Below are 72089 nucleotides of genomic sequence, written 5' to 3'. Positions count from 1 at the left end.
CTTGTCGGAATGTCGGGACAAGAAGGTCTATCACGGTGATGGTCCCAATATATCAGGATGGATGGCATCCCTAATCATCACCCAACCACTCTCCTGCATCGATCTCTACGCCTGCTTCCATCACAATCACAATGGGAAGGGTAATAGTAACACACATAGGATCAGCTACCTACCCCGACCTGTGGAAGACTTCCCGCATCCCCTTGTTCCTCAAAGCCAACAAACCCTCTTCTGTCACCTCTTCCTATCATCCCATCTGCCTCACCTCCGTCTTCAGTAAGGTCTTCGAATCCATCCTCTTCCACTGTATCCATCACCACCTCCATCGCCTCCGCCTCCTCCTGCTTACCCAGTGTGGCTTCCGACCCTCCTTCTCCTCCGCCGAAGGCCAACTCCTTATCCTCGTCCACCTTCTCTCCCTCCAACTTAACTCCCATTGCTCCACCATTTTTGTTTCCCTCGACCTCCAATTTGCCTACAACCGTGTATAGCATCCCAGTCTCCTCTTTAAACTTCAAACCCACGCCCTGCCTATCAATTTTGTCCGTCTGGTCGCTTCCTTCCTCTCACGCCGTCCTTCCTATGTCACCCTCCACAACACCAACTCCCGTATCTTTTATCCTATTGCTGGCATCCCCCAGGGCTCTGTCCTCTCCCCTCTCCTCTATCTCCTGTAAACTGCTGATACGCCCAAGCCACCCCACCTGTCCACCTCCTCCAGTATGCTGATGACACTGCCTTCCTGGCGCTCTGCCCAACCATTCAACAGTCCCAATGCACCCTCCAAACCCACTTTGACCAGTTCACCACTTGGTGTAACCAGTGGTTCCTTCTTATCAACCCCTCCAAAACCCAGGCAATCATCATAGGTTGCACCACACGCTCCTTCCATCTCCATGATTTCTAACTAACCATTTATGGTCGTCCCATCCAGCTCACCCCACCCTGAGATACCTTGGCCTCACCCTCGACCATCACATCACCTCGACCCCTCATCTCCTGACCAACCAGCAGAAAGCCCATTCCTAACTCCACCTCCTGAAACTCCTGTCTGTCCAGACTTGGGGATTGCATCCTTGCACCATCCTCCACACCTACAAATCCCTCATCCATCCTATCCTCTGTTATGCCAGCATCGCCTGGATGTCCACCCCCTCCCCCGCTTTTATAAGACCCTCCAAATCTTACAATGCCAGGCGCTCCACCTTGCCTTCTGTATCCAACTTCCTTCCCCCACACAAACCTGTATGACCTCATTCCCTTCCCCCACCTCCTCCTTTTCCTCCAACATCTCCACATCCTTTATACTGTCCGCAGGTTTGATCCCCTCCCACCCCCTGGTTTCCTCCTTCCTTTTCCTCCCCCCCCCTCCGTTGCAGCACCTCTATCACTGTGCTGTATCCCTCGCTCTCTCCACCACTATACCCTCCATCTCCTTCATCAGGGCAATTTCCAGCACCTTCCTCACCCGGATGTTGAACTTCGCAATGACATCTAACCTTCCTACCAACTGTAGCCTGGCCTCGTCCCCCTCCCTCCCCAGTGCCCCCCTTTTCCTCTCCCCTCCTTCTCCTGCAGCTTCTTTTCCTCCTTCCCCCCTGAGTCTTTGCACCCCCTTTCTCTCCCCTCCTTCTCACCTCCTTTCCCCTTCTCAAAATGGCTCTGAACACTATGCGACTTAACTTCTGAGGTCATCAGTCGCCTAGAACTTAGAACTAATTAAACCTAACTAACCTAAGGACATCACACACATCCATGCCCGAGGCAGGACTCGAACCTGCGACCGTGGCGGTCGCTCGGCTCCAGACTGAAGCGCCAGAACAGCACGGCCACTCCGGCCGGCTTTCCTTTCTCCCTCGTTCCCCACCCTTGGCAGATCCTCCCAGGTTTTTCTTCATCATCAAGTGTGCTGCATTAGTGTTGTGACTGGTGCCGTTCTACAGTGTCATCAGTGATGTGGTTTTAATTGTGTGCTCTACCTGTATATAGTCCATGATTGTTCCGTGCTACACCGTCCATCACGTGACTGTTTTAATCGTTCTGCGTCTTTTTATGCTCAGACTGTACTTTGCCTGGGGCCTTTTAATCCTTACAGTGTGTGTTTTTTGTGTGTGCAATACGTTTTTAGATTTTTACAGTCACCTCTTTTTGTATGCCTTCTTCTGTTATATTGCGCCTTTTTTGATTTTATGTTCTGCCATGTTTTCTTCTTTATATTTTTTTAAATGTGCTCCTGTCTACTTGTAATGTCTTTTGGTTGGAGAGCAGCTCCTGTGCTGCTGCCAGCCCACCCCTGATGGGGAATTGGAAATACAATAAAGAAAAAAAAAGGATCAGCTACAGTGGGAGCTTGTTCAAATCATATCTGAACTGAAGACTAAACGAAATCATTTCCACTCCGCTGAATCCTTTGCGATTTTTCCACCCCAGAACAATCAGTATTCCAAGGCAGGATGCAATTAAGTATTCCATCTCTATTCCGACTGCAGACATTTTTTATGAGAAATATCTCACATCCCAGACTGCCTTGCTTTTATTCTCTGCTTTATGTATTATTTTGTCAATAAATGACTTTTTTGCTGTTTCTATGATATAAATTTTACACTGTGGCTCTTATGACACTTTTTCATGGAACCGAGGTCCTTAAGGGTTTGAGAAGAATTCCTAATACCTGTTGTTATCCATTTGTTTCTGTAAGCCATTTATACTGACATGGGTACCGGTAATTTTGGAAATGTCACTGAAAAGTACATTTTAAATAATGTTGTGAGTTTACAGAATTTCGAATTTACATTGGTTTCCCTATACACTTCATCACAACTTTTTTTGCTATTTCACTCCAAATTTTTTCTAAAAATGTCTTTTATAGACCTGCAGTTTATGGATTTTTACCACATCTGATTTTACTGGTATTGTTTGATAGAAATGGAGAGAGGGTTCGGATCTTTTACAGCAACATCGCACCTTTCCCTGCCAATATCTGTGGTCGCATGGCTATACTACTGACCAAGAGATACATAAAAGCTGTGAAAGATATTTCTGAGGATATTACACGTTTCATTTTGTGGTCAAATGAATAGAGAGTAATAGTATAAGCAGCAGAAAATGGAATAACGGAAGTAGGAGTAGTTATGTACAAGAATGCGGGGCACAGAGTGAGTTACTGTGAGTAGTTCAGTGCTATGGTTATTCACATCAGGATGGAAGGAAAATCAACATCGACAACAATAGTTCACATGTAGAGCAGTAAGAGATAGAGAAAGTGTATAAGGCTAGTGAACGGCTAATTCAGTATGTAAAGGGAGATGATAATCTAATAATCATTAGGGACTGGAATGTGGCTGTAGGGGAAGGAAGAGGAGACAGAGTTGCGGGATCGTATTAGTAATGAGAGAGAAGAAAGACTGAGCTCTGTAATAAGTATCAGTTACGCTGCCTGAAAAAATATTAGTACATCGTTTCAGGGGTTTCCAATTCACTCAAGATTTGTTGTTGCAACAATGCATATGGAGTACTTGAAATGATAACATTTACTGATCAATAACACAAGCAGTTCTGAGGTATTAGGTACCGGCCTATGTTGAAACTCCTATATTAGTACGTGGTGTAGCCTCAATGGGAGGCAACTCTGGCGCTGACTCTGACATCCAGTCGATTTTACAGATGGTAAATGCTGACCTGGGATATGTTATTCCATGCTTTCTCGACCTTTTTACGTAGTTTTGCATGAGTTGTTGGTTGACGATTCTCACGGGTCACTTCTCGTCCCATCATATCCCACACATGCTCGATTGAAGACAGGTCCAGAGATCGTGCTGGCTAGGGAAGTTGCTGCACATCTTGCAGAGCACGTTGAGTTTCACGGACAGTGTGGGAGAGCATTATCCTGTTGGAACAACATATCATCTACCTGTTGCATGAATGGCAAAAGAACGGGTCTAACAACATTCTGCTCATGCTCCATGTGAATACACTTACCAGTCAGTTGCACACATAAAAAATAACATTGGTAATTACTTCACAAATACATCTGTCCATGACCATGGAACAAGAGCTAGACTCAACTTACATTTGCCAAGAAACAATAAACATAAATCTCAGAACAACATTTTCTACCAATGAATAAAACTGTAAAATAAATTACCAAGAGAGATAAAAGCAATTGCAAAAATGCACTTATTTAAAAAGGCAGCTAAAAAGTACCTGTTATGCAATACATTTTATACATTGAAGGATTACTTACGTAAAACAGAGCAGGGGTTTGTTAAAAAAACGTTATACAAATAAATAATAATAATTATTATAAGCTATGCATTGCACAGTACTAACACCTCTTCCTCTTTCTGAGCTCAACATCTCAATCATTATAGAGGGATGCTGACTCAGTTTTTCAGGATAGCAAATGGGAAGTTGTGGTACAGAAAATGGCCCAGAGATCACTAGTGTGTGTGTGTGTGTGTGTGTGTGTGTGTGTGTGTGTGTGTGTGTGTGTGTGTGCGCGCGCGCGCGTGTGTGTAGTGTGTGAAGTGTTATCAAACAATGTGTATATAGTGTGTGCAGTGACTGATAGTGAGTTCGAGTGAACATTGTGGCATATTACATTATGTAATAAATTATTTGTAAAAAAAGTATTGTATACCAGGAGTAAATCTAATGATTGTCTCTAACTAGAAGTCTGTAAATGTATGTGTACACGAATTAGCTTATTTTAAATTGGTCTATACTTGTAAATACTTTGATATGTCCTATATCCTTGTAAAAATAGATCTACGGATGAATAAAGCTACTACTACCATTGCACGTACTGGTTAGCGTCCCCTTCCAGAAACGCCAAAGATGAACGAGAGTTGTAGCTTATCGCACCCCAGACGAATGCAGTCTACGAGACAGTGATCACTAGGTCTACGTATACGAGCAGACGACCAGCGCTTGCGTGCAGGCAGAATCTACTTTTATCGTTGAAGACCATGGCGCGCCATTCCAATTTCCAAGTGATCCACTGACGACACTAGTCAAGCCGTGCACGTCGATGCTGTGGCGTGAGTGGAAGGCGGGCTGGAAGTATGTATGCCCTTAGTCCCACAGTTAATACCCGGTTCACAACAGTTCATGTCGATAGGTCATGGCTCAGAAGCCCTCTTATCTGTGCTGTGGTAGCTGTACGATCTTTCACTGTTGGCCTTATTATACAACGATCATGGGGGCTGTCTGTGATGCGTGGACTTCCAGAAGCTCCCCTATGCGTGTGAGAACGTTCACGTGACCACTGATGGCAGCATCGTTGCACAACAGATTCAGCGCGTCCAACTTGTGTGGCAATTCTCCAAAAAGACTATCCCGCCACTCTGAAGGCCAATTTTATCCCTTTCAAATTCGCTCACTTTGCTGTAGGAAGCACGAGTGTGTCTTGTGGCATGGTTGCCTGCTTGCTTCATATGTTTGCACCACACTGACAGTGAACTTCCTGGCTGTGAGCATTCACTGTTAAAGGATAAACGCAGTTGACGCTCTGGTGTCAATGCTGCTACGCTTTCTATTGGTGGACGAAGTTGAAACCACTGTCAGTCCACCTGCTGTCCCCCATGTGGCACATGCCGTCATCGGATCAAAATAAACGTTGTCTTTACAGGTGCATTAATTTTTTCCGGCAGTGTAGTAATAGCAAATACACTGACCAAAAATCGTAAGAGGAGGAGGTATACTTGGAAAAGTCCCGGCGACACGGAAAGATTCCAACTGGATTATACCGTGATGAGATAGAGATTCCGAAAATAAAATACCCGACAGTAAGGCGTAAGCAAATAATATAGATTGGGATCACAATTTAGTAATGATGACGAGTAGACTGATTGTGGAAAGAGATGGGATACGTAAGTACTGAGACGCGATGATATGTATTTGAAGTTCGCTGAGGTACTGGGATAAAGAATACCACAGAAAACAGTTCAGCTGAAGAACAATGGACATATCTGAAAAGGATAATTAGAGACGTTAGACAGACAAACATACGTAAAAGGAAAGGAAGTGCGAAAAAACCTTGGGTGACACAAGAAATACTTCGGTTGATCGACAATACACGGAAGTAGAAAAATGTTCACGGGTATACACGAACACATCAACAAAAGTCACGTGGGAATGAAATAAACAGGAAGTGCAGAGAAGCCGAGTCGAAATAGATGCACGGAAAATTGGAAGAAACTGAATAACAAATGGTCGTCAGAAGCACTGATGCACTGATTTAGGATGTGGAAGTGTCAAAGAAACCTCAGTTGAATTTAAAAGCAAAGGCGCCAACATTAAGGTGCCATCAGAATTCAACTGTTAAACGCATGGAAGAAAGCTGATACGTGGAAGGCCTCTACAAGAATGAAGAAGTGCCTGATGAAATAGTTGAAGAAGAAATGGGAGTCGATTGGGAATACATAGGGGATCCGGTAACACAGACAGAGCTTAACTGAGCTTTGTAAGACTTGGGATACAAAGAGGCAGAAGGAATAGATACCACTCCTTCTGAAGTTGTAAAATCATTGGAGGAAGTGACAACCAAATTCTTGAAGAGAGCAAGGGCTGATGTTGTTGTTATTTTTGTTGTGGTCTTCAGTCCAGAGACTGGTTTGATGCAGCTCTTCATGCTACTCTATCCTGTTCAAGCTTCTTCATCTTCCAGTACTTACTGCAACCTACATCCTTCTGAATCTACTTAGTGTATTCATCTCTATTCTCCCTCTAGGATTTTTACCCGCCACGCTGCCCTCCAATACTAAATTGGTGATTGCTTGATGCCGCAGAACACGCCCTACCAACCGATCCCTTCTTCTAGTCAAGTTGTGCCACAAATTTCTCTTCTCCCCAATTCTATTCAGTACTTACTCATTAGTTATGTGATCTACCAATCTAATCTTCAGTATTCTTCTGCAGCGCCACATTTCGAAAGCTTCTGTTCTCTTCTTGTCTAAACTATTAATCGTCTATGTTTCACTTCCATATGTGGCTACAGTCCATATACATACTTTCAGAAATGACTTCCTGTAACTTAAATCTATACTCGATGCTAATAAATTTCTCTTCTTCAGAAATGCTTTCCTTGCCGTTGCCAGCCTACATTTTATATAATCTCTACTTAGGCCATCATCCGTTATTTTGCTCCCCAAATAGCAACACTCATCTTTTACTTTAAGTGTCTTATTTTCCTAGTTTAATTCCCTCAGCATCTCCTGATTTATTTCGACTGCATTCCATTATCCTCGTTGTACTTTCGTTGATGTTCATCTTATATCCTCCTTTCAAGACACTGTCCATTCCGTTCAACTGCTCTTCCAGGTCCTTTGCTATATCTAACAGAATTACAATGTCATCGGCAAGCCTCAAAGTTTTTATTTCTTTTCCATGCATTTTAATTCCTACTCCGAATTTTTCTTTTCTTTCCTTTACTGCTTGCTCAACACACAGATTGAATAACATCAGGGATAGGCTACAAACCTGTCTTACTCCCTTCCCAACCACTGCTTCCCTTTCATGCCCTCGACTCTTTTAACTGCTATCTGGTTTCTGTACAAATTGTAAATAGCCTTTCGCTCACTGTATTTGACCCCTGCCACCTTCAGAATTTCAAAGAGAGCATTCCAGTCAACAATGTCAAAAGCTCTCTCTAAGTCTACAAATGCTAGACACGTAGGTTGCCTTTCCTTAATCTAGCTTCTAAGATAAGTCGTAGGGTCAGTATTGCCTCACGTGTTCCAACATTTCTACGGAATGCAAACTGATCTTCCCAGAGGTCAGCTTCTATTAGTTTTTCCATTCGTCTGTAAGGAATTCGTGTTAATATTTTGCAGCTGTCACTTATTAAACTGATAGTTCGGTGATTTTCACATCTGTCGACACCTGCTTTCTTCAGGATTGGAATTATTATATTCTTCTTGAAATCTGAGGGTATTTCACCTCTCTCACACATCTTGCTCACCAGATGGTAGAGTTTTGTGAGCACTGGCTCTCCCAAGACTATCAGTAGTTCTAATGTAATGTTGTCTACTACCAGGGCCTTGTTTTGACATAGGTCTTTCAGTGTTGTGTCAAACTCTTCATGCAGTATCATATCTCCCATTTCATCTTCATCTACATCCTCTTCCATTTCCATAAATTGTCCTCAAGTACATCGCCCTTGTACAGACCCTTTATGTACTCCTTCCACCTTTCTGTTTTCCCTTCTTTGCTTAGAACTGGGTTTTCATCTTAGCTGTTGATATTCATATAAGTTTTTCTCTTTTCTACAAAGGTCTCTTAAATTTTCCTGTAGGCATTATCTATCTTACCCCTAGTGATATGCGCCTCTACATCCTTACATTTGTCCTCTAGCTATCCCTGCTTAGTCATTTTGCACTTCCTGTCGATCTCATTTTTGAGACGTTTGTATTCCTTTATACCCGCTTCATTTACTGCATTTTTATTTATTCTCCTTTCACCAATTAAATTCAATATTTCTTCTGTTACCGAAGGATTTCTACTAGCTCTCATCTTTTTACCTACTTGATCCTCTGCTGCCTTCGCTATTCATCCCTCAGAGCTACCCATTCTTCTTCTACTGTATTTCTTTCCCCCATTCCTGTCAATTGTTCCCTTATGCTCTCCCTGAAACTCTGTACAACCTCTGGTTTAGTCAAATTATCCAGGTCCCATCTCCTTAAATTCCCACCTTTTTGCAGTTTCTACAGTTTTAATCTACAGTTCACAACCTATACGTTGTGGTCAGAGTCCACATCTGCCTCTGGAAATGTCTTACAATTTAAAGCCTCATTCCTAAATCTTTGTCTTACCATTATATAATCTATCTGAAACCTTTCAGTGTCTCCAGGCCTCTTCCATGTGTACAACCTTCTTCCATGATTCTTGGATCAAGTGTTAGCTATGATTAAGTTATGCTCTGTGCAAAATTCTACCAGGCGGCTTCCTGTTTCATTCCTTACCCCCATTAAATATTCATCTACTACTTTTCCTTCTCTTCCTTTTCCTACTATCGAATTCCAGTCATCCATGACTATTAAAATTTTGTCTCCCTTCATTATCTGAATAATTTCATTTATCACATCATACTTTTCATCAATCTCTTCGTCATCTGCGGAGCTAGTTGGCATATGAACTACTGCTACTTTGGTAGGCGTGGGCTTCGTGTGTATCTTGGCTACAATAATGCGTTCACTATGCTGCTCGTAGTAGCTTACCCGCACTCCTACCTTTTTATTCATTAGTAAACCTTGTCCTGCATTACCCCTATTTGATCTTGTATTTAGAACCCCACATTCACCTGACCAGAAGTCTAGTTCCTCCTGCCATCGAACTTCACTAATTCCCACTACATCTGTATTTAACCTATCCATTTCCCTTTTTAAATTTTCTAACCTACATTCCCGATTAATGGATCTGACATTCCACACTTCGATACGTATAGTGCCAGTTTTCTTTCTCCTGATAACGACGTCCTCCTGAATAGTCCCCGAATGGGGGACTATTTTACCTCCGGAATATTTTACCCAAGAGGACGCTATCATCATTTAACCATTCAGTAAAGCTGCATGCCCTCGGGAAAGATTACGGCTGTAGTTTCCCCTTGCTTTCAGCTGTTCGCAGTACCAGCACAGCAAGGTCGTTTTGGTTAATGTTACAAGGCCAGACTGTTGCCCCTGCAACAACTGAAAAGGCTGCTGCCCCTCTTCAGGAACCACACGTTTTTCTAGCCTCTCAACAGATACGCCTCGTGCAACTAGCTCTTCTTCTTCCCCTTCTTTCACCATTTCATTTCCCGTTCCTATTATAGGGTCAGCATCGTTATACGACTTTTGGCAACGTTGGTAAAACTTATTGATCAGATGCCCTCCCAGGCGCCCCCCTCCCCCCTTTTCCCCGAGGACTGCAGCTGTTTATCCTGCCCGTCTGTGTCTAGAGTAATCTCAGGTCGACGTGTGGAAACGGTTTACTAAATGCTTGCGGTGAGAGTGTCTGAGGCGGATCGTTGGCAACAGCCAGGTATTTACCGAGTTCGTTGTGGGAAAAGGCCTAAAATCCAAATCTAGTTTGTCTGGATTACCTTGTTGCTAATCCGCGAACCAGATTTAAACTGGGTTAGGTTCGTCTCCCCGTATTCCAGTAGCGGAAAGTTAACGCGCTGGGTACTCCGGGCGGAGATATCATGCATCCAAGTTGCTGACAAGTACAATATACAGAAGCATGGAAAAGAAAAGCAAGGCTCTTTCAGTGGATTTGTCGATCTAGCAAAAGCGTTCGTTAATGTAAAACTGTGCAAATGTTAGCAATTCTGAGAAAATAGGAGTAAGCTAAAGGGAAGTCGAATAGTATACAGCATGTGAAAGAATCAAGAGCAAGAAAAAACTTAAAAGAGCAGGAATAAAGAGCACAGATTAAAAGGGGTGCAGGTTTTCGCCTCAGTGATCAATCTATACATCGAAGAAGCAATGACGGGAAAAAAAGTTTCAAGAGGGGCATTAAGATTCAGGATGAAAGAATATCAATGAGAAGATTCGCTGATGACACTGCTGTTCTCAATGAATGTGAAGAGAAATTACAGGATGTGTTGAATGGAATGAACAGTCTAATGAGAACATAATAGGGAATAATAACGAAAGGTGAACGTAATGAGGAGTAGCAGAAATGAGTTTTGTGATAAACTTAACGTTAAAACCGGTGACCACGAAGTGGTCGAAGGAATTCTGTTACCGTGGAAGCAAAATAATACATGACGGACACAGCAATGAGGATATAAAAAACAGACGAACACAGGCAAAGAGGGTACTCGTGACCAAAAGAAGTCTACTAGTATCAAATAACGGGCTTAATTTGAGGAATAAATTTCTGAGATTATACGATTGGAGCACAGTATTGTATGGTAGTGGATCATAAACTATGAGCAAATCGGAAAAGAGGAGAATCGAAGCATTTGAGATGTTGTGCTGTAGAAGAATATGGCAAATTATGCGGACTGATAAAGTAAGGAATGAGAAGGCTCTTCACAGAATCGGCGAAGACCGGAACATATGAAAAACAATGACAAGAAGAAAATGTCAGGGAACTACTTCCATGCTGGGACCGGCAGAACGGAAAAAACTATAGAAGAAAACTGAGATTGGAATACATACAAGTAATATTTGGAAATGGAAGTGCAGCTGCTTCTCTGAAATGAAGAGCTTGGCTCAAGAGAGAAATACGTGGCGGGCTGCATCAAACCAGTCAGAAGACCGATGACTCACAAAATAAAAGGTTGACAGTGGAGCCAAGATTGGACCAATTACTATGCGCATGAAGCCATTTAAGCTATCATTGTTCCTGCATTCCACATGCAAATGGAAGAGGAAGAAATCTTAATAGGCGGTGCGATGGGAAGTACCTTCTGCCACGTGCTTCTCATTGGTTTGCAGCTTGGTTTGTAGAAGGGGCGTTCAAAAAGTAATGAAAGACATTTTTTTCTGAAAACAGGTTGCTTTTACTGAGGATTCTACTACACCATATTATTCCCCAATCTTTTGGTTACAAAACCCTATTTTTCAACATAATCTCCGTTCAATGTGACGGACTTATGCCACCGTACGCCCGCATTATACCATCTACTAGTCGACGTCAGAGCCAACGTCTTGCTGCATTAATAACCACGCCATCATCCACGTACTGCTTTTCCCCGGAGTGCATCTTTCATTGGGCCAAACAGACGGGAATCAGAAGGCGCGAGATCCGAGCTGTAGCGTGGATGAGGGAAAACAGTCCAGCGAAGTTTTGTGAGGTCCTCTACCAACAGACACTCAGCTGTGCAGCCAGGTGTTTGATTGTGATCCGTCTGTCACCTCAAATGAGAGTGGCCGCACGTTCCAACATTGCAGGAGTCACAGCTGTGTGCGACCGGCCGGCACCTGGAAGATCGGACACGTTTGCGCGACCTGATGACAGACGCCTCGCCCAACGACACACCGTGATTTTGTTTACTGCCAGGTCTCTGTAGACATTCTGCAAGCGCCTATCAATATCTGCGATGCTCTGGTTTTCACCGAAAGAAACTCAGAGACAGCTCACTGATTGGAACGTACCTCCGTTACAGACGCCATTTTGTAGGCTACGTGTAGCGCCGCCACCTGCCGGTACTTCACAAAACTACAGGGGGCTCAAGTGGGAATATTCTACGATGTCCCACAACGAATTCCACATCTTTTCAACCGAAATTAGCCGAGAAAAAGGTGAACGAACTTCCAGCATGCCAGAGTAGCTTGGTTCAGCAACTTTTGTTAATCAGTAGAACGAAAAACCGCTCCAATTTTTGTTTATTCGACGACTAGTTTCTGGCCGAGACCTATTTTCATATCATCATAGCATAGTCGAAAATAGCACATTTTCAGGACATACAGATATCTGTGTACAATGTAAATGTTAATTGCACATTTTTTGACACCTTCGGAAATGCCATTTTCGACTATGTTATGATGATTTTACAATGGGTCTCGGCCAGAAACTAGTCATCGAGTGAACAAAAAGTAACAATTTGCAACTTGGACTTGATCGTCTTTTATATGTATGAAATGATAATTAAATCAAGACCCTACGCTGCCGACAGGGGTTGATATACATCAATGGGGACAGTTGAAAATGTGTGCCCCGACCAGGACTCGTACCTGGGAACTCCTACTCACATGGAAGACGCTCTATACATCTTTCTTTTTTTCGATATAGTTCGTTGCGTTTGGTCTGGGCGGACAAGTTGATCGTTGTTTCCTTTAATCAGTTTTTTTTTTTTATTACAGAGGGCAAGCAGCCTTCTGACCGAACACGCTGAGCTACAGTGCCGGCCTACCCCCGAGGGCACAGAGGATAGCGCGACTGCAGGAACTTATCCCTTGCACGCTCCTCGTGAGACCCACATTCCCAACTTAATGTCCACACACTATACTCGTAGTGCCCCTTCCCATTACACTCGTTACTCGCGGCAGACAATATTACCGAGTCCGTAAGAGTTCGGGCAATACGTGTGCATCCGCACAAAAGAAGAAGGTCAAAGGCCAGTTAGGCTTAACCATATGAAGATGGTATCTGTTCTTTCGGACATGTGCGAAAGAACAAATACCATCTTAATATTTTATATGTACAGTTTCCATCCTTTTTATTACCTGCCAGGTTAGCCAAAAGCGTTAATGCGCTGCTTCCTGGACTCAGGTAGGCGCGCCGACCCCGGGTCGAATACGCATGGTGGATTAACGACGAAGTCCGGTGTGCCAGCCAGCCTGGATGTGGTTTTTAGGCGGTTTTCCACGTTCTACTAGGTGAATACTGGGCCAGTCCCAACGTCCCGCCTCAGTTACACTACTCACAAACATTTGAAAAAACGTTCACACTATTTCACGGTTTCCCCTAGACACAGACAGGTGGGGTACACTAATTCCATCTAAGGGAGTACGGGGTGGTGGCAGGAAGGGCATCCAGCCACCCTCTGACACTAGCATCACCAAATCCATAGTAAGAAGGCCGATTCCGCGTTGAAGTGGGACAAAGGCCCAAAGAAAATGATGGTTCTTCATCCTTTTTATTGTCCGCTCCCGGTAGATGAGTGGCGCTGGCACGGTAGCTCAGTGTGTTCGGTCAGAGCGCCAGTTGGCCTCTGTAATAAAAATCTGAGTGGAAGGATCAACCACCGAACTTGCACAGGATGTCTTGCAACGTCCGCAACGACCAAACACAACGATCAACAACGTAAAAAAAAAAAAGGGAAAAAAGAAAAAAGTGGTCAGCGCGACAGACCATCAATCCTAAGGGCCCGGGTTCGATTCCCAGCTGGGTCAGAGATTTTCTCCGCTCAGGGACTGGGTGTTGTGTTGTCCTAATCAACATCATTTCATCCCCATCGACGCGCAAGTCGCCGAAGCGGTGTGAAATCGAAAGACTTGCACCAGGCGAGCGGTCTACCCGACGGAAGGCCCTCGTCACACGCCATCATCATCGTCATCCTTTTATTAGATGTATCACTCAGCTGAAGAGCAGCAGACTGTGCCGCTGGCAGCCCTCCCATGCCTACATGAGGCAGGGGAATGAAATCACAATAAAGGAAAAAAAATTCGGACTGGTTGAAAACAAAAGTGTTGTATTACTTATTCAACGCCAACCGTAGATCTGTGTCTTCTCTTGCAGTTGCTGTTCAAGGTCGTGAGGCCGGTCTCTCGTACGATCGTTGGTGACGATAGTAACATGGCAGATGTGGTCGGGGCTCTGGTAACAAACAGTTGCCAGCGAGGTCGCCGCCGGCCGGAGCGGCAGCACTGCGCTCGCGACCTCGCGACCGCGCGTGCGTCGCGTCCCCGTCTACGTCAGAGGCGCCACTGGACGCGGCTGCCCACTCGCCGTCTGGCAGCCGAGGCCCGCACAGTATCAGCGCCGCCATGGCAGCACCACGCGCCGCGCTCCTCGTCCTCGCCGCAGTAGTGCTCTGCGCTGCCGTCGCTGCACCGTCAGTACGTACTCCCACTATCCTCGCCACTCTCTCACATTTTTTTACCTTTTTGTATGAATTTACCCCTGCATGACTCACTCACAACTTGACGAGCTCTTCTCTTATCGCAGCGCTCCCTCATGTATTCTTCCTTTGTCCGTTTCACGCCTCATTTACAGCTTAATGTCTAATGGCCTGCTCGAGCCGGCCGCTGTGGAGGAGCGGTTCTAGGCGTTTCAGTCCGGAACCGCGCTGCTGCTACGGTCGCAGGTTCGAATCCTGCCTCGGGCATGGATGTGTGTGATGTCCTTGGGTTACTTAGGTTTCAGTAGTTCTAAGTCTAAGGTACTGATGACCTCAGATGTTAAGCTTAGAGCCATTTGAACCATTTTTGGCCTGCTCGAAGTTCTGTGTATATCTCCGTGGTAGATTTCACTGCGATTGATATTTGTTTTAAATCTTTCCGAACTAATTTTGTCCATTTAGTGTTCGGCGCTCTCCTTATGTGTATAGTGTTGAAGTTTCTTGAAGGGAATCTTGGGTTGAGCATTCAACGTGGAGTACCGGGTGGCCGTATTGGATTGCTGCATAAGATCGTAGCGTTTTCCCATCAGTTAAATAAGCGCAACAGATACACATAACAGAGATTTTAGTCATGAATAATACATTCTCCTTCACTATTTACACAGTCTCCAAAGCCCGGCGTAGCTCTTAGAGTGCGCGTCTGTAGAGATCACGGGGTTTTGAGGCGAAGAACTCGTCGCGCCTTGTTCGGAGCGCATGTTCATCCGACAAGGACGTTTCTTGAAGGTTGTTCGATACAGAGCGGGAAAAGGTAAAATCTCAGGGCGCGAGAGCTGGTGAATACGGTGGATGCGGAATGACTTACCAACCTAACTCCTATATAGTCTCTTTTGTCAGTCTATCAGAATGCAGGCGGGCGTTATCGCGCAGTAGCAGCACTTCACGCAGTCTTACTGGTTTTTGTCTTTGGATTGTGTCTGCCAGACATCTCAGTTTTTGACAGTAAATTTCAACAGTGATGTTTACACCGTGGGTAAGCAATTCGTAGTACACCACACAGTCACTGTTCCGCCAGATACAGTACATAACATTATGTTTTATGGATGCACGCATGTCTTTGTCAAGGAAATTACTGCTTCGTCTAGGCTAAACCATTCCTTTCTTTTCCTTACATTAGCAGAAAGACACCATTCCTCGTCACCATTAAAAGCAGGATAGGAATGTTCGGGGTTGTTCACTAGCCTGTTGATGACGAACGAGCAGAGACTCACATATGGCCACCCGCTAATTTTTGTGAGTTTGGCTTAGGGCATGGGGTACCCAGAAACCCGATTTTTGAACCTTCCCCATTGCATGAAAAAATGGCTCTGAGCACTAAGGGACTCAACTGCTGTGGTCATAAGTCCCCTAGAAGTTAGAACTACTTAAACCTAACTAACCTAAGGACATCACACACATCCATGCCCGAGGCAGGATTCGAACCTGCGACCGTAGCGGTCGTGCGGTTCCAGACTGTAGCGCCTTTAACCGCTCGGCCACTCCGGCCGGCATTGCATGAAAGTGTCGCACGATGGTGGAATGATCACAGTTCATTACATTTGCCAGTTCTCGAGAACATTGTGGATTAATGCGTTTAAACGATCCTCATCAAACACCGAAAGTCTTCCTGAACGTGTAGAGTCACTAATGTTAAACGGTCCTTCCTCAAATGAGAGAACCACTTTCTTGCCGTGCTCTGTCCATTCATATTATCCTCATACATGGTGCAGAAATTTCTGGCAGCCTCCGCTGCTGTCACCCCTCTATTGAACTCAAACAGAAGAAAATATCGGAAATGTTCTGATTTCTGCACTTCCCACTGAATTTCCTAGCATCCTCAGCTCCATTCAGCAACTCCAAATGACAAAATGACAATACGTAAACTCATATAGGAACAGTGAATTAGAAATAAAAAAACGACTATCGATAAACAAACCCACAGCAACCGGAATACCGACATGCAAAACAAAAATGCATCAACTTAATTAAAGTGCCGTCGTTGAGTACACCATCGCAGGCGCTCCTGTCTGTGACGCAGCGTCAAGGGTAACCGCAGCCATGGTCTCCGAGCTGATAGTCCATGCTGCTGCAAACGTCGTCGAACTGTTCGTGCAGATGGATGTTGTATTGCAAAGGTCCCCATCTGTTGACTCAGGGATCGAGACGTGGCTGCACGATCCGTTACAGCCATGCGGATAAGATGCCTGTCATCTCGACTGCTAGTGATACGAGGCCGTTGGGATCCAGCACGGCGTTCCGTGTAACCCTCCTGATCCCACCGATTCCATATTCTGTTAACAATCATTGGATTTCGACCAACGCGAGCAGCAATGTCGCGATACGATAAACCGCAATCGCGATAGGCTACAATCCGACCTTTATCAAAGTCGGAAAAGTGATGGTACGCATTTCTCCTCCTTACACGAGGCATCACAACAACGTTTCACCGGGCAACGCCTTTCAACTGCTGTTTGTGTATGAGAAATCGGTTGGAAACTTTCCTCAAGTCAGCACGTTGTAGGTGTCGCCACCTGCGCCAACCTTTTGTGAATGCTCTGAAAAGCTAATCATTTGCATATCACAGCATATTCTTCCTGTCGGTTAAATATCGCGTCTGTAGCACGTCATCTTCGTGGTGTAGCAATTGTAATGGCCAGTAGTGTATGTTACAGTGTGTTGCACGAATGTTCTGGAAGCTATCACCTTCGCAGACTGACTGCATTTTCGCAGTATCCCGCCCACGAACCGAAGTCTGCTATCTGCATTCCATTTCATATCCACACTAATTGTGAAGCCCAGATATTTGTATGAGCTGATTGATTCTAACTGTGACTCATTTACATTGTAGTCATTGGATTCAACTTCTATGCGTTTGGTCAAGGGCAAACTTTTACATTTTTGAGGGTTTAAAGCAAGTTCCCAACAGTTGAACTATATTCAATTCTAATCAATATCTGAGTTGATATCTGTGCAACTTTTTCCGTTACTACTATAATGAAAGTGTATACAATGACAGAGGTCCAGTGTGGCCTGTAATTATGATATGGCAGCGCAACTTGGTAGTATTCTAATGCGTCAATGCGGAACCGATTTCTGCTGAAAAAAAAAGTTCAATTTCGGCCACTAGGTGCAAATCTGGCACTGTGAATCAAAAACGGATAGAAATGTGAGATAGGAATAGTGTCTCGGATGCAGAGGTTTTTTATTTTCAAATTACAGGGACGCGTTTCGCCTGGGTTAGGCATCTTCAGATTATAGAAACTGGTCGCGGCGCATGCCGTCCATAGAAATGATTACACCATGCGGCAAAGTGCGATTACGACCCCAACCACATTTTGCCGATGGATTCGCATCGTGTAATCGTTTTTATGGACGGTGTAGGCGGTGACCAGTTTGCTATAGTTTGAAGATGCCTGCCACACACGCAATGTCTCATTGAAATTTGACGATAAAAACCTCCATAACTAAGGCTGTATTTTTTCCTCAAATCTTACACTGGTTGCTGTATCAGCCACAACGTTGGAATGCCAAAAATTGTATTGGAATGTACCCATATGTAGTGGATTGGGAACCGGACGCAAGCAGAAAAAGTGAAATAAGTGAGGAAGGCGTAACGTTGATTTTATTATCAACCTCCATTTACCCAATTTGTTCAATATGAGTACCGGAGACGTCGGCCAACAATGGAAATAATTTTTTCCAGTGTAAATCGGTTTCGCATTAACGCACTAGCATATCTACCACGTTTCGCTGCCGTACGATATTTTCGGTCCAGCCGGCCGCGGTGGTCTCGCGGTTCTAGGCGCGCAGTCCGGAACCGTGCGCCAGCTACGGTCGCAGGTTCGAATCCTGCCTCGGGCATGGATGTGTGTGATGTCCTTAGGTTAGTTTGGTTTAAGTAGTTCTAAGTTCTAGGGGACTGATAAGCACAGCTGTTAAGTCCCATAGTGCTCAGAGCCATGTTCGACTCCTGCCCTGGCCAGCACAATCTCCAGACCTCTCACCAATTGAAAACGTCTGGTCAATGGTGGCCGAGCAACTGGCTCGTCACAATACGCCAGTCACTACTCTTGATGAACTGTGGTATCGTGTTGAAGCTGCATGGGCAGCTGTACCTGTACACGCCATCCAAGCTCTGTTTGACTCAATCCCCAGGCGTATCAAGGCCGTTATTACGGCCAGAGGTGGTTGTTCTGGGTACTGATTTCTCAGGATCTATGCACCCAAATTGCGTGAAAATGTTATCACATGTCATTTCTAGCATAATATATGTGTCCAATGAATACCCGTTTATCATCTGCATTTCTTATTGGTGTAGCAATTTTAATGGCCAGTAGTGTATAAAAGAGTATGCAATTGTTTCACTTTATACCTTATGAAATGCAGGCACATTAATGTGTTTTTACAGTCCACACAATATATAAAGTGGCTCTAAATATTAAAATGTTCTTGTGCAGCGCAGGAGCAGAAGACATGCTGCTGACGAATAAGAGTGTTTAATTTAAGAAGGAAGTCTTCTTAAGATGGGCATGATGACTCTAAACGGGTAATGACAATAAAAAAGCTTTTTAAAGCTATTTGTGGCTCGTTTCGCTCTTCAAAATGGTTCAAATGGCTCTGAGCACTTTGGTACTTAACATCAGAGGTCATCAGTCCCCTAGAACTTAGAACTACTAAAACCTAACTAACCTAAGGATATCAATCACAGCCATGCCCGAGGCAGGATTCGAACCTGTGACCGTAGCAGTCGCACGGTTCTGGACTTAGCGCCTAGACCCCCTCGGCCACAGCAGCCGGCTTTCGCTCTTCGCCAACGAATCTCTTTGAACCGTACCAGACATCACTAACAGGGGTACTGAGTATGTTCAAGGAAGGGCAACATCAAGTTTCCGAGGTTCGTTGTTTGTTAGACTCGAAGGATTGCGTCACCAATATGCTCAGAAACCTGACGGGAACAAACTCTTTAACATGTCGCACAATGCTAAGTAAACACTGTTATGCACTTCAATGGTTCGTACAGTTTGCATGTAAAGGTGGACCATAGAACACTTATCTCCTCTGTTCCCTGTTAAATGTGCATTTTCGTGATTACGAACAGCTCTGCATCTATCTCCTTTCTAAAAAGGAAACACATTTTTTCACGGAGTCTTTCAGTTCCAGTTTCCTGAAGTAACTACTTCTCGGGGCTCTTTCGGTATACTGTTGGTGACAGTATGGAAGTTCTTGTTATAACAATATATTGTTTATGTTTCAGATTTTACACGTATACACTTATGAGCCAGGACAATTCGACCACCTACCTAATAGCCTGTATGTCCACCTTTGACACTGATTACAGCGGCGACACGTCGTGGCATGAAAGCAATGAGACCCTGGTAGATTTGCTGAAGAGAATTGGCGCCACATCTGCGCACCCAACTCGTCTTATTCCCGTAAATTCCGGTGAGGGGGGCGACGAGCTCTGACGCCACGTTCAATCACATCAGATATTTCGATCAGGTTCAGATCTGGCAAATTGGGGGTGGGGGCGGGGGCAGCATATCAATTGGCACTTGCAACTGTGTTCCTCGAACCACTCCATCACACTCAAGGCCTTGTGAGATGGCGCATTATCTTATTCAAAAATGCCACTGTCGTCGGGAAACATGGTAGTCATGAAGGGGTCTATGTGGTCTGCAATCAGTGTACGATACCCCTTGGCCGTCATGGTGCCTTGCACGAGCTCTACTAGACCGCTGGATGCCCACGTGAATGTTCCCTGGAGCACAAAGGAGCAGCCGCCTGCTTGTCTCCGTCCCACAGTGCAGATGTCAAGAAGCTGATCCCTTGGGGGACGACGGATTCGTGCCCTCCCATCGGCATGATGAAGGAGGTATCGGGATTCATCAGACCGTGCAACGCTCTGGCACTGCGCCAACGTCCAGTGCCGATGGCCACGTTTCCATTTCAGTCGTAGTTGCCGATGTCGTGGTGTTAACATTGGCACATGCATGGGTCGTCGGCTGCGGAGGCCCATTTTAGGGAGTGTTCGGTGCACTGTATATTCAGACACACTTGTACTCTGCCCAGCTTTAAAGTCTGATGTTAGTGCCGCCACAGTTCGCCGCCTGTCGCGTTTTACCAGACTAACCGGCCTACGACGTCCGACATCTGTAATGAGGGTCGGCCGCCCAACCCCACGACGTATGGAAGTGATTTCACCTTGGTTTCGCCACTTGTTGAAGATAATCACCACAGTACTTGTCGGACACCAGAAAAGTCGTGCAGTTCCCAAAATGCTCGTGCCAAGCCTTCATACTACTCTGTCACAATCTGCCCTCGGTCAAACTCAGATAGATCGCGCACCTTCTCCATACCACACACAGGTAACACGCTCGCTGATACTACATGCACCTTGCAAGTGTCTGACTAGCAGTCTTTCTTCGCCAGGTGTCGCTGCTATCGCCTGGACAGGTGCATATCGATTGCAGGGCGTGGTCATAATGTTCTCGCTGATCAGTGCATCTGTTCTTATGGAAATGATAAGCTCTTTACAGTATGGTTTATCTGCCTTCAGTTGCGAGATATTTCAAGAATTATACCTTTAATACCACTTTCTTTGATTGAGTCGAGTGCCGCTTTACTGTTGATTGGAATTCTGTTTTACCAACTACGATCTTGAACGCTGTTGTTGCTACTGCATAAGCGTAAGATGGAAAATCTGCCACATAAAGAATGCAGTGCACTGGTAAAATTTCTAGAAACGTTCAAAGTGTATTAGAATTTATGACTGCACGAAGGTTATACAAATGAAACTCGCTCAGGAGTTGTAATCATTGAAAGACGAAGAAATTAAAAACAAGGAACAATCGCATTTTGTTGTTGTTGTTGTTTGACTGGTTTGATGCAGCTGTCCATGCTACTTTATCCTCTGCAAGCTTCATCTCCTAGTAACTACTGCAACCTACATCCTTCTGAATCTGTTTAGTGTATTCATGCCTTGGTCTCCCTCTACGATTTTTACCCTCCACGCTTCGCTCCAATACTAAATTGATGTCTTGACGCCTCAGAACGTGTCCTACCAACCAATCCCTTCTTCTAGTCAAGTTGTGCCATAAATTCCTCTTCTCCTCATTTCTATTCAGTACTTCCTCATTACTCACGTGATCTACCCATCTAATCTTCAGCATTCTTCCGTAGCACCACATTTCGAAAGTTTCCATTCTCTTCTTGTCTAAACTGTTTATCGTCCATGTTTCACTTCCCTACATGGCTACAGGCCATACACATTCTTTCAGAAACGACTTCCTGACACTTGCTTCTATACCCGATGTTAAGAAATTTCTCTTCTTCAGAAACGCTTCCCTTGCCATTGTCAGTCTAAATTTCATATCCTCTCTGGTTCTATCCTCATCACTTATTTTGCTCCCCAAATAGTAAAACTCATCTTTTACTTTAAGTGTTTCATTTCCTAATCTAATTCCCTCAGCATCACCTGATTTAAGTCGGCTACATTCCGTTATCCTCGTTTGTTTTGCTTTTGTTGATGTTCCTCTTTTATCCTCCTTTCAAGACACTGTTCATTCCGTTCAACTGCTCTTCCAGGTGCTTTGCTATCTCTGACAGAATTGTAATGCCATCGGCAAAACTCCAAGTTTTTTTTTCTTCTCCTTGGGTTTTAATTCCTGCTCCATTTTTTTTCTTTTTTTTTTCCTTTACTGCTTGTTCAATATACAGATTGAATAACATCGGGTACAGGCTACAACCCTGTCTCACTCCCTTCCCAACCCCTGCTTCTCTTTCATGCCTCTCGACTCATAACTGCCATCTGGTCTCTGTACAAATGCTAAATAGCCTTTCACTCCCTTCATTTGACTCCTGGCATCTTCATAATTTGAAAGAGAGTATTCCAATCAACATTGTCAAAAGCTTTCTCTAAGTCTACAAATGCTAGAAATGTAGGTTTTTCTTTCCTTAATTTATCTTGTAAGATAAGTCGTAGGGTCGGTATTGCCTCAAGTGTCCAACATTTCTACGGAATCCAACGTGATCTTCCCCAAGGTCGGCTTGTACCATCACATACACAGAGCAGTAGTCATTGTAGCCGATGGCTTACATAGTTTTGGCAAAATAGTGCTCATGCGGTGGGGACAGGCGTCCCGTTAGCAGAGAAAGTTCTGGATTTTACGTTTCTCCCGAAAGATGATATTGCTTTCTACTTGCATTAATCTCTAACTGAATCAATTTACCTCTTTGAAACTTTGCAGAGTCGTCAGACTGCTACAAAGTTTGTCAACTGAGGAATGTGAATCGAAAATTGAATACATTATTTAAAAATATAACTGTAACATCTTCTGACAGTACGATAAATTATACACACTTGCCATCAGTCACGTCATGCTGATACTAGGAAATAGCTGTGCACGTATGTATGAAGTGGGACGGTGTAGTCTCAGATGAATGGGAGACCCCGCATTTTTGATAGCGTACTGAGAAATCTTAGTGTGTTTAGTAATTGTACGAGATTGAGCCAACAGAGGATATCAAACGTATATGCATAAAAGGTCAATTGAAAAGGTGCCCGAATCGTCACCAGGCAAAATCGAATAAAATTACGAAAATGCTTAAAAAAATAGCAACTGACCGACACACGAAAAATGGCGCTCATTATCTAACGAACACCATACTCCGAATACTCTAAGGAACACTTTTCACTATGACGTCCACGAACTTACTTTAGTCCCTTATAAACCACTCCTGCAGAGACCACGAAGATAAAATTAGACAAACAAGGCTCCATACGTTCAAGGAAGGAGAAGAAATCTTGAAAAAACTCAGAATAAAAAACATTCTTTGCGACACACTTTTCGCTGATTTACAGAATATCCGTGTCGACTGACAAAATCTTCAGTGACCATAAAAGTGAATGTCCCGTGATGACAAAGGGGGTCTGAGAGCAAGCTGTTCTAGGATCTCTGATAACTCTGCGGTGCTGGTCAGTCATCAGCTGGGCAGTACATTGCAACAAATTTTTAGGAACTTACTGTTGTGAGGCAGGTTTGTATTCAGTTTCAAAATAAATTGTTGAAATAACGTTCCAAGAAGCAAATGCTTCATCGATAAATCGTTTTGACTGGAGTGTCACAATGCCTATAAGTAGTCTAAACTGTTTTTATTGTGTTTTTAATAGCATTTTATGACCGCAGAATTTTCACAAAACCATGTTTCAAGAAGTTTAATAAAAAGTTAAATGCAGTGCCTAGTCAGGCGTATGGAAATTTTAGAAAGTTTAGAGGAATCAGAACACAAAATTACGGAGTTAAATATTAATATCAATTTTAATTACATAGTCCAGACTGTTTTTACTATACGTGGTTAGCAGGGGTAATACAGGAGTAGGTTTAATAATGAATAAAAAGACAGCTTACAAGCTACTATCAACAACATAGTGAACGTATTATTGTAGCCAAGATAGACACGAAGTCCATACCCACAACAATAGTACAAGTTTATATACTAAATAGCTCTGCAGATGATGAAGAGATTGAAGAAATGTATGATGAGCTAAAAGAAATTATTCAGGTGGTTAGAGCAAATGATAATTTAATACTCATGGGGCTGCAATTCGACAGTAGGAAAAGAAAGAGAAGGAAAAATAGTAGATGAATATGGACTCCGAGAAAGGAATGAAAGGGGAAGCAGCCTGGTAGAATTTAGCACAGAGAAAATTTAATCGTAGATAACACTTGGTTTAAGAATCATGGAAGGTCACATACATGGAAGAGACCTGGAGACATCATAATGTTTGATTGATTATATAATGGTAAGACAGAGAGTCTGGAACCAGATTTTGATTTGCAAGATATTTCCAGAGGCAGATGTGGACTCTGACCACAATTTATTGGTTATGAACTATAGATTAAGACTCAATAAACTTCACAAACGTAGGAATTTAAGGAGATGGGATCTGGATAAACTGAAAGAACCAGAAGCTGTAGAGAATTTCTGAGGGAGCATTAGGGAACGACTGACAAGAATAGGGGAAGGAATACAGTACAAGAAGAATGGGTAGCTTTGAGAGATGAAATTGTGAAGGCAGCAGAGGATCAAGTAGGTAAAAAAACGGGGGCAAGTAGAAATCCTTGGTGAACACAAGATATATTGAATTTAATTGATGAAAGGAGAAAATGTAAAAAGGCAGTAAATGAAGCAGGCAAAAGAAAATACAAATGTCTAAAAATGAGATTAACACGAAGCGCAAAAAGACTAACAGGAATGGCTAGAGGACATATGTAAGGATGTAGAAGCACATATCACTAGGGGAAAGGAAAATTAAAGAGACCTTAGGAGGAAAGAGAATCACCTGCATGAAAAGTAAGAGCTCAGATGGAAAACCAGTCCTAAGCAAAGAACGGAAAGCAGAAAGATGTGAGGAGTACACAGAGGGTCTGTACAAGGCAGATGTACTTGAGGGCAATATTATGGAAATGGAAGAGGACGTAGATGAAGATGAAGTGGGAGATACGATACTGCGTGAAGATTTTGACGGAGCACTGAAAAACCTATGTCGAGACAAGGCCCCGGGAGTAGACAACATTCCGTTAGAACTACTGATAGCCGTGGGAGAGCTAGTCGTGACAAAACTCTTCCATTTAGGTCGCAAAATGTATGAATCAGGCGAAATACCATGAGACTTCAGGAAGAACATAATTCCAATCCCAAGGAAAGCAGGTGCTGATAAGTGTGAATATTACCGAACTATGAGTTTAGTAAGTCACGGTTGCCAAATACTAAAACGAATTCTTTACAGAAGAATGGAAGAACTTATAAAAGCCGACCTCGAGGAAGATAGGTTTGGATTCCGGATAAATGTTGGAACACAAAAGCCAATGCTGACCCTACGAAATCTTATAGAAGATAGGTTAAGGAAAGGCAAATCTACATTCATAGCATTTGTAGACTTAGAGAAAGCTTTTGACAATGTTGAGTGGCATTCTCTCTTTCAAATTCTAAAGGTGGCGGGGGTAAAATGTAGGGAGCTAAAGGCTATTTAAAATTTTCACAGAAACCAAATGGCAGTTACAAGAGTCGAGGGGCATGAAACGGAAACAGTAGTTGAGAAGAGAGTGAGATAGGATTGCAGCCCATCCCAGGTGTCATGCAGTTTGTCTACTGAGCAAGCAGTAAAGGAAACAAAAGAAAATTTGCAGTAGGACTTAAAAGTCCAGATAAAAAAAGGACTTGGAAGAGCAGTTGGACGGAATGGAAAATATCGTGAAAGTAGGATATAAGATGAAGATCACCAAAAGCAAAACGAGGACAATATAATGTAGTCGAATTAAATCAGATGATGCTGAGGAAATTAGATTAGGAAATGAGACACTTAAACTAGTAGATGAGTTTTGCTGTTTGAACAGCAAAATAACTGATGATGGTCGAAGTGTAGAGGATTAAAAATGTAGACTGGCGATGGCAAAAAGTGCGCTCCTCAAGAAGAGAAATTTATTAACATCGAATATAGATTTAAGTGTGAGGAAGTCTTTTCTGAAAGTATTTGTACGGAGTATAGCCATTATGTAGGTGACACATGGACGATAAACAGGGGTAGATCACGTACCTAACGAAGAGGTACTGAATAGAACTGGGGAGAAAAGAAATTTTTGGCACAACCTGACTAGAAGAAGGGATCTGCTGGTAGGACACACTCTGAGACATCAAGGGACCACCAATTTAGTCCTGGAGGGAAGCGTGAGGGGTAAAAATCGTAGAGGGGGACCAAGAGATGAATACAGTAAGCGGATTCAGAAGGATGTAGGTTGCAGTAGTTACTCGAAGATGAAGAGGCTTGCACAGGGTAGAGTAGCATGGAGAGCTGAATCAAACCTGTCTTTGGACTGAAGATCACAACAACAGATTTTCATTAGTGATTTTGTGGAATTGCATTTGTCGCAGAAAATTCGCTGCCCCCTCACGGCCTTCGTGAAACTTCTGTTACTAATCAGCAGTCGTAGCACATAACAGGCTGCTATCCATACAATGGAGTTGTTCCCAGATGTTTAGCAATTATGCAGCGTCACTTCTTCGTAAAAGGAACTGTTGCTGTTTCGTCCGATTTTGCGCAGCACGAGCCATCCTTTCACACTAATACCGCATGCATCCATCACATCATCACCCACAAGGCCTGGACGCAAACATCCGCTTTCAAAACACAACAGATACCGTATCACACGGCATGATTCCAACGGGGTTTCATTTGAACTCGCCTTGAGTAATGAAGATATCTGAGTCGTTTCCAGTAATGTTCAACACTGCTGTAGACAGACGACTGTAAGTAATCCACTTTCTTTCTTTTTTTTACACATCGTCGTTTTAGCTACACCGATATGCACCAGAAATTTAAAAAATGTAACACTTGTGACTATAAGAGCCGTTCTAGCGCAACATTTCAGTTGTTCATAGACAACGGGTGTAGCTTGGTGCCTAAGAGGATGTCAGACAAAATTTCAAACACGCAGGATTCATTCCTAAGGTGCCGCTAGAATTTTCCGTCACTTGTCGCTTTTTTTTATCTTCGGTAATCATTTTAATGTAAATAATTCAAAGATGTTTCTTGAACCTATAACCGGCTGTGTAATACGGTTCACGGATTGGAGACAGTCAATGACCTTGCGCACTAAAGCAGTGCGACGTTCAAACCAATATTCAGGTTGAGGAAAGCTTTGCGTCTCAGACAATCCAGTAAATTAAACAGCTAATGCGCAATTATACGTCAGAAACTCACTAGAGTTATATATTTTGTATGCAATAAGAAACATGACTTTCCGTCACTGTGATTACGCTCATTTGTACATGACAGCATTTCAGAATCAAAGATTTGCATGCATTCGTTTTTTAAATTAGCGTACCAAATGTAACTGTAGCGGTAATATCCTCCATAAACAATGTATTAATTCACTTAGAAATTTTTCATTTAAGAAAGATCATGCGTATTACACTTCGTCCAATCTGACTGCTATGTTTTATTCCATAATGTAAAGGTCATAGAACCAAACTTTTCTGGAATTACTAATAGAATTCAGGACGATGGTTGTTTACAAATAAACTAGGACGTGGCCATTTTACATTAGTTTCATGCCTGCACAGTTGTCAAAAAACTGGATCGATATTGTGTAAAGTAACCCTTAAAATTAAAATTCTGTATCTATATAACAAACTTTTCGGCTTAGCAGAACAGAAAATGCGATTTTTTCCAGAACTAACACGTAAATAACACTACTTTTGCACCAAGTTCGATCAAAAAAGAGCTTCGTCACATGTAGCAGGGGCTGCACACTAGCGACGCACATGTAAAGCAGCAACTGGTACAACTCTCCCGGACTTACTCTATTAGCACTGAAGGTAATCTCCATTGGACACAATATACGTTTGGCAATGTTTATTAACCCTTGCGTGGTTAGTGGGAGACGTATGTTCCGCTAAAGTAATGTGCAGTTTTGAGCTTTGGGACGTCTTGTATATTTGTCTATCAAGCAAGATGCCTTCATAGCTTGGAGAAAACTAATACGGACCATGGGGTGGATATATAGAAGGCTGTGAGGAATCAAATGGGGCGGCGTGTGTTTGTATGTAGCACAGTGCGTTTGTTTCACGAAAATCGGATTGAATCACCATCGTCAGCATTCCAAGAATGTCTGAAGTAACAAATCGTGTTTTCTTATAAATCATAGACATTATTTTGAAACATCACTTCACACGTCAGTAATTCTGCTAGTTTGTACATAATTTGTATGTAGTGGGACGTACGCGCTCCAGAAAATTTGACAGAATGTAAAAGACAATGGTGTGTGATACGTCACAGCCATCTTCAAATGTTATGCTGAAAACATGTGTCAGATACTTCATGTTTTTGATTGTCATGAGAACAAACATGATTTGGAACTGATGTGTTACACTTTTTTCATAAGAACTATCCTGCTAAAATCATTCTAAAATTAAAAACTTAACTCTGCAAATCCTAGGTTCACATGACAGCATGGATCTGATTAGAGTCTTTGGACACATGCGACTAACATCACCGATTTTCAAACTCGGTCAGCTTAAAATTCTTTTGCTAATGAAAGTATATTGTCTATCACAAAGGAAGATAGTTTTTGACCTTTAGTTTTCAAATATACGCAGCATAAATTTTAATTGTGAAAGGGTTAAACCACTGGAAACTCTCGGTGAACTTTTCTCTTGTAATCGATCTAACCATTGTAAAACATGTGCTCCTCAGCTTCCATAAATTTCAAGAACGACATCTTTTTTCCTCAGAAACACCATTCAGCTGCGTTTAAATAATTTTGTTATCTAGACAGTGCTATGGTTTAGACCACCATAATGGAATAAAATGTATTAATTTCCGGTTTGGATTATTTTATTATACTGTCCCGATCCAGCGATATTGTCCGTCGAAAAAGTTCCGAGACTGATTTTATTCCTGGCGTACAAGCGACGGCAGCGTAATAGCTACAGTGGCAGCTTGAACTAATAATTGTAATGAACAGATGTGCATTCGACCAGTCAGCTGTGAGCAGGCAGTGTTAACTATTGTAGTTGGCCCCGTGGTGTGTAAACGTTCACATGTCACGAATCGCATAGAGTAACATATTTCAGTCAAATGTTCAAGACAATCACTAGAATTTTTCAAGAAGAGAGATGTGTGTGCAAAGTTTGTGTTGACTGAAATGAAAAACGCGGACAATTCTTTTATGGAAAAAGTTCTCATTGGTGACGAGACTTAACATCCAACTTCATCGGACTTCTTTTTCTTGTAGACCGGTGTTTTCGTCTATGACCAGTGATTAAGGACGCCCAGGGTCCTAGGTTCGAAGCCAGACATTGTTTCAGTTTTGCATAAAACTCATCAGCAACAGCCGCCGAAAACTACCGGTATAACGAGTCACCCTCGTTCTGCGAACAGCTTTGTTAAAGAGGCCACCTGAAAGGTGGAAGAAAACCAATAACCAATGGCGTGAGAATGCAGTAGGCAATGGAAACAACTGCTTTAACGGCACATAATGTATATCCACAGAACATGGAGCCGGAAATTGAAATAAGTGTCCTAATGACCCCTCCACTGATAAAAAATTCCAGATTAGCCCCCCACTCGGAACTTAGGGAGGGGGCTGCCAAAGAGGAGTTAGTTGACCATGAGAAAAAACTGAATAACCAATGAAAGGGTAATCTTTCACGAGCCAGAATGAAATGTCAGACATTTGAACGTGACAGGGAAGCTATAAAATCTGAAAATGGATAAGTGGACTATGATTAGTTACGAATAACAAGATACATAACAGTTAAGTTGCTCCAAACAATTCGGCGATAGGATTATTTTCATTTGAATCAACAGCAAAACCAACACCAACAACAGTAGTTTATGTATACACGCAACGTCTTAACAAGAATATGAATAGACATGAAAAGGATGTGGGGCAATTAACGAGTAGCTCAATATATGAAAGGAGGTGCCAAAATAATCATAAGGTTTTGGAGTGCGGCAGTAGGGGAAAGAAGTAACGATAACGGGCTTGGTGGTAAGAAAGAGAGAGCAGAAGCACTAATTGAATTCTACAATAAAATTCAGTAAGTAACAGATGTTCAATAGGAGGAAACATACTTTAAAAAAAAGGCCCAGAGACACGGGTAGACTGCAACTAGATTATGTCATGGTCAGACACTGGACTGTAAGGCGTACGCAAGAGCAGATATAGACTTGGATCACGATTTGGGAATGATGAAGACTCGACTGAAATGCAATAGCACAGTCTGGAAGAACTAATGTGGACATAAATCTGATAATGATTTACCGAGGAATGATGCAATGCGTTTAAAGTTCTCTAGGGGTGTAGATGTTGCAATAGTGAATGCCAGAGTGGGTAGTTCAGCTGAAGAACAGTGGACATTTCTAAAAAAAGACTATCACTAATGTTGAACAAACACACGTAGGTACAAGGAGCGTAAATGCGAAGACATTTTTTTTAACATAAGAAAAATTTCAGTTCATCGATGAAATAAGGAAGGGTAAAAATGTTCAGGGATACACAGGGATATAGCCATATAAGTCATTTAGGAATGAAATAAATAGCAAGTGCAGAGAAGCCAAGTCGAAATAGCTGCAAGAAAAATGTGAAGATATCAAAAAAGGAAGGTAGTTATTCAGCGTGAGCAAATGTCAAAACAGCCTTCGGTGAAACTAAAAGCAAGGAGATCAACATTAGATGGAATTAAAAGCAAGGCGTCAATATTAAGAGGGCAATGGGAATTCCACTGTTAAACGCAGAGGAAAGAGTGGATAGATAGAAACAGTACGATGACGTCATAGAAGAGATTTGATTCGATATAGAGTACATAGGTGAACCAGCTTTACAGTCAGAGCTTAACCGACCTTTGAAGGACTTGTGTTCAGATAATGCAGAAGGGAAAGATAACATTCCTTCCGAATTTCTGAAGTCATTGGTGGAAGTGGCCACCAACAAATATTCAAGCTGTTGAGAAAATCTATGAGAATGGAGACATACCATCTGACTTTCGGAAAAATATCATGCGTACAATCACGAAGGTGACAATAACATATAATTGTGAGAATTATTACACAATCAGTTTAACATCTCATGTACCCAAACTGCTGGCAAGAATAATAGACAGAATAATGGAAAAGAAATTCGAGCGTCTTTTAAATGACGATCAGTTTTGGATTTAGAAAAGATAAGGGAACCACAGAGGCACTTCGGCCGTTGAGCTTGATAATGAAAGCAAAACTTAAGGAAAATTAAGGCATGTTCATTGGATTTATCGACATAGAAAAAGCGTTCGAAAATGTAAAATGGCGCAAGAAGTTCAAAATTCTGAGAAAATAGGGGTAAGCTATAGGGAAAGACGAGTAATATACGACATTTACAAGAACCACAAGAACCAAGAGGAAATTTACGAATGGAAGACCAGGAACGAAGTGCACGGATTAAAAAGAGTGTAAGACAGCTATGTAGTCTTTCGCCCCCTATGACGAAAATAAAAGAAAGTTTCAAGAGTCGGATTAAAATTCAGGGTAAAAGATTCCAATGAGACCCGTTGATGACATTGCTGTCCTCAATGAAAGTGAAAAAGAATCACAGGACCAGCTGAATGCAATGAATAATCTAATGAGTACAGAAGATGAACTGAGAGTAAATTGAAGAAAGACGTAATAACCTTTATAAAAATTAGTGACCATGAAATGGGTGATTTGAAGGAATTGTGCTGCCTTGGTAACAAAATAACATATGACACACGCGGCAAGGAGGATACAAAAGCAGACTAGTACAGGTAAAGATGGCATTCCTGGCCAAAAGAAATTTCCTAGTATCAAACATAATTCTTAAGTTGAGGAGGAAATTTCTGATAATGTACCTTTGGATCGCAGCATTTTATAGTAGCGAATTACGGACTGTGGGAATAACGGAAAACAAGATAATTAAAGCGTCTGAGATGTGATACTGTAGAAGGATGTTGAAAATTAGGTGAGCTGGTAACATAAGGAATGAAGAGGTTCTCTGCAGAATCGGTGACGACAGGAACACATGGGGAACACTGTTAAGAAGACAGGACGGGATGACAAGACATGTGTTTAGATTTCGGGGAATAACTTCTTTGATACTTGGGGAAGTTGTTGAGAGTAAAACTGTAGGTCAAGACAGAAACTGGAGTACAGTAAACAAATATTCAAGACGCAGGTTGCAACTGTTAGCCTCAGATGAAGAGGTTGGCAAGAAACAAGCCAGAAGTTTGATGAATCAAAAAGATTATAAACTTACAAGGCAGTACTTATTCTACGACTTCTCTCAGAAGGTAGGTGAAAGAAAGACTAACCTACGTTTATTTCATTTATAGATTTAGAGAAGACTTTTGACGATGTTGTCTGGAATAGTTCTTTGAAATTCTAAAGGTAACGATGACAAAATGCAGGATGCGAAAGATTTTACTATACAACTTGCACTGAAACCAGACGGCAGTTATAAAGAGTCGAATTACATGAAAGGAGAGCAGTGGTTGAGAATGGGGTGAGGCAGAGCTATAGCCTACCCCGATTTTATTCAATCTGTTCACTGAGCAATCATTAAAGTAAACCGTGGAAAATTTGGAAAGGGAATTGAAGTCCAGGGAGAAGAAATTAAAAAATTCAGGTTTGTAGATGAAATTGTAGTTCCGTCAGAAATAGCCACGGACTTTGAAGAAAAGTGAAATGGTATGGATAGCCTCTTGAAGAGAAACCAAAAGAATTTCAACAAGAGTAAAGTAAGAGTAATTGGATGCAGTCGAATTAAATCAGGTGATGCTGAAGAAATTAGATTAGGAAACGAGACACTGACAAAAGTAAGGAGAATATGGCTATAGTACTAAAAGTATATCTGACAAGGAGCAATTTGTTAACAAGTAGTATAAACTCAGGTATTAGGAAGTTTTTCTGAAGGTATTTGTCTGGAGAGTAGCCTTGTATGAAAGTGAAACGAAAACGAGACGTAGTTCACCCAAGAAGAGAATAGAAACTTTTGAAATGAGTCGCTACAGAATGATGGGTAGATCACGTAACTAAAGAGTAGGTCCTGAACTGAACTGTGGAAAAAAAATCAATGGCACAATTTAACTAAAAGAAGGGACCGGTTGGCTGGAGGCTTCCTGGGGCATCAAGGAATCGTCACTTGGATAATGGAGGAAAGCATCAGGGGGGTAAACATTGTAGAGGGAGACCACGGGGTAAATTCAGTGAGCGGGTTCGAATGGATGTAAGTTGCAGAAGATATTCGGAGATAAAGAGGATTGCGCAGAATAGAGTAGCGTGGAGAGTTCCATCAAACCAGTCTTTGGGCTGAAGACAACAACAAAAACACGTCTTAGTAACGGGTGAGATAAATGGAATGTAGCAAACATGGCCCATTAGTAGGAATGTTTTGGAAAAATCACAGAACAACGAAATTCAGTTCGTTTCATTAGTTAAACAGACCCACATATTGAAATAAACAACTTTCTTGCTTCCACTTGCAATAACGAGACTTACAGTCGTAATAACTTATTTAGTCATGTGTAAGGTATTTATATATGACATAATGAAGACGTGTAATTGAACATATCTGGAATCTCACAAACATTTTGTCTGTTTCGAATCGATCTTCTGCGTGAATGAATATTAACAGTTTCGTGTTTTCGTTCGCAAGAAAAAAGTATCACTCTGTGATTCTGCTTAAGCGTCACGCGGAGCCATAAATCTCGTTTCGTCACGCAGATAAACATGTCAAGCTACCGTCTAGTCACGGTAATTCATTACTACAAGGAAAAGTGAAACCCATATAAGTATCTGCTGGAGCACTGTGCGAGTGATACTGAGATTGTTCAATACCATATTACTCTCATAACTCGTAAGAAGATAAACAAGAAATGCTAAGATTATGTGGAGTTTGATACACGTTTTATGCGCCTGTATAGTAAAATGGTAACAGCAGCCTTAATTTTGTAGCACCTACAAAGACAGTACATTTTTCTGGATTTCTAGCCCAATCATTGATGCCGAAAACACATGACATCGTCTCTCACGTTCTTCCAGCAACGCTATGAAAAGAGTGTATCCAAGAATGGAAGACGGAAGCAAGGCAGAGGAAGGGAAAGGGCGACGGGGGTGGCAGCTCAAATTGGTTTCGCGGTGAATTGCGAAATAGAATTGTACGAGAAATGACTCTTCGTATACTTGCTGCTAGTAAACAGTAATTAATTGTTTCAGTTTTCTTCAAACAGATAGTGAATTGATACGTCTCTGCAGGGTTGGGGGTCACATTGCCCTCGCTATGTACTCGCTTGACTACCAACAGAAACATGACACTTTCAGCCATTATAAGAGGTCTGTGAGAAAAGTAAAGAAACTGGCAACCCTGCGAGTAATCTGGCAAAGCTATGTTGTTCTAGCTGTGTAGACCAGCGTGTTCATCCTTTCAGACGCTCAGTCCAAGTTTCAGCTCTGTATAGCTGTCACGCGATTTTTGAGAGAGCAATCAGTGATGTCGTGTTTGTGTGTGTGCTGTGAAAATGGAACAGCAGAATTTAGAGCAACGTTATGCCATCAAGTTTTGTGTTAAACTTGGGAAGTCTACGAGTATGATCTTTGAAAAGTTGAAACAGTTCGACAAGGAACATTCCCAATCAAGAGCACAAGTTTTTCGCTGTCACAAATCATTTTTGAGAGGCCGAGAACGCGTTGAAGAGGAATCCCTCTCAGGGAGACCGTAAACTTTAAAAATGTGGAACGTGTGCGTGATCTTGTGAGATCAGACCGACATTTGACAGTAAGGATGATGGGTGACCTGTTAAACTTAACACTTTCAGCGTACATCGAATTTTGACCTAAGTTCTGTACATGCTAAAAGTTTGTGCCAAAATGATGCTGAAAAATCTCACAACTGAGCAGAAGGACAATCTGAGAAGTGCAGCTACTGATGTCACACTAGCACCACATTTCAAGACAACTCTGCCGAACGCCACCATGCATGTCCCAAACGATGGGAAGGTCATCACACTCCCTCTTGCCTACATTTCACCCCTTATTTTGAGGCCCCTGCGATGGAGGTCAGAACCATGGCACATAGCTTTGAAATCATGCAGTTGTCTTATGGGTGGCCGAAGAAAACATTTCAAATATACCGCCACTCAGAATTTCCAGGAAAGGTCCTCATGTGGTGGAATAAAGTGTGTCAATGAAACCACTCCTTTCTTCTGCACAGTCATTCCCTCACATTGCGCCGTTGAAAATGACAGTTCGCATGGTGATAAGCAATACGGCTACGTTCTTGACAACTTTCGACTCTCCTGGCACCCTCTGGGCGTTTCAACCCTACCCTAAGGATACGGTGGGGCTGCAATCCCACTGAATCTGACCTGACCCCTTAGGGTGTAATGCAACTGCAATTTTCGCTCCGGTGTACGGCCTGGAGCCACTAGAGACCGTTGAAAACGATTCGACGAAATCTGAACGTGATCCGAAGTAGCAAAGGGTTTTATACTTTTTCATCCATCCTTTTTGGTGCCCTCGTATGGCTTGATCACTAGCGACAGGAGGGGGAGGGGTGTAACATTAAGATGTGCGTGAATAGAACGACAAAGAGTCCCTCTAAGACTTCCCAGCTCAGTAACACCCTGGGTGCCACACACACATCTTGGTTGAAGACGTTACATTTGTACGTGTCAGAAACTTCGACAGACATTCTGCCTTGTGACTGCTGCAGTGCCTGAAGGCAGGCAAACACCACTGGAAGGGTGTCGAAGGGATTGCCATTGGAGAGCTTGGATATTCTGGAGACCGTGAACTGTGTTGAAATTTGGTGTCAATGTGACATTATTAACCCCCCTTGCAGCTCGTATGAACTTCTGAGCTGCTGTTCTTTTTTTTTTTTTTTTGTGTCGCCGACCCCGAGGGTGACGTCGCAGGGCACCACGTCTTTGCACAATTACAAAGGAATATTGTGGACATCTTTGAGCAAAATTTCAAACTGATGTGTCGGAATGGAAGACAATTACAGGGTTTCGAAAAAAGGATCTTTTAATTTTGTGGCGCAGTGTTCGCTTTACACACAGTTTTGCTCTTCAGTCTCACTCATACTGAGCTACAAAATGCATTTATTTAAGAAACAAAGTGAAAATCAACCACATGCATACAGCAAATTGGAACGATTGAGCATCAGCTGCAGTGTGTTAACTGTAAGGTGACCGATCGGTCTCCTGCAACTGAGTCGGCAGAAGCTGGTAAAAGTTAGAACCTCCAGCCGGTATTTGTTTTTGATTGCAGCCAGCGTTACCTAGCTGTCAGTATTTGCGAGGTGGGCATTGTTTTCTGCTGTGTTACTGGTTTGTACTTCATTTTCTTTCCTTGTGATTCCTGTACGTAAATATTTTTTTATTAAATATATCAATATATTTATTAAATATATTTTATTAAATATATCAATATATAAGACGATTTCAGTTTCGATCGCACATATTAAGGTGCCTGCACTGCGGCAAGAGCGTAGGGCTTATTCGTGTCTCACGGCTCTTCAGCCTACTGCGGTCTATGTGGGGACCGGGCTTGTTTGTTTCTTTTTCCAGAACCCTTTCTGGCTAGCTGCTAACTTACAGTCAACGTACTATACTGGACATGGTGACATCATAGGCCACAGCGTGAAGTGAGGTGAAAGGGACGAGACTAAGATGAGTGACACTGAGATGCCATTTGTATAGATATACATTATTTTTCATTTCATAAAATATCCGTGACAGAAGAGAGGGGGCGAAAAAAACGTAAAAGGGGGGGGGGGGGGGGGCAGGAAGGAGAGGCGTTTGCCGTATAGAACTCTCCAACACAGTGATAGTTTCATGCCTTTTAGTCTCCGAGGTACGTACCGGCGGTTCTTTATCACGTGAAGTAGCAATAAGTGAAGCACAGTTCCTAGAAATAAATGTTCTTCTGCCTCGAACATTTAGCTCTCTGGCAAAGTGTCATTGGCAAAGTAAACACACATAGTCAACTGGGTTTGCCTTCCAGTCATCCCTGTGTCGAGGTGACTGTACAGCCCCAGTTTTCCCCACTGATGACAGATGGAGTGAGGTGGAGCAGTTTCTGTCCTGCCATTTGGACTCACCATTTACTTTTCTATCCTGCATTGTCTCTTATCAATGGCTGCTCATCGAGTTTTCCTCAAAAAGAAGTGTCTCACGATGGAATAGCGAACTCCTTAGTGAACGGTCGAGGGCTATGGAAAAATAATCATTAACAAATATGTGAACTGAAAATATTCGCCGCGCTGGATTAGCCGAGCGGTCTGGGGCGCTGCAGTCATGGACTCGGCTGGTCCCGGCGGAGGTTCGAGTCCTCCCTCAGGCATGGGTGTGTGTGTGTTTGTCCTTAGGGTAATTTAGGTTAAGTAGTATGTAAGCTTAGGGACTGATGACCTTAGCAGTTAAGTCCCATAAGATTTCACACACACTTTTTTTTTTTTAAATATTCCTGAAACATTCTCACACGCAAACCTCCAGATGTCAGGCTGTCAGATCGGTACCAAATGTTGTATATCGATGGAGTATCATTCAAAACACCGATATAGTTTGTGCTATGCACTATCGTCCAGGAGAACGTGCGTAAATGGTAAGTAATAAGCACCACATGATTTACCGAGCACAGGAAAAGCGTAACTGTGAGAGCCTGTCGTGTGACACTCTCGTCGGGAATTCGGTAGTGCGTTAGTTCTCATGCTAAGGGTTCCGGTCTGAGCCCCGATCATGCCAGTTTTTGTAGTTATATGGGACTTGTCCCTGACGTAAAAGGGGTGTTCGGAGTTTATAGATGTATGGCGGTGCTGACATCCAGCAGTCAATTATTATTATTGTTGTTATTATTATTATTACTATTAATACTTCCACACATGTGACGGAAGTGTTCCTTTAATCTTCTGTTCCGATTGTTAGTATTTATTTTGCGAAACTACAGATGTACTCTATAGTTTAGGTGCTCTCAAATAAACGAAGCGAAAGCCTACTGCCAATGGAAAATTGCTGTAAACTCCAAAAAATGTCCCATATAGCAGTTTCACAGTTAGTATTGTACAAAAATTGGCAAAACCAGGGCTCGAACCCGGGACCCTTGTTAGTACCAACTAATGCTCTAACAACTTGTCGACTGGAGCTCTACACGAGAGACGCCCACAGTTACTCTTTTCCTGTGCCCCGTAGGTGATGTGTTGCCTATACTTTCAGCTTACGCACATTCTCCCGGACGACAGCACACAGCGCAAGCTATATTGGAGTGTTAGTTGACACTCTGTTGATATACAACTTTTGGTACCGATCTGACTGACATCTGGAGGTTTGCGTGTCAGAGCTTACACACCCAGTTCACATACCATTTTCTTTCTTTTAGTGTTCAACCCTGAGGTTGGTTTGCAGCAGAGCGCCATTCCTCTCTTCTGTCTGCCTTCCTCTTCATTTCCACGTGTGTGTTACATCCAACGTCATTCATGATCTGTTGCATGTATGATATCCTTGGTCGCCCCCGCCGATTCCTTCCCTCAATAGCTCCTTCTGCTATTTTCCAATGATGTTGTTGTGTCGTAGGATGTGCCCTACAAGTTTGTCTCTTCTTGTTTGGATGTGCCTCCACAGAGATCTGGTTTCCTGTACTCTTCGAAGCACCTCTTCATTTGTTACTTTGTCTCTCCAGCTGATCTTCATCATCCTTCTATAGCACCACATCTACAGGGCTTCTAGCCGTCTTATCTCTTCTCTTCCTATTGCCCAAGCTTCACATCCATACAGGGCCACACTCCAAACGAAACCTTTCGTGATACGTTTCCTTATTTTCAGACTGATGTTGTTGCTGGTGAGTAAGTTCCTTCTCCGATTAAATGCAATTTTGGCCTTTTGTATTCTGGTCGCAATTTCTTTCCGGCTTCTACCATCTCTTGTGATTTTGCTTACCAGGTAAGTAAATTCCTCTATCACTTCCAACTCCTCTCTTCCAATTCTCATTCTCAGAGGTTCATATTCTGCTCCTGTGCTGCATACCATCACTTTAGTCTTTTTTTTGTTTATTCTCATTCCATACTGATTGCATAGAATTTTTTCCATTGTTCTGAGGACTTCCTCTAGATCTTCTTTTGTCTCCGAGACTATAGCAATATCATCTCCATAACGTAGCATGTCTATCTTCTGCCCATTAATTTTGATCCCCACCTCAATAGTTTCTCGAACTTGGTCTATAGCTTCCTGGATGTAAGCATTGAATATAAGAGAAGAGAGAGCACATCCTTGCCTTACCCCTTTCCTCATATTTGCTTCTCGTTCATGGTGACGTCTTATAGAAACTGAGTATCACACGGATGTCTTTGTACTTTATTCCACTTTTCCTCAGCACTCTGAACATCTCTTGCCAGATAACGTTATCAAATGCCTTTTCCGCGTCTACAAAGGCAGTATAAGTTAGTTACCACTACACACTCGTTATTGTTAACGTTAATGTGACACATCATATTAGTCTTAAAACGTTTCTTCTGACCTTCCACACATCATTTGCCCACTGTTAACTCAGACTACAACACCTGTTTCGAAATGCGATTATTGAGTACGGACTACGTGCCCTGTCCATCGTAACTGGCGTCTTAAAACCATCTTTTATACTGTTTGTATGCCTGTTCAAGGGCGCTAGCATTTGTGAGTCTGTCTTACCATATCACATACAGAATCCTCTTCAAGCATCGCTGATAACACTGTTCGAGCTTCTTAAGATATTTCCAGGATTCAAATCCATAAGGCAAAGTAACACTACAACTGAATTGTACACGAAGGTCTTTGTACGCCTATTTTAACATAGCAGAGTTGCGACTGAGGATCGGGACGGGAAACTCCTTCGGCTCCCAGAACAAAACATAGTTTTAATCTACCAGGTGACACATTTTTCACACTTTATTTTTGCAGACTTTTAATCTGTATGGTCAGAAGAGCACGTGGCTCAAAGACCAGTTCGCCTGCGAGTAATACTGTGAGAATCGGCCCTACAGCACAGTGGCCAGCGTCTCTCAGTGCTAAGGCCCACGTCAGCTTTCCAGAACAGCCGGGCTACATGACCACACGCCGGCTGTTGGGTCATGAGAGGTTGATGGAAATTCAAACAGAATTCTGAGAAATTGTTCCATATTAATAAGTAATGTCCGTAGTGACGTAAGCAATGCATCACTGGCACAGGAAATTTTTCCACACAGGTTAAAATATGCAACTGTTAAACAATTTCGAAATAAAGGCGACAAGATAGACTTACACAATTATCGATCCAGTTTCCTTACTGACAAATTTTTGCAAAATATTCGAAAAAGTAATGTACTCATGTGTAGGCACACACTTAGGTGTAAACAATTTACTTAGCATTTCACAGTTTGGTTCCAGAAGGTTTGCTCGAGTAAGAATGTTATTTATACATTCATCCATCAAACAGTACAAGTGTTAAACAATAATATATAGCCAGTTGGTATTTTTTGTGCTGTTTCCAAGGCGTTTGGTTGTTTAGATCATGTTACTCTGTCAAAAAAAAAAAAAAAAAAAAAAAAAAAAAAGAACCTCAAGTTTTATGAAATTGATACCTTTACACATAGATGGTTTAAATCGTCCTTAACAAAAATAAAGCAAAAGGTTGTGCTGAATAATTCTGACTATGTAGGAAACGTAGAAAATTTTGGTGACTGGACAAAAATCACAAAGGCAGTCACAGGGTTCAGTTTTGCGTCCACTCCTATTATTTATATATGAATGACCTTAACTTAACAATCAACAAGTAAAATTGGCCCATTACAGAGAAAGCAACAGAAGACTTGGTAAATGACATTTTCCGAAGAATTATTAAGTAGTTCTTTGAAAATGGACTCTCCTTAAATTTTGAAAAAACACACAGTATTCAGTTCCGTACAGCTGATCGTCATACCAACAATCGATGAAGCCATGAGCCAGAGTCAGTACATAGAGTAGAATGATCCAAATTTTTGGGTATATATTCTGACGAAAACATGAAGTGGAGGAAGCATATTAATGAGCTTCTCAAACACTTAAGTTGGGCTACTTGTGCTCTGCGTATAATTGCTAATCTTGGAAACAATCGTATCAGCCTCTTGACGTATTTAGCATATTTCCTCTCAATAATGTCTTGCGGAATAATTTTCTGGGTAACTTATCATTTAGAAAGAAAGTCTGATTGCACAAAAGCGATCACTAAGAATAACATTTGGTGGTCTTCATGCATTCGCTTATGAAATTCATCATAATTAATCCATCACAATTTGAGAAGAACAGTGACGTCCATACCTACAACAGTAGAGGGAAAAATGACCTTTATTACCCACTAGACTATCGCCCGCTGCTTCGCTCGCGTAGGTTGTAAGGTCCGTACAGATGTTTTTTGTCTATCTTTAACCGAATTTTTGTGTTGTTCACAAATTGCAACATCTTCTAAACTTTTCGCGCTAATTAAGGCCATAGAAGCATCGTCTTTTCCGAATATACTTCTGGCCAAAAAGTGATTCTGCTAGGTGGAGTCCAAGGTTTTTATTAATCATGCCTTTGTGTTCTGGCGGTGTTAATTCCATAGGAATTCTCATGCCCTAACACACATTTCTTTATAACTAACCAAGAAATGAAATACAAATTTTTATAGTTTATCTTTGAATATTTTTAATATAACGAAATATTTTCTTAAAAATTTTCATCCCTTATTTCAGTCCCTTAGGGAGACATTTTCCAAAAGTAGTGAAACGTGTATTTTTTATTCTTAACAGACAAGCCAAATAGAAATTTTCATAGGTTTAGCTTTGAAAATGCTTTCGTAATAAAATAATTCCATAAAATTTTTCATCCCCTTTTTCATTCCCTTAGGGCACTGAATTTCCAAATACACTGTAACACGTATTTTTTTGTTTTCATGGATGTAGCTTTAAAAATGCTTTAGTAATTTTTTAATAATGATTTATTTTCAAACAAACTTTCATCCACTATTTTACCACTTTAGTGGTTGAATTTCCAAAAATGCTGATTAAATTTTTTATTTCTGACCGAGGAACGAAACACCAATTTTCGTAGACCTAGCTTCAAAATTGGCTTAATGGCGACATATTTTCAGAAAAACTTTCATCCATTATTTCACCCCCTTAGGGGTGGAATTCCGAAAAATCTCTTCTTACATGACGTCTATAGTATAAGATCAATACCCTCTGCAAATTTCCAGTTTCTATCCTTAATGGCTGGGTTGGGCGCTGATGAGTCAGTGAGTCAGTCACTCAGTGGGGACATTGCCCTCTGTATGCAGAGTTTGTTAAAACTGTCAGCAACTCAGAAAGGAGTTCAATATACAGTAGCAAAAATTTTTGATCATTTGCCCAATAATATAAAATGTTTGACAGATAGTGAAGAAAGTTGTAAATCTTATTTTTAAATCATTTATCCTGGTCAACTCCTACTGTCCCACTGACGAAAGTCTGCTTAAAAACTGGTAGCAATTTTAAAAAAAAGTTTAATGTAGTTGTTGCACGAGTAGGACTAAAAACAGTAAAGTGTTCATAAATGTTAACACTAATCGTGTATGCGTATCCCGTAAGCTGACTTGTTCCACATCATTTCGATAGAAGAATCGTTCAAAGGATCCGGGGAACACGTAACTATGAGATCTGAGTTTCTCCCGGAGAAACTTACGGGATACAGCCGGGCGACATCGTCGACGACCGCCGATATTTCAAAAGGAGCATACCCTGCCACTTTCAAGGCAAAGCTGCAAAAGGTAAGAGCTGTCCAAGAGAATTTAAAACCTCGGTTTTCAGATAAACTCTGGGAAGACAGCACTCACGCACACTGTAAACACTAGCGCAATCACAGACCGAAGATGACCGACCTCAGAAGTTTTCTACAGATGAGGTAGCATTAACTCAGTCCCTCTGTTTTTTGACAGACGAGAGAGCAGGATTCTATACAGAATGTAAACAAAAACAACCGTCTCTATTTATAAGGCTACTTGCTAATCTAATTTCAACTGCTTTCTTAATAACACTGTCCCACTAGTTGTAAGTGCATCTGGTATAACCATGTTGTTATATTTCATAGGATGACCGGAGCCAAAACGAGATGCTGCAATCGGGCATTTGCTCGGCTGTTGTACGGGCTTGGGCAATTTATGCTCAGTACACCGGTTCTCCACAGCCGTGATAGTCTGACCAATATATCATCATCGTCGTCGTCGTCGTTGTCGTCGTAGTCGTTCGTGTGGCATGAGTGTAAATGTAGCTCGAGTCCGCAGTAAAATACAGCATATGCATCCTGGGTACGCTAAATAAACGAGACCGTCTTGGTAGCCAGCACTTTGTTGGATTTCCTGGCTACAAACAAGCAGACTATCCATCCATGAAGATATGCTGGTGATTTTAACAAACACTACGAGCGGCGAAAGTATGCACGCAAAAACGATTGTGACCAATATGCACCTGCGTACTATCCTGTAGGGCCCACTAATGTCTGAAATAGTGCTGGAGGGAACTGACACCAAGAACCCGGCTGCAGGGTTGTCCACAAATCAGTAAGAGTACGAGTGGGTGCAGATCTCTTCTGAACACCACGGCCGGCCAGAGTGGCCGTGCGGTTCTAGGCGCTTCAGTCTGGAACCGCGCGACCGCTACGGTCGCAGGTTCTAATCCTGCCTCGGGCATGGATGTGTGTCATGTCTTTAGGTTAGGTAGGTTTAAGTAGTTCTAAGTTCTGGGGGACTGATGACCTCAGCTGTTAAGCCCCATAGTGCTCAGAGCCATTTTTTTGAACACCACGTTGCAAGGCATCGCAGATATTCTCAGTAATATTGGGGAGATTGGTGGCCAATGTAAGTGTTTAAACTCAGAAGATAGTTCCTAGAGCCACTCTGTAGCAATCCTGGACGTGTGGGGTGCGCATTGTCCTGTTGGAATTGCCCAAGTCCGTCGGAATGCACAACGGACATGAATGGATGCAGGTGATCAGACAGGATGCTTACGTACGTGTCACCTGTCAGAGTCGTATCTAGAACTATCCGGGGTCCTATATCACTCCACCTGCACATGCACAGAACTTTCACCAGCTTGAACAGTCCCCTGCTGACGTGCAGGTTGAATGGATTCAAGAGGTTGTATTCACACACGTACACGTCCATCCGCTCGATACTATTTGAAAAGAGACTCGTCCGACCAGACGACATGTCTCCAGTCATCAACAGTTCTATGTTGGTGTTGACGGGTCCAGTCGCGGCGTAAAGCTCTGTGTCGTGCAGTCATAAAGGATACACGAGTGGGCCTTTGGCTCCGAAATCCCATGTCGATGATGTTTCTTTCAATGGTTCACACGGTAACGCGTGTTGATGGCCCAGCATTGAAATCTGGAGCAATTTTCCGAAGGTTCCCACTTCTGTTACGTTGAACGATTCTCTCAGTCGTCGTTGGTCCCGCTCTTGCAGGATATTTTCCGGCCGTAGCGATGTCGGAGATTTGCTGTTTTACCGGATTCCTGACATTCACGGTACACTCGTGAAATGGTCGTACGGGAAAATCCCGACTTCATCGCTATCTCGGAGATGCAGTCTCCACCGCTCTTGCACCGACTGTAACACCACGTTCAGACTCACTTAAATCTCGAAAACCAGCCATTGTAGCAACAGTAAGCGATCTAACACTGCACTAGACACTTGTCTTATATAGGCGTTGCCGACCGCAGCGCCGTATTCTGCCTGTTTTCATATCTCTGTTTTTGAATACGCGTTCCTATACCAGTTTCTTTGGCGATTGAGTGTATGACATGCCACAATTGCGAGAAATACGGTAGACATCCATCTTGATCGAACAAGGATAACCCTTCACGGACCCTAAAAGGATCATGATCTTAGATGCTGCTCGAAAAACACACTTTACATCATATTTCCGCAAAATACGACCGGTCCTGTTCAAAAATGGTTCAAATGGCTCTGAGCACTATGGGACTTAACTTCTCCGGTCATCGGTCCCGTAGAACTAACCTAAGGACATCACACACAGCCATGCCTGAGGCAGGATTCCAACCTACGATCGTAGCGGTCGCGCGGTTCCGGACTGTAGAGCACAGAACCGCTCAGCCACTCCGGCAGGCCCATTCCTGTTCGAAACGCTTCCTACATAAAGCAAAAAGGCCATAGACTTTAGTGCCGCCTCGGTATTATCATCAATTCATTACTCACTCGGTGCACAGTTGATCGATAGCGCAGCGCACTTTTGAACTTTCTTTCACTGTAACCATTCTGACGAAATGTATGACTACGAGATGGGCTGACTGGATTGACAAACTCTCAGGATCCGAGGTGACATATATCGTATGAACCAAGGTACGAAGTACCCCTTCACGTTGAACTGTCTACCCGCAGGCACAAGTCTGTGTGAGTAGGCTTCCTATAAACAGCATGTCCCAAAGTGCCACCAACCTTCCTCCTGAGAAGCACATCAGGGGTGGGAAGACGGCCATCGTTTTCCACGCGAGATAAATATTCGAGTGGGTTGAATCCAGGTGTTATAAGAAGTCCTTCTACAAAAGTATTGTCTAAATAATTGAAAAAGCATGCACGTTTCAAGTATGTAGACGAACAGCTGTTGCTTGGCCTCGTGGCTCTAAGAATCTGAACGACTTTTTAGAACACCTGAGTGCAGCTGCACAACGCTTACCTGCTGCAGTTTTGCCTTGAAAATGGCTACTCCTCTCGAAATATCGGCTTTTGTCGACGACGTCACATGGATGCATTCCCATAACTTATTTGAACATGTAACTAACTAACTACTTGCGACTGGCGACCATTTTGCAGGGCACCACGCTGACGAAGGAGCAGCTGCGCGCCATGTTCATGAAGAACCTGCGCCGCTTCCGGTCGTTCCCGTGCCGGGAGCCGCAGAGGCGCTCCGTGATGGTGGGCGACCTGCTGCTGCGCAAGGGCGAGCTGTCCCCCAGCCAGACGATCACGCCGCCAGCCACGGTGCTGCACCTCTGCGGGCCCTCCACCGGCTGCTGCTACAGCTCCGACACGGTAACCCCACTGCAGTACTAGTTACTCGACATCTCGCGCCTTACACCTTAGTTCCTCCACCCAGAACACCCAGTGTTACACATCAACTGTCCACCTAATTTCCAAAGGGTCCCAACGTAGCGGCAGCCCACTTTGCAGTGTTCACTTAGGGAATACAAGCGTAGTCTGCTATAGGGCACTGCCGGCAGCGTACTTCGGGGGCTCTGAACACTGATACAGTACATTTATCTCTTTCTAAATACAACCTACTGTCTTGAAAAATGATTGATTGACATACACCGACCAGCCGAAACATGGTGACCACTGCCCACAGCGAGAGTGAATGCCGCCTGCTGGTGTTTGAGGGCACACGACGTGGTAAGGAAGCGCGGGGTGCCGGGGCTAGCAGTGTATCTAACACTAAATTCGTCTAGAATCTTCATATGGAAATGAGGCTCTAAACCCCCCCTTTTCTAACTCCGACTTTTGCTGTCGCACATGGATTAAGAAGAAACGCGAACTGACTGTAATCGACCCTGCAAGTGGAGCAGAAAAGAGTTTGGCACCTGCAATAATTTAATTTGATAGAAATTAATTTGGTAAAGGAAAGTTTCATTAACGTGGTGAGAAATGAAAGGGTTGCTGTACCGATCTACAGAATGAAAGTTTTGTCCAAAATAACAATTTGATTTATTATAACTAAACTCAAAATAATAAACAAAACACATGAAACATTTACAGTACGTCAAATTGGATACTCAAATAAATCCTGTGAAGTTGGAGTTGTCCATAAAGTAGCTTGTGACATTTATGACCATGTGGTATGTGGAGCCAATTCCTTGCAACTCAAATCTTAAGAGAAACACCCAGCCAACCCAACATTAATTGCTACTACAGTAGTGAGAACTGAGACAGTGAACACCCAAGGCAGAACCACGTTAGAAAAGACGGGAACAGGCGCGCTCTGCTGAGCTCTGATTATCACATAGCAAAATTCCATAATCTGCCAGAGCTGCGGACATACATTACCAAGCTGTCTTCTTAACTGCACGGACACGATCTGGGTTACTGGAGGCGATGACTGGTTGCTTCGACGTCCCGTCGTGGTGATGATAATGTCTTGAGTATAGCCCGAAACAAGTTGTCCTGGTCTGGTTGTTCCAGACTAAAGACTTCCTAGCAATACAAATGCGCCTCTGAGGTAGACGAAGAAGGCTCGCCCCATAATCGCTGACGTTACAGTGATTGATTTTAACAAGCGAAGTCACACAGTAACTTCGATATAGTCAACTTTAGCCAAAACTGCTCAAGACGGACAACATAGGCCGCTTGTATGCAGAACGCTCAATTGCCAACTGTACTCGGAAAGTTACGTTGAAGACGAAACTTCAGCAAATTCGTCAAACAGTTACAATTAAATGTAAGTATTTTAGACAGCCAACGGAAGGCAGGTTGTCCAGAGCAGCGAGAGCTCAGTCTTGTAACCTACTCCGACCAAAAGGCGAGAGTCGACTCTACCAAGAGCACCCGTACAAGGCAAACACAAAACATTACCGCCCCCATCACAGTGGCCGTGGTTAAATATGCCAATCAGCAACTGCAACTCGAAAACCGGTGGAAAATTTCACTCTATTGCCGAAGCACTACTATTCCACCAATGGAGATACTTGGCTCCAATTTCTGCGCCGATTTTGCTACGTCACAGAGCTATCCCCTGGGCAAGCCAATCACAGTCATGATTTTGCAGAGCCGGCCGGTGTGGCCTTGCAGTTCTAGGCGCTATGGTCGCAGGTTCGAATCCTGCCTCGTGCATGGATGTGTATGATATCCTTAGGTTAGTTAGGTTTAAGTAGTTCTAAGTTCTAGGGGAGTGATGACCACAGATGTTAAGTCCCATAGTACTCAGAGCCATTTTTGATTTTGCAGAAAACACGGGAATTTGCCCGCCAAGACTGCCTGGGAACACAAGTCATTCCCACGCCTCGCTGGTGCCCATCAGAAAGTGTTTTCACTAAGCTTCTGTGAAGTAACGGAATCTCTAACCCCAGCCGCTCCTTCAGGCCCCTGTGGGCGTGTCGCCCCCACTCTTATGACAATGTCGGCTTCTGGACAGCATCCACCCAACTCCCTCACACCCGTCGGCATAACCCTTTCAAGATCAGCAGAACCCGCCTGTCACCGGACCACCCGGGTGATGAAAGACACTGTGTGGGAAGTCCACGTGTGAAGGAATAGCAACTTTTCATTACATGCAATTAGAGAAGAAAATATTCATATCTTCTGACTTCTCAATACTAGCCTTGTAATGACCATATTCAGCTATACTTCCCCAAATCGAATTACTCAGAGTAAGATATAAATATGAGAGGGGGCAAGTCACTGTGTGCATCATAAAGGCATACCACCTCTCAGAAGGCAGCCGGATTATTTACACTGAGATGACAAAAGTCGCGGGATACCTCCCAACATCGTGCCAGACCTCCTTTTGGCTGGCGTAGTGTAGCCTTTCGCCCCTACAGTTCAATCTGTACATCGAGGAAGCCATGATGGAAATAAAAGAAAGGTTCAGCAGCGGAATTAAAATTTAAGGTGAAAGGATATCAGTGATACGATTCGCTGATGGCATTGTTATCTTGAGTGAAAATAAAGAAGAATTACATGATCTGCTGAACGGAATGAACAGTCTAATGCGAACAGAGTACGGATTTAGAGTAAATCGAAGGAAGACGAAGGTAATGAGAAGTAGTAGAAATGAGAACATCAGGATTGATGATCACGAAGTAGGTGAAGTTAAGAAATTCTGCTACCTATGCAGTAAAATAACCAATGACGGATGGAGCAAGAAGGACATCAAAAGCAGGCTAGCAATTGCAAAAAGGGCGTTCCTGGCCAAGAGAAGTCTACTAATATCAAACATTGGCCTTCATTTGAGGAAGAAATTTGTGAGAATGTATGTCTGGAGTACAGCAATGTATGGTAGTGAAACATGGACTGTCGGAAAACCGGAACAGAAGAGAATCGAAGCATTTGAGATGCGGTGCTACAGACGAATGTTGAAAATTAGGTATACTGGTAAAGTAGGGAACGAGGAAGTTCTGCTCGGAATCGGAGAGGAGAGGAACATGTGGAAAATACTGATAAGGAGAAGTGACAGGATGATAGGACATATTTTAAGACATTTCCATGGTACTAGAGGGAGCTGTAGAGAGCAAAAACTGTAGAGGAAGACAGAGATTGGAATACATCCAACTAATAACGGAGGACGTAAGTTGCAAGTGCTACTCTGAGATGAAGAGTTTACCACAAGAGAGGAATTCGTGGCGGGCCACATCAGACCAGTCAGAAGACTGATGACAAAAAATAAAGTGCAGCAACTCGACGTGGCATGGACTTAACAAGTCGTTTGAAGTCCCCTGCAGAAATGTTCAGCCATACAGTGGCCCGTAACTTCATAAGTGTTACCGGTGCAGAATTTTGTGCACGAATTGACCTCTGAATTACGTTCAAAAATGTTCGATGAAATTCAAGTCCGGAAACCTGGGTGGCTAATCCATTCGCTCGAAATGTCCAGAATGTTCTTCAAATCAGTTGTGGCCCAGTGACATGACATCGCTGTTTGGGAACACGAAGTCCATGAATGACTGCAAATGACCTCGAAGTAATTGAACATAACCAGGATATAAAATGTAGGCTGCCAATGGCAAGAAAATCATTTCTGAACAGAATTTTTTTTTTAAATATCGAGTATACATTTAAATGTTAGGAAGTCTTTTCTGAAGGAATTTGTCAGGAGTGTAGCCTTATACGAAAGTGAAACGTGGATAATAAGCAGTTCAGAAAAGAAGAGAATAGAAGCTGTTGAAATGTAGTGCTATAGAAGAATGCTGAAAGTTAGATGTCTAGCTCGCGTAGCTAATGAGGAGGTACTACATAGAATTAGGGGAGAAAAGAAATTTGTGGCATGATTTGACTAAAAGAAGGGGTAGGTTGATAGGACAAGTTCCGGGTCATCAAGAAATCGTCAGTTTAGTACTGGCGGGAAGGGTAGAGGGTAAAAACTGCAGAGTGAGACCCAGAATCACTACAATAAGTAGGTTCAAATGGAAGTGATTTGCAACAGTTATTCAGATATGTAGGGGCTCGCACGGGATAGAATAACTAGGAGAGCTGCACCAAATCAGTCTTCGGACTGAACACCACAACAACAACTACTACTACAAACATGCCTGATAATGCACAGCTAATAGAGTCATTGTTAACCTTTTGTTTTCAATGCGATTCCAACGAAAATCTGTTATGTGACCCGTTGGGTGTCACCAAATCATGGAAACAACAAAGGACGTGTGACATAAACCGTTTTATCCAGCTTGTCAGTAATGTAACACAAGTAAAACAGCAAACATAGAGACCCCGTTTCTTGTCCACCAACATTACACCCAAAATGAAGTTCGCGGCACTTCTTTACAAGAATATTCAACTTTTGTTCCTCACTTAACTATAAAAGATATGACAAAAAGAATTTTTCAAAAAGGGTTTTTTCCGTCACCTGAAAAACAAAGAACGTTGGTGAGCCTAAAGCAACAAGCAGTCGCCTACAACAATTCCTGTTAGAACTCTCATTTCTGAAACGCAAGTGGCAAGTAACATAACACAGTGTTCAAGCGTGTCTAATCGGTAATGTTGCTAGGCCTTCATAATTTCCTTCGGGTAGATTTCCGAACTTGGGGTCGTTTGTGAGAATCCATGTACTTGATTCGGTTGTTTCCGACATTTGCAACAGCAGAATAATTAAAATGAGCCCCAGCACAATAATCAGACTGCAGTATTTCAAAGGATTTCGGCAGGGTAGTGGAAGTGTACCACAAGAAAACTTAGCTCCAAAGGAAAACAACTCATTTCATATTGGAATACAGAAACTACAATTGCGCAAATAAAATTATTCAAATTCTGTCTGACTGAGATCTGATTTATCTGTTTAACAGAAGAATCTGGTCTTTGTTAGACGACGTCATGATTAAGGTCGACTACGGGAAGCTATTTCGCTAGGGTGTACAAAAACCTCAAGCTCCGATGCCACCCATGGAAATTTCGCTCCAGCGTGGAACACGTACTGAATCTGCAGCTGCACCTTCTAATGCTATCGCGATAAATTTTCGCCATCGAAACAACTAAATCAGTGTAGGGATATCTTGGGTATCTGTGATTGTTATTAATTATATGCTCTACAAGCAAAACATTTTTCGGGCAGTATCCACACTTGCCGCTGAATGTACCTATAAAATTATAACTTGGTATGAGACATAGATCAGGAGATATAGTCATAGACACTGAGACGTGTGAAAAAATGCCGTGTCATGCATGACATTTATTACTTCTTTGCTTCTAATTCTATTCATAGCATATTTCGTAGACAATATCCACTTATGCGACTGAATGTATCTCCACAAATGTATCATTGTACGCACATAGTTCAACAGATATGATTTCATAAACACTAAGACGTATGAAAAAATGCCGATTATTCATGAATTTTTAATACATTTATTCTTTACTACTGAGACACTCTTACAGTCGAGTCAGCATCAGGAAACCCCTGACACCCGGCAGCAGCGTTTTGACAGCTTTCAATGGCGAAGCAGACAATAGCCGCCTGCAGAACTGTGAAGATGGCAGCTGTGGTCACGAGGACGTACGGTCGCAAGAAGACTGGGTTCCGGACGGCCATGTCCCACTACCGGAAGGGAAGACCATCGTGTTCGGTGTATGTCTCTGGCACATCGTTCTTCATCTGCAGCAGCAATTTGAGCTGCAGTTTGCACCACAGTGACACAACCGCTACTTCCAGGACATGTCCGAGCCAGACGCCCTGTAGCGTGCATTGCACTGGCGCCAAATCACCGCCATTTGCGACTTCAGTGGCGTCAAGCGAGAGCTCAGTGGAGAGCAGGTTGGAGGTCTGTTGTGTTTTCTGATGAGGGCTGGTTCTGCCTCTGTGCCAATAATGGCCGTGTGTTGGTTAGGAGGAGGCACTGTTGAGGGCCTGGAACCAATCTCTCTATGTGCTAGACACACTGGACCTACACCTGCAGTTATGATCTGGGGAGCGGTTTCGTAGGACAGCAGGAGGGCTCACGTGGTTACCCCACGCAGCCTAACTGCAAATTTGTACGTCAGTCTGATGATTCGACATGTTGTGCTGTCATTCATAAACAGCAGTGCAGAGGATGTTTTCCAACAGGACAATGCTCGCCCACACACCACTGTTGTAGCCCAACATGCTCTACAGAGTGCCGACATTTTTCCTCGGCCCGCACAATCATCAGATCTGTCTCCAATCGAGCACATATCGGACGTCAACGGACGACAACTCCAGCGTCATCCAGAAACAGCATTAACCGTCCCTTTATCCCTTTATTGACTGATCAAGTGTAACAGGCATGGAACTCCATCCAAGTATTGCTGTGCGGTGTGGGATTCGCATCAAGTGGGACTGACGGATGACATCGAAAAAGTACAAAGAAGGGCAGCTCGTTTTGTATTATCGCGAAATAGGGGAGATAGTGTCACAGGCATGATACGTGAATTGGAGTGGCAATCATTAAAACAAAGGCGTTTTTCGTTGCGACGGGATCTTCTCATAAAATTTCAATCATCAGTTTTCTCCTCCGATTGCGAAAACATTTTGTTGACACCCACCAACACAGGGAGAAATGATCATGATAAAATAAGAGAAATCAGGGCTCGCACAGAACAATTTAAGTGCTCGTTTTTCCCTCGTGCCGTTCGAGAGTGGATCGGTAGAGAGACAGCTTGAAGGTGGTTCATGGATCCCTCTGCCAGGCACTTTATTGTGAATAGCAGAATAACCACGTAGATGTAGATTTAAATCTGGAACCTGTACAAAAGAATGCACGTACGTTTGCATGCTTGCATTCAACATTCTGGCAGTTACCCCTAGAAGAAAGAACACAACATGTCATTCTTAACGGTTCAAAATCTGCAGATGTAGAGGTAATTTCGGGAGTACCGCAGGGAAGCGTGATAGGACCTTTATTGTTTACAATATACATAAATGACTTAGTTGACAACATCGGTAGCTCCGTGAGGCTATTTGCAGATGACACGGTTGTCTACAAGAAAGTAGCAACATCAGAAGACTCGTACGTACTCCAGGAGGACCTGCAGAGGATTAATGCATGGTGCGACAGCTGGCAGCTTTCCCTAAACGTAGATAAATGTAATATAATGCGCATACATAGGGGCAGAAATCCATTCCAGTACGATTATGCCATAGGTGGTAAATCATTGGAAGCGGTAACGACCGTAAAATACTTAGGAGTTACTATCCGGAGCGATCTGAAGTGGAATGATCACATAAAACAAATAGTGGGAAAAGCAGGCGCCAGGTTGAGATTCATAGGAAGAATTCTAAGAAAATGTGACTCATCGACGAAAGAAGTAGCTTACAAAACGCTTGTTCGTCCGATTCTTGAGTATTGCTCATCAGTATGGGACCCTTACCAGGTTGGATTAATAGAAGAGATAGACATGATCCAGCGAAAAGCAGCGCGATTCGTCATGGGGACATTTAGTCAGCGCGAGAGCGTTACGGAGATGCTGAACAAGCTCCAGTGGCGGACACTTCAAGAAAGGCGTTACGCAATACGGAGAGGTTTATTATCGAAATTACGAGAGAGCACATTCCGGGAAGAGATGGGCAACATATTACTACCGCCCACATATATCTCGCGTAATGATCACAACGAAAAGATCCGAGAAATTAGAGCAAATACGGAGACTTACAAGCAGTCGTTCTTCCCACGCACAATTCGTGAATGGAACAGGGAAGGGGGGATCAGATAGTGGTACAATAAGTACCCTCCGCCACACACCGTAAGGTGGCTCGCGGAGTATAGATGTAGATGTAGATGTATTAATGTACCAGCATTTCACATTTGCAATGGCTTATTTGGCGCTTGCGTTAGGCTGTGATCGTATAATGTTAATCACTTATGTTACATAGTGAAACGTATTGTCGAAGTTTCATTACTGTACATTAATTATGTTTTGGTGTTGCGTTTATTTTTCCCGTCAATGTACGAGGGCTATTCGGAAAGTAAGGAACGATAGGTCGCGAAATGGAAACCACAGTGAAAATCAAAACTGTTTTATTTGCAAGTTAGATACAACGTCCAGCTACTTATCTCTATAGTCACCGATCCGACTTAGACGTCTGATGTAGCGTTGTAACAACATTCCAATACCCTCGTTATAGAACGCAGCCGCCAGTGCTTTCCGCCAATTCTCTACGCTGGGCTATAGCTCGTTGTCTGTGCCAAAATTTCGTCTTCGTAGCCAGCGGTTCATGTAGGCAGAGATGAAACTCAGAGGGAGACAATTACGAGCTATATTGTGGGTAATCAAACATTTCCAATTGCAAACGATGCAGGAATACCTTCATTGCCCCTGCAGAATGCGGCTGAGAATTGTCTTGGAGAAGAAACTGCACGGCAGTTAAGTAATGTTCGTTGCATAGCTTTAGGCGAAATTTCTTATCAGGCCCTCGTACTTGGTGGGAGACACTATTGTTTTAGGTATCTTTATGTGCTCCCTCCTTGCTTAGAACAAAAAGAACGATGTAACGCGACCGACGAGCACACTAGAGACATTGCCCAACACTCCTGTGCAAAACTTCATCGGATTTTCACTGTGGTTTCGCCACCGATCGTTCCTTACTTTCTGAATAACCCTCGTATAAAATTTCGTTTCTAGCAGAAAACCGGCAAAATGAATACCCAGTCAATGCCGGGTTTGTCAGCTAGTAAGAAAATAAGAGACGTAGACGAAGGTAATGACTATGCTAGAACAGAAAGAAATCAATGACGAATTTTCTAGGACAAGAGCACTAGCTCGAATTCTCAACAATACGGCAGAAAAGCAACCATGATCTTTTCGAAGGAAGCATTAAAACTTCAGCTTAAGTGATTTACGGTAAGTGCGGAAAACTTAATTTCACTTTGTTGAACGGGGATCTGAATCCGACTACCCAAACATGAGCCTGTTTTCTCGAACACTGTCCATCTCGCTCCAAGATCAAATCAGTGAAATGAGGACATACACATACGAGTATACACGTATCGAGCACTACCATACATGAATCGGAAGCAGCAAAGCCTTATCTTTTATCTCGAAAGAGATGTTGTACGCTACTATCTGAACACTGATTTGTTGCGGCTTTCCACACTAGTCTATCACATCCAGATTACTTTATCTTTGCGTAACTGCTGAAACCTCTACCCTTCTATTCCCATAACTTCCTCTCCTAAGGAAACACGGCGGTTAGCTGCGTCACAACACTGAGAGACGCGTAAAGGAAGAGGATCGGATCTGTGCGCATACCGACTTCGCTGCCTATGTGCGTACGCCAGAGATACGCGTGACTGTGCAAGCCACGCAGGCGATGTGTCATTAAGCGAGATTGTGTTGGTCATTTTCCGCAACTTCCGCCAAGCAGTCCGCAGCTTCTTCGCTTATTCGCCCCGCACTCGCACACTGCAGCCGAGTGAACACTACGTGGACCTGGCACGCGCCTGCTGTGTTCTACGTAGTAATCCTTGAAACAGTTTTCAGATCCTGTGACTAAGAAATTGAAATAGGAATGCGTTTGTATGGAACATACTTAATTCACCTTCTATATAAAGACGAGATGTTGTTTCAAAAATCTCTAGAAACTCTCGAACCGATTTGCTTCAAAGGAAATATTCTTAGCAAAAAACACGAATAGTTATTGACCGATTTACTTCAACGTTTTACACGGCGCTCCAATAAACATTCGGACGGATGTAGGCTAAATATACAGGGTTATTACAAATGATTGAAGCGATTTCACAGCTCTACAATAACTTTATTATTTGAGATATTTTCACAATGCTTTGCACACACATACAAAAACTCAAAAAGTTTCTTTAGGCGTTCACAAATGTTCGATATGTGCCCCTTTAGTGATTCAGCAGACATCAAGCCGATAATCAAGTTCCTCCCACACTCGGCGCAGCATGTCCCCATCAATGAGTTCGAAAGCATCGTTGATGCGAGCTCGCAGTTCTGGCACGTTTCTTGGTAGAGGAGGTTCAAACACTGAATCTTTCACATAACCCCACAGAAAGAAATCGCATGGGGTTAAGCCGGGAGAGCGTGGAAGCCATGACATGAATTGCTGATCATGATCTCCACCACGACCGATCCATCGGTTTTCCAATCTCCTGTTTAAGAAATGCCGAACATCGTGATGGAAGTGCGGTGGAGCACCATCCTGTTGAAAGATGAAGTCGGCGCTGTCGTTCTCCAGTTGTGGCATGAGCCAATTTTCCAGCATGTCCAGATACACGTGTCCTGTAACGTTTTTTTCGCAGAAGAAAAAGGGGCCGTAAACTTTAAACCGTGAGATTGCACAAAAAACGTTAACTTTTGGTGAATTGCGAATTTGCTGCACGAATGCGTGAGGATTCTCTACCGCCCAGATTCGCACATTGTGTCTGTTCACTCCACCATTAAGAAAAAATGTTGCTTCATCACTGAAAACAAGTTTCGCACTGAACGCATACTCTTCCATGAGCTGTTGCAACCGCGCCGAAAATTCAGGGCTGTCAGGGCTTGTAGCAATTATAAACAGTAAGGCTTCTGCTTTAGCCTTTTCCGTAAGATTTTCCAAACCGTCGGCTGTGGTACGTTTAGCTCCCTGCTTGCTTTATTCGTCGACTTCCGCGGGCTACGTGTGAAACTTGCCCGCACGCGTTCAACCGTTTCTTCGCTCACTGCAGGCCGACCCGTTGATTTCCCCTTACAGAGGCATCCAGAAGCTTTAAACTGCGCATACCATCGCCGAATGGAGTTAGCAGTTGGTGGATCTTTGTTGAACTTCGTCCTGAAGTGTCGTTGCACTGTTATGACTGACTGATGTGAGTGCATTTCAAGCACGACATACGCTTTCTCGGCTCCTGTCGCCATTTTGTCTCACTGCGCTCTCGAGAGCTCTGGCGGCAGAAACCTGAAGTGCGGCTTCAGCCGAACAAAACTTCATGAGTTTTTCTACGTATCTGTAGTGTGTCGTGACCATATGTCAATGAATGGAGCTACAGTGAATTTATGAAATCGCTTCAATCATTTGTAATAGCCCTGTATTTTTAATACATATAGGGTGTAGGGTGTAAGTGCAGATATTTTTGTATGTAGTACTTTAGTATGTACACACATCAATATGTTCGTTGTTTCTTCTCTGTGCCGAACGTTTTTCCCAAAAACACGTCACAAACCCTACGAACTAACGTTTTCTGTATGGCTGTAACTGCAAAACTAAGTGGAATATGCCTGTCAGTCTAGGCCATCCATTTTGTGTCCACACATCTACAATTCAGTATGCATTAATGTCTTGCTCTAGTCACATGTATTTGGAGGCACTAACCAATCTAAAAGGATACTAATCCCATTAGTCTGCAAACAATATAAGTACTAATTTTATGTTGTTCAGTACACTGTCGTCGCTCACGAACAGAAATATCCGTTACACCCTGCATAGTACATAAATATATATAATCATAATAGGGAAACGTTAGGAAATTATTTCGAAAAGTGATTGACCAATTTACTTCAAAATTTTGCGCGATACTCTAATAAACATTAAGATGGATGCAGACTACACATTTTTAACAGACATAAATTGTGCTAAACAAGTTATTGATTGAATACCATTAACAACTAACAGGTGATTTAAGATGACACTGGACAAGGATCCTAGGTGGCAGAGAAAATCTGAATTGATCTGACGCTGAGCAGACTTTGATTGTTCAAATCTTCTGAAGTTTCTCTACTCAGGTGCAGCTGAGAGCAAGTGGCGATTGAGATCTGTACAACCTGACAATGCCGGAGCAGCAGTACATTACCCTGTTTGCATCATGCGGCGATGTAACTTGCAGCTGTCGAGATGTGGGCGGCGGAGGTGGGACTTGGAGGCGGCACCTGTGAGTCGATCGCGGCCACGAAAGAAATGCAAAAATCTCACGGTCCAGCGATCAGATAGACAGGTTGCAATTCACTCTCTACCAGAGCCTTGAAAACACGGTAGATTTCAGTGTCTGACACACCCGTTCGTTGGTCGTACCGAGAACCAATCTGGCTCACTTACACGACAGAGCGCACAAGGATACCAAACGTCAAAGTTGGTAAACCAAAAACGCGTAAGTGTGCCTTCGGGAAACGAGTAGTCCGAGACGTTTGAAGTCACACTGTCGGTACGGTAAGAACTTCATCACAGGCTGCCCAGTCTAAACTACTCGCAAATGAAGTCAGTCTCAGGACAGGCCCCAAGTACCAATCATACATGTCAGAGTTTCGACCAGAAGTGCTTACCCAAGCAAAGTCCCGCACCCGAGTGCTTTGCACTTCTCCAGAAAAGAATCCGTTTTCCTGCAAAATTCACGAACGACACCGCCTTCATCCCATCTTGAGCCAATAACAGGGCTCTAGAGGCGCTAAATCTCCCCTCCCACACTACAGCACAAACTCATGTCGAACCAGTGCAAGAGTTAAGAAAGATACGTCTCTGGAAAAAAAGGAAACCGCCAATTAATGGCTCTTTTTAAGTTTTCGCAGAGGGGGAAGATGATTTTTTCCGAAGTCATGTCTCTTCCCACGGCAACAGGCTAACAGATACAGTCTCAAAGATCCTGATCTAAATCGCCTTTGCCTTGGAGCTTGTTAGTCCTAGTCCTAGTCTCCAAACGTTTCTCAGACGCCGGATTTTTCTTATACAACCGAGGCAGCCAGGGTTAACTGGTTCACTGGCCTATTTGCACTATCGTCGAACAAGAAAACAGGTGAATTTTTATTACACGTGGCTCTGCACACAATGCCCAGTTTACAAAAAAATGGTTCATATGGCTCTGAGGTCATCTGTCCCCTAGACTTAGAACTACTCAAACCTAACTAACCTAAGGACATCACACACAGCCATGCCCGAGGCAGGATTCGAACCTACGACCATAGCAGTCATGCGGTTCTGGACTGAAGCGCCTAGAACCGATCGGCCACCGTGGCCAGCTCCAGTTTACAACTCCACTGTGTAGACATGTTCCTTCAGACTATCGCCCCTCCCCAGGGTTCCACTGGTGCTGCAGCAGGTAGCTCTGTGTTGTTCTGCTGGAGACCTGTCTCGGCGAGGGGCTCCCTGTCTGCCCTGTTCAGCTGTGGACCTGTCCGCCAAGATTTACTAAGGGATGGGCTTTCAACTCTCAACATGCCGTTTCTATGAGCTAAGAATCATAAAAATACCTCATGCTTTTAGCGCCCTGCCAGGCACCATCAATGTCTGCTCAGGCCATTAACTTTCTAGAGTCTCGCTCAAGATGCATCAGGTTCTAATGAAATCTTTAATAATTTTCTGTATACGAAAAATACGTGAGAGAGTAACTTGTCCTCTATCAACACCACTGAAGTCGCAAAAGGCGATCGTTTGGGATCAGTTGAATGCTTGCTGCAGGGCGTCTGGCTTGGAGCTGTCCTTGAAGTAACAGATTTGTAGTAGTTCATTGTGCCACTGTAGTGCAAACTGCTGCTCAGATTGCTGCTGCAGATGCAGTACGATGCACTGCAGTCATATGCCGAACACAGTGGTGTCCCCATTTCGTGCCATGTGGCCGTCCGGACCCCGGTCTTCTTTCGACCATACATTCCCGTGATCACCGCTGACAGCTGTCATGTACAGTGGCTACATTCCTGGAAAGTCTTTCTGCAATTTCGTAGACGAAACCTCCAGATTCTCGTAACTCTATTACACAACATAGATCAAACTCAGTGAGGTGTTGATAATAGTGTCTTTGCCGCCTTAAAGGCATTCTTGACTAACATCAAGTTCCTACGTTCAACTCCACAGGTGCTCAGTACCGTTACAGCGAGAATTTAAAGCAAACCTGATTTGCATCTTCATAATGTCGCTCCTAGCGCCACTCTTATGCGACTGTCACGAAATTGGAGCAGACATCATCTTTCAGATATACAAACAACCAACATTCGTTTATATCGCACAGCTACTTCTTGGTGTTGCGATTTTTTCCGTCAGTGTAATGTAAAAACATACATAAAATATTTTATATTTTTAAATATTTTAAAACTATTTGTAATACTATAATAGCTTGTGGCTGAAGAGCGGCATGTTGTCCTGCTGCAGTCCTCACAGGCGAGGGAATGGAAGAACAGTGTAGGAGGAAAAACTGCGCTTGGCAGTGTTTGCGATGTGTAACGTGGACTGTTAGGGTTGCGAGCACCAAACTACAGTGAAGAGCCAAAAAATCTGGCGCATCTGCATAATATCGTGTAGGGACCCCCACGCCAATGCAGAAGTGCCGCAACACGACGTGGCATGGACTCGACTAATGTCTGAAGTAGTCCTGGAAGGAATTGACGCCATGAATACGTCTGCAGGGTTGTCCAGAAACCCGTAAGGGTACGAGGGGATGGAGATCTCTTCTGAATACCACGTTGCAAGGCATCCCAGATACGCTCAATAATGTTCATTTCCGGGGAGTTTGGTGGCTAGCGGAACTGTTTAAACTCAGAAGAGTGTTCCTGGAGCCACTCTGTAGCAATTCTGGACGTGTGGGGTGTCGCATTGTCCTGCTGGAATTTCCTAAGTCTGTCGGATTGCACAATGGACATGAATGGATGCAAGTGATCGATCGGACAGTATTCTTACATACGGGTTACCTGTCAGAGTCGTATCTAGACGTACCAAGGGTCCATTATCATTCCAACCGCTCACGCCCCACACCATTACAGAGCCTCCACCAGCTTGAACTGTCCTCTGCTGATATGCAGGGTCCATGGATTCATGAGGTTGTCTCGATATCCGTACACGTCCATCCGCTCGACATAATCTGAAACAAGACTTGTCCGACCAGACAACATACTTCCAGTCATCAATAGTCCAATGTCCGGCCGCGCAGGGTAGCCGCGCGATCTGAGGCGCCTTGTCCGTGCGGCTGCCCCCGTCGGAGGTTCGAGTCCTCCCTCGGGCATGGGTGTGTGTGTTGTCCTTAGGGTTCGTTAGTTTAAGTTAGATTGAGTAGTGTGTAGGCTTAGGGACCGATGACCTCAGCAGTTTGATCCCATAAGACCTTACCACAAATTTTCAAAATTTTTGCAATGTCGCTGTTGACGGGCCCAGTCGAGACGTAAAGCTTTGTATCGTGCAGTCATCAAGGATACACGAGTGGGCCTTCGGCTCCGAAATCCCATATCGATGATGTTTCGTTGAATAGTTCGCACGCTGACACTTGTTGATGGCCCAGCACTGAAATCTGGAGCAATTTGCCGAAGGATCGCACTTCTGTTACGTTGAACGATTCTCTCAGTCGTCGTTGGTCCCGTTCTTGCAGTATCTTTTTCCGGCCGCAGCGAAGTCGGTGATTTGATGTTTCACCGGTTTCCTGATATTCAAGGTACACTCGTGAAATGATCGTAGAGGAAAATCCCCAGTTCATCGCTCCTTGGAAATGCTGTGTCCATCGCTCGTCCGCCGACTATAGCACCACGTTCAAACTCAAATCGTGATAATCTTCCATTGTACTAGCAGTAACCGATCTAACAACTGCACCAGAAACTTGTTGTCTTATATAGGCGTTGCTGACCGCAGCCCCGTATTCCGCCTGTTTACATATCTCTGTATTTGAGTACACTTGTGTGTACCAGTTTCTTTGGCGCTTCAGTGTAGTATAAATTACTCTTGAAATAACCTTTACTTATTTGGTCTTGACTACTTTAGTAAATTGCTTTCGTAGTAATATAACCTTTTAGTAACTGTTGGAGAGTTCTATTCCTGTTTGTATCTTTAGTTGTAACTGAGATGGTAATGCCTTTTTACTACTTTTCCCAAATGGTGCATCACGTGTGGAACCCGGCCAACAGCTTATCATGTTTAAAAGTTTCGTTTTGGCATCAAAGTTGGTTTGTATATTTTTAATGGAAAAGAAATTTTTGCAGTTTCCCTATAGTTCTGCTTTTGCTCAGAAAGACAAAATGAGGGTATATGTATACAATTTATGGCCTCCATGATATTTGGGGATACCAGTTCGATAGAACTGCCTTTTTTTTATATACATATTCTTGTGGCATGGACACATACAGTGGTTTTAAGGTAGTTAAACTGTTTATCGCACTGTTAAAAGCTCTTTCAGCAGTGTTATGATGGAAGTTAGTGAGATCGCCTGCTACGATTTGATAAGAATCAGTGCAAAAGATTCATAGTCCACAAATAATTCGCAGTTTAGGAGAAAAAGCGCGATTCCTGTGAGAGTTAAGCTGCAGCAACGGCTCCGCCATAGCAAGCAGTGACAAAAGATTCCAATCGAAACCCAATCCGCTCACTGAAACTACTCTCGCTTTATATCGCAAATAGGCCTCTTCTCTCCAATAAAAGTCTCTTTTCTGGGACGTCTACCTCTTTCTCTATTTTCACATATTCTTCGTAGTCCATGTGATCTGTAGAATCTGATATTTAACATGCAGAAACACACTTTACTTTCTAACTTTTCATCTATAACTGCTGAGGAGAAAATTTTAGCCTTATTTCCTCTTTCAGTTAATAAAGTCGTAGCTTACTCTTTGATGGAGCTCTGCACCAGTTCTGGAGTGAATTGATTTACTTCACCAGTAAATGAAAAATTTACTCCTGCAGTAATTTACGCCTTTAGTTCAGTATTTTCGACTGGAAGTCAACGATTTCCTTCTCTCTTAGTAAAGTACTACTTCAGTTTCACTTAACGCTTGGTTGGTGTTGGTCACTCTTAGTGTTCTCTCCTCACTGCGAGTAACGAGTCTGGTTTACTGCCGCGCGGAATGGCCGCGCAGTTTGAGGCGCCATGTCACGGATTGTGCGGCCCCTCCCGCCGGAGGTTCGAATCCGCCCTCGGGCATGGGTGTGTGTGTGTGTGTGTGTTGTTGTTAGCATAAGTTAGATTAAGTAGCGTGCAAGTCTAGGAACCGATGACGTCAGCAGTTCACACACGTTTGAACATTTTCTCGTTTACTGCCGCAGGTGTGTGCGCCGCTGGAAAACCAGACGGTGACTCTGCCGTTCCGAGTGCAGGACACCCTGCAGGGCTCCGACTTCAGCGACATGTCCATCAACTTCGTCAACCACACGCGCTGCGGCTGCGTGTCCAGGACTGAGGCCCGTGACACGGAGGAAGTCGTCTGGGAGACCAACAGCATCCCTTGACTCGCTCCGGGGGCGAAGCCCGCGTCGACACGCAGTGCCGGTCTGCGACATGGGTCCACGCTGTTTTAGCCGACAGTGTGCCAAACGAGAGAATTAACTGATCTTGTTGCAGGCTGATTCTCTGCAACATTATAAGACTGCATATCATTTGTTGTATTCATAATATTGTTAAATACTTAAACCTTCTTTAACATCTTCCAATCATGTATTTTTTTTCTTTTGTGAATCACAATAAATGGAACCTAACACTTTCTAATATCAATCATATTACTTGCCACGAGCAGTCTTTACTTGGCACTAATAGAGTAATAGAACGCTATATTGTTGTCGAAATGTGCTACCACACGTAAACTGACTGACACACAGTTTCCGTATCCCAGGTCGCTTGAATGAAAAGAGCTCGCGCGCGTTAGCGGATAAGGTAAATATTGCGAGGCCATCGGGATCTCATGCTATTATTCTACCCAATATCAGACCTTGGGAAGGCTACTTTCAGGGATACATTGACTTGAATAGATACTCAGGGAAGGTGCTAAAATTAGCAACACAAATAAAAGACTTAGCGCAAAGAGATATATTCTGAAATTAGCACAGAACAACGTACTCTCAACCGTGGGCAGCCTCCACTGGTACAGACACGTTCGCAGAATGACATATACACCCCTAGCTACATAAGTTGAACTGAGAACACTTCGGAGTACGAATTCTGAACCATGAGAACTAGGGGGGGGGGGGGGGGAGGGGTGGCAGAATAATCCGGTGAACCTTACTTACCACATGACAGGGGCTGCTATTCTCCCGCAAAATCGCGAAGTGCTAGCGATCGCCAAACAACTGAAACGGTGATCGAATGCGAGCGTCATTATTAGACTGTGTCTGAAGTCACGAGCCATTAAGCTTTACCCTCACAAGGCGGAGCGTGCCTATGGACAACAGGAGATCGCGGACGAGATGGCAGCTAATGACCTTCCAAGAAGAGGTTGAAGAACGAGCTCGGGCGGCGATGCTCAGGGCTTTTGTTAGCTGGTCGGCACCTCACACTAGTGTCTCTATGAGTGATAGAAGTAGTTCCTGTGTTAACTTCCTGGGTAGTCAAGCGGTTAGCTGTCGCCTGCTGGGCCATAGACCTGGCCGCTTCCTTTCCTCCCCAGAAGTTTCCTTACCTGGCGCATCCTCGGCCGTTGGGTCGGCAGGATGCTCTCCATTCATGCGCGCCTCAAGACGAAGAAAAAACTCCGTTTAAACTTGAATTTTTTTAATGGCCGCTGCCATTTTGAACAATGTATTATTTCGCCACAAAATGACGACAGCCGAAATCTGTTTACAAGCTTTAATTTGCTGTTGAATCTTTAGTTACTTCGAAATAAATTTTATATGCGAATTATGGATAGAGCAACGGTTTTTTCCTCGTCAAAAGGTTCCGCATCTATCACATGATTTCATATTCATTAATTACTCTCGACACATTCTTTGTTTCCGGCCTTTCGGGGCCGTCCACGCACTCGTCACTGCACGTGGCATTCTTGGGAGGGTTCGTAACACGATATGTTATAGACAGCGAGATAGTATCCTGTCTGAAAGTAGAATTAAAAAAAAAAAACACCGCCGTGTCTGTAACCTGAGCCATTACTATTAAGATCAAAATTACGACCATATTTCAATTACTTGTGATTATATGTCTTCTGTGTTCACTGTTGTCACCTTACAAATCATTAGAAAAAGCAGTGTTTGATGTCCTTTTGTGTTGGGGACGATCATGTATCAGTCAATGATAGTTTTCTAACATGTTGCAAAGTAATATTTATGATAATAAATTTACTGTGTTTGGCAGGTTTTGTCTCTCCGTGCATCTGACAAAATGTTTCATTTTTCCTATGGAGACGCTGGTAAAAACGAAAAAACTACAAAGAACGATACTTGTCTAGCTTGAAGGGGGAAACCAGATGGCGCTATGGTTGGCCCGCTAGATGGCGCTGCCATAGGTCAAACGGATATCAACTGCGGTTTTTTAAATAGGAACACTCATTTTTTATTACATATTCGTGTAGTACGTAAGGAAATGTGAATGTTTTAGTTGGACCACTTTTTTCGCTCTGTGATAGATGGCGCTGTAATAGTCACAAACATATGGCTCACAATTTTAAACGAACAGTTGGTAACAGGCAGGTTTTTTAAATTAAAATACAGAACGTAGGTACGTTTGAACATTTTATTTCGGTTGTTCCAATGCGATACACGTACCTTTCTGAACTTATCATTTCTAAGAACGCATGCTGTTACAGCGTGATTACATGTAAATACCACATTAATGCAATAAATGCTCAAAATGATGTACGTCAACCTCAATGCATTTAGCAATACTCAACAGCGAGTAGTTCGCCTTCGTAATGTTCGCACATGCATTTACAATGCGCTGGCGCATGTTGTCAGGGGTTGTCGGTGGATCACGATAGCAAATATCCTTCAACCTTCCCCACAGAAAGAAATCCGGGAACGTCAGTTCCGGTGAACGTGCGGGCCATGGTATGGTGCTTCGACGACCAATTCACCTATCATGAAATATGCTATTCAATACCGCTTCAACCGCACGCGAGCTATGTGCCGGACATCCATCATGTTGGAAGAACATCGCCATTCTGTCATGCAGTGAAACATCGGTAGAACATTACGTAGGAAATCAGCATACATTGCACCATTTAGATTGCCATCGATAAAATGGGGGCCAATTATCCTTCATCCCATAATGCCGCACCATACATTAACCCACCAAGGTGCTGATGTTCCACTTGTCGCAGCCATCGTGGATTTTCCGTTGCCCAATAGTGCAAATTATGCCGGTTTAGGTTACCGCTGTTGGTGAACGACGCTTCGTCGCTAAATAGAATGCGTGCAAAAAATCTGTCATCGTCCCGTAATTTCTCTTGTGCCCAATGGCAGAACTGTACACGACGTTCAAACTCGTCGCCATGCAATTCCTGGTGCATAGAAATATGGTACGGGTGCAATCGATGTTGATGTAGCATTCTCAACACCGACGTTTTTGAGATTCCCGATTTTCGCACGTCTGCTACTGAAGTGCGGATTAGCCACCACAGCAGCTAAAACACCTACTTGGGCATCATCATTTGTTTCAGGTCGTGGTTGACGTTACCGAGCAGCATACACAGCACACGCCCATTGGGCATTTTGATTACAACAGCCATACATCAACACGATATCGACCTTTTCCGCAATTGGTAAACGGTCCATGTATCACGAAGCAAATACCGTCCGCACTGGCGCAATGTTACGTGATACCACATACTTATACGTTTGTGACTATTACAGCGCCATTTATCACAAAGCGAAATATGTGGTCCAACTAAAACATTCATATTTCTTTACGTACTACACGAATATGTAATAAAAAATGGGGGTTCCTATTTTTAAAAAACCCAGTTGATATTCGTTTGACCTATGGCAGCTCCAACTAGCGGGCCAAAAATATCGCCATCTGGTTTCCCCCTTCAAGCTAGACGAGTTTCGTTCTTTGTAGTTTTTTCGTTTGATGCTTATTTCGCGAGATACTTGGCCCGGTCACTATCAATGGACCACCCTGTATACTTTTCATTCTACCGCTTATTAACATGAAGCTAGGAGTATACAATGTACATCATTTTTCTACGTAATCTCCCTCCTTCTCAATGCACTTGGCCCAACGGTCAACAACGAGCTTACATATTCCTCCCAAATAAAAGGTTTTAGGTTGGTCGTGAAGCCACTTTTGCACCTTTTGCACTGCATTTCGCACGTCCTCATCTGAGGCCAATCTGTGACCACGCAAAGCATGCTTGAGTGGCCCAAACAAGTGAAAGTTACTTGGAGTAAGATTTGAGCTGTAGGGAGGGTGTTCCAATACCTCATATTTTGTCTTGTTGATGGTTTCAGTAGTGTGACGGGCCGTGTGTTGGCTTGCATTGTCGTGCAACAACAACACCTTCTTCGACAGCAAACCTCTGCGTTTGGTGCGAATTGCTGGCTTCAGCTTCTTTTCCAACAATTCGTTCCCTTTCCGATGAACTCTGCCAGTATGGGTCCCTGTCACGGTGAACATAACCTCTCCTGCGGATGGCCCAGTCTTGAATATTTTCCTCGTCGGCAATCCAGGATGTTCCCACTGCATACCCTGGCGCTTGGACTCAGGCTCGTAGTGATGCCCCCATGTTTCATCTCCGCTGACAGTTCTGCTCAAAAATCCATCACCTTCGTTGTTGAAGCGAGTGAGTAAGCGTAGACAGACCCTAACACGGGTGAGCTTATGGTCGTCGGTAAGCGTTCTTGGTACCCACCGGGCACAGACCGCATGGAAACCGAGCTCGTCGTGGATGATGTGATGGGCGGAGCCATGACCGATGTTCAGAGCGGATGCTACCTCATCGATAGTGATTCGCCTATTCGCCAGAACCATCTCTCCAGCTTGCTAAATGTTGTCATATTTAGTGGAGGTTGACGGCCGTCCCGCTTCCTCTTCATGCGTTATACTTGTCCGACCACTTTTAAACTTCTCGATCCACAAAAACACAGTTTTACGTGATAGTGCAATTCTCCCATATGGCGATGATAGTCTGCGATGAACGTCTGCCACTTTGACACCCTCCAACCAGAGGAATTGGATCACCGGCCGTTGTTCCTCTTTGGTGCCCACTTCTAAATGAGCTGCCATGCTATATCTGCAACAGGAGGAAGAACAAGGCGGAAATAAGATCAAAATGTCACAGCATTACCACAACAGCAGTATAACACTGACATGTGCGAGGACAGAAGACATTGTCCGCAATGTAGCAAACGTTATGGCAAAAGTGTAGATAATTTTCGTATTGTCCTCATTTATATACCACCTTTGCTGTCATCAATCGTTTCTCGTTTATCGACTGGTTTTGTCAATTTTGTTGTGTCCGACACAGTGTTCTAAATCTATTTCACGAACAAATCACACAAAAGATTCAAACCAACCGTTGGTGCTAACGGGTATTTTTCATAAACAATTCGAATACTTTTTATAAAATAAAACATAATTGTATTTCCCAGGTTTAACACCTCGACAGGGACATCGCGAATCACCAAATACTGAAGTAGAACATTTTTGTGAACAACTCATTTATAAAAAGATTAGTAGAAAAAGAGGAAAAGGATATCTAACAAACTGTTCTGAAATTTTTTCAAAGACATGGTTCATAATTATTTTGGTTCATTTTGCACAACAAATTTCGCACTCCACTCACATCTAAGGTATGTATTTAGGAAAGCTAGAGAACCATACTCCTTAATACTACTTCAAACATGTAAAGACAAAAATAATTAATGGAACATGAAAAGCTCCAGAAGTACACAGAGTACAATACTCGTGCTCGTTAGCATAGCTGTGGTACACACCATACGACCAAGCCAAGACATGAATGTAAGTTACCAATTAATTTAAGGCTTTATCACCGCTACGACTGAAAGAACCAGTTTCGGTACTTCGACCCTCAGACAATTAAGAAATGTCTTCGCACACAGTTTAGGAGAATGTTACACAAAACTTGCAGTACCGTATGAAACGAAGCGTTCGCAGCCAAAACAAATCATTACATGCAAATGAAATTGTATTTCAACCGTAGCGGATGCAGTTGAACTCCATGACTGCCACTTATTAGTGTGCAGAATAATGCAAGATTTTATTTAACACACAGTTAGTTCCTCGCTTGTGCTCATTTTCAGGCGGTTTACATTCACTTACGTGTTTCCACACTCCGTCCTGGAGTTCACTGTATAAATAAAAAGCAAATAATGTGATGACGACTAAATAAACGAATTTTAAAATAACTGAAAGTGGCTAAGCGACGTGTACTTACATATATTTTCACATTATATTTATCACATTTTTTTACAAACATATATCGATTTTTCACACGTTAGCTGTATATTAGTCACCATGGTAATTACTGGAACTTCCATATTATGGCTTTGTTTACATTGGAAAACAGAGGGTATGGTTTGTGTACTTCTGCAGTTACTAACATCTATAGTGTCAATATTGTGTCAAAGGCGCAATATGAAAGTTGTAATTACCATGGTGAAAAATATACAGTTAATGTGTGATAAATCGAAATACGTTTGTAAAAAATGTGGTAAATGTAACGTGAACGTGATATGGATACTCCAACTATTATGTGAATCCACTAATATTTTCAACATAACTCGCTTAATCGCTTCCTATTGTTCCAGCTGTGTCTGTTTAGTGAGGATCACATTATTTGCTTTTTATTTAAAAAGTGAACTCCAACACTGAGTGTGGAAACATGTAAATGAATGTAAAGCACATGAAGATGGGTACAAGCCCGAAACCGGTCGGGTGTTAAATAAAATCTCCTTGTATTGTGAGTAGTAGTAGTTATGACTGCAAAGCCTTTAATAATAATATTTCTTAGATTAGAAACGCACCGTCATGTGGCTCGATGTTTAACAGGTTTTTAATAGACTTACGTAATCTGAGATCTACTTTTCCCATGAATGTGTCTGTGTTATTGTTCTAGCTTCAGAAACTGATTACACAATTTAGAAATCAAATATATCTCACTGTAAACGCAGGTAACAATCTGAAAAATTGCAATCATGAAGTATCTACTTTTATTTTTCCCATAATGGATGTCTCCAGCCTTTCTACTTTTCTTAATTTTAGTTAACTTTGTGTCTTGGATTCCAGGAAATTTTATAATAAATATCACTGTTACTTGACAATACTACTGCTACATTTTAATGTGATGGAGCATGAAAAATAGCAGAATATCAGAATGAATGCTATATTCCCTGTGTCCCACTTTTATACCGGCATCGCGGCGGCGGAGTACTGTTTCCACATCATCCAAGATGACGTATTCCCTTATTTGAGTAAGAAATCGCGAACTTCTGCGTGACAACAGCAATCGGTTTCATGTTCAACACAGATAAATTCTAAATTCCAACTATTTTAATTACTCATAACTAGTCATCGGATTTTGAAGAAGGGAATGCCATAGAATTCATCTCTTTTAAAACTACGACAAGAGGAAGAAATTAGAATACTTTCATTTGAAACAGCTAAGTTGCTACGGACAGCTCTGTAATTAATGTAACTGAAGAATGAAAAGAGACCATATCACACCCTGGCAAGAACAGTGACACAACTCAAAAATGCACTACTTCAGATAAATCGACTAAAAGAATTCTATGAAGCTTATATTGAAATAGTAGTAGCGTCTTTTAAATTCTAAGTACGTAATTTTGCCAGTAAAGTCCATTATAGTCTTTACAGCGCTAATATAATTCTGTTCTCGTCGATTGTGAGATATTGAGTTGTGTCACATTTCTTGATTTTCTGAAACCTTTTTTGTTTTTATTATGACCATTCGTGTAATACATTTGCCATTTTTTCCACGCCCAAACAATATTTTTTTTTTACTTATTGTAGTATAATACACCATTCAGACATTCACCAGACAACATTAAAACTTAAGTTAAAATAAAAAATGGAAAAGAGATGGAAACTATTTTATTAGGAGAAAAACGCAAAACTGTAATTTATGAAAATTCATAGAATTTAATAAGGAACATCAATTAGGTAAAATGTAACCCTTTCAGACCCACTGGATGCAATCGCGTACATTAATAAACTACTGGCCTTTAAAATTGCTACACCAAGAAGAACTGCAGATGATAAACGAGTATTCATTAGACAAATATATTATACTAGAACTGATATGTGATTACATTTTCACCCAATTTGGGTGCATAGATCCTGAGAAATCAGTACCCAGAACAACCACCTCTGGCCATAATAACGGCCTTGATACGCCTGGGCATTGAGTCAAACAGAGCTTGGATGGCGTGTACAGGTACAGCTGCCCATGCAGCTTCAACACGATACCACAGTTCATCAAGAGTAGTGACTGACGTATTGTGACGAGACAGTTGCTCCGCCACCATTGACCAGACGTTTTCAATTGGTGAGAGATCTGGAGAATGTGCTGGCCAGGGCATCAGTCGAACGTTTCCTGTATCCAGAAAGGCCCGTACAAAACCTGCAACATGCGGTCGTGCATTATCCTGCTGAAATGTAGTTTCGCAGGGATCGAATCAAGGGTAGAGCCACGGGTCGTAACACATCTGAAATGTAACGTCCACTGTTCAAAGTGCCGTCAGTGCGAAGAAGAGGTGACCGAGACGTGTAACCAATGGCACCCCATACCATCACGCCAGGTGATACGCCAGTACGGCGATGACGAATACACGCTTCCAATGTGCGTTCACCGCGGTGTCGCCAAACACGGATGCGACCATCATGATGCTGTAAACAGAACCTGGATTCATCCGAAAAAATGACGTTTTGCAATTCGTGCACCCAGGTTCGCCGTTGAGTACTCCATAGCAGCTCTGTCTGTGATGGAGCGTCAAGGGTAACCGCAGCCATGGTCTCCGAGCTGATAGTCCATGCTGCTGCAAACGTCGTCGAACTGTTCGTGCAGATGGTTGTTGTCTTGCAAACGTCCCCATCTGTTGACTCAGGGATCGAGACGTGGCTGCACGATCCGTTATAGCTATGCGGACAGTATGCCTGTCATCTCGACTGCTAGTGATACGAGGCCGTTGGGATCCAGCACGGCGTTCCGTATTACCCTCCTGAACCCACCGATTCCATATTAACAGTCATTGGA

General features: G+C 43.0%; 1 protein-coding gene across 1 annotated transcript; it reads left to right on the top strand.

The window, feature by feature from the left end:
* The first annotated feature begins 14261 nt into the window (after positions 1-14261).
* Positions 14262-63634, top strand: LOC126474088 (uncharacterized). The gene is made up of 3 exons (XM_050101501.1): positions 14262-14489; positions 45912-46130; positions 63196-63634. Exons 1-3 carry the CDS (start codon positions 14418-14420, stop codon positions 63376-63378), a joined length of 474 nt encoding a protein of 157 aa, XP_049957458.1. The 5' UTR covers positions 14262-14417; the 3' UTR covers positions 63379-63634.
* Positions 63635-72089: the final 8455 nt, after the last annotated feature.

The sequence above is a fragment of the Schistocerca serialis genome, chromosome 4 (assembly GCF_023864345.2).
Source record: "Schistocerca serialis cubense isolate TAMUIC-IGC-003099 chromosome 4, iqSchSeri2.2, whole genome shotgun sequence".
Lineage (NCBI taxonomy): Eukaryota > Metazoa > Arthropoda > Insecta > Orthoptera > Acrididae > Schistocerca > Schistocerca serialis.
Note: the sequence above shows the minus strand (reverse complement) of the source record. Positions and strands in the feature narration are given on the sequence as shown.

Bases quoted from the DNA above. Each gene is read 5' to 3' on its own strand.
- LOC126474088 (XM_050101501.1), top strand. From the start codon at position 14,418: ATGGCAGCACCACGCGCCGCGCTCCTCGTCCTCGCCGCAGTAGTGCTC. The intron at 14,490-45,911 runs GTACGTACTCCC...ACCATTTTGCAG, and splicing joins CTGCCGTCGCTGCACCGTCA to GGCACCACGCTGACGAAGGA. The intron at 46,131-63,195 runs GTAACCCCACTG...TTACTGCCGCAG, and splicing joins GCTGCTACAGCTCCGACACG to GTGTGTGCGCCGCTGGAAAA.